Source organism: Taudactylus pleione, unplaced genomic scaffold (assembly GCF_031769625.1).
Source record: "Taudactylus pleione unplaced genomic scaffold, aTauple2 ptg000928l, whole genome shotgun sequence".
Lineage (NCBI taxonomy): Eukaryota > Metazoa > Chordata > Amphibia > Anura > Myobatrachidae > Taudactylus > Taudactylus pleione.
In genome coordinates, this window is record NW_028285329.1 from 603,693 (window position 1) to 675,781 (window position 72,089).

A 72,089-nucleotide genomic window follows, 5' to 3' on the forward strand; every position below is an offset into this window, starting at 1 on the left:
GTTCGCTAGTTTTCAACTTTGTCCCCCAACATTTTTTTTTTCACCCCCAAAATCAAAGTGATTATTTTTGGATGTTAAGTGTTTTTTATTTTTTAATTTGACACAGATTACCTTTGGGGGACTGTCGGAAGGCTGCACGGGGGTTCCCGCAACGTTACACCCCAAAACCCCAATTCTGCACTTTTCTCCGCCTGCTATTCATAGGCGAAACTTTTCTGCCTATTACATTGCATTGACTTAGCGCCTAGGCAGAAAGTCTTTCAAATTGAATACGGAGGAAAGTCAAAACAGGCGAAAATGACGTCATCGGCTAAAAGTTTTCGCCAAAAACACGCAAAAACTGATTTTCGGCTCAAATTGAATACGGGCCTCAGACTCCAACCAACAAGATGGATTGTGGGCCTCCTGTTCCAGGTCCACCCTTCATGTATTTTTAGCCTTTTAAAAATGAACGCAAATCTGCACAAATTTAATAAAATGTGATATGAATGTAGTGTAATTAATCTGTACGCCTTGTACTACATGTCTGACAAGGGGGCTTATTCATTAAGTTTATGGTTCTTAAACCCAGTTCTTCCGATCACCTTTATGCCTGATATCTAAAAGGGCAGTGCTGTTACTTGCCTTGTTTAGCTAGTAAAAAAAAAATTGGGGCATACAGACGATCAGTTATCTAACCCGACGCTTAGTAAATAAACCCCAAAGTTGGGATTGTTGAAGAGCATATAGCATTGTTTTATCATGAATAGGGGGTGACCTTAGCATCTCTGATACAACCTGTCCTGGATTTAGGGTAGAAGACGCCGCTGTTTGAGGTTAAAGTGATTTGCAGAAAGTGCCCTGTTAGGCAGCTGCTCCCGTCAGTTTTTGTACATGTAGGAACGTAAGAGGCATCAAAAGGGACCAGAGGAAGCTCTCGCAGGACTTAAATATTATACTCTCTCTCAAGACGGTCACTGGCAGCAAGTGGAGTTCATTATATCATCATTGCTACAGTACCTATCAGCAGCTGGTTACACAGAAGCTCGGATTGTGCAAGAGCGAAAACCATTAACTATACGAGGTGTTCTGACCTGTAAGATGAAGGAAGTAAACTACCCCGAATGTTCTCATCCTGAATGCCGGCATTAAAAAGACACATTCACAGAAAGCAGCATAAATAAGGGTTTCAGCTTCTATAGCAGAATCCTCCCCGTCTAATCCATGTTTAACCACCAGTGTTATTGGCTACTTTGCAGAAATGTCGCTGATTTTTTCCCCACCAAATTACTTGACAATTTAATGTGAGTTGTATTCATAAATATGGCCAAAATTTTTATTTTTTTTTATTTTTAAGTATTTTGTGTCATTTTTAATTGAATTGAATGCATTGCAAAAAGGAACGGAATTTATAAGTGGTATTTAAAAAGTAATAATGATGCAAAACTGGGCTACAGGAGGGGTCACAGAGTGAGTGGTTACACATTTTAGCAGACAGCTGCCCATGATCATTTATTATTTTCCCCCCAAAATTGTTTAATCAAGTTTTATATTAGATCTCTTTCGGAATATTTACTGTTTTCTCAAAGGCATTCAGGCCGGGATGTACTAACCTGGCTGTGTTCATCCCACCAGTCATCGCACCGATACTAATCGCATATGTACTAATATATGCGATTAGTATCGCAAAGTAAGCTCTTGCGGTAAGAGCTGCCCTTTGCGAGGCTGCTGCCGCTGTGTGAGGGGGTCTCCGCAGGTCTCCTCCCCCTCCTTGTCCCAGGAGCTTCCTGCTGGTGCCCTTTGCATGAAGTCCCGGACTCCTCCTCCTCCCTACACCTGGAAGTAGAAGGAGAGGAGAAGTAGGCGGAGGACCTAGGAGGAGCACAGGCCGGCACACAGGAGGCCGAGGTGAGAGGGGGGGTGGTGCTTGGCGTTTCGAGGCGGAGAGGCAGCGGCGAAGCGTCAGGAGCAGAATGCGGTAAGAAGCCTATAGACTTCTATAGAGTAATGCCAGAAAAACCTGCACATCGAAAATTGGGCGGTAGGGGTTTGGTACATAAAAAAATGCAGTAAAAAACCTGAAACCGCCTTTTCGTTTAGTACATCCATACGGCCTTCGATGATGAATAGGCCCCCCAGTCTCTCTGCCAGACCTGTCTTCTCCCTTTCTAAGTATTACTGAGATAACCCCTTTTCTTACCAAAGATGCAAAACTTTTATCAATGCTCTCATCACCTCCCAACCTGGACTACTGTAACCTCCTCCTATCTAGCATCCCCCTCACTTACTTATCCCTTCTGCTATCTGTCCTTAGTGTCACAACAAGACTGAGCTTCCTCTGTGGCTGTGCCGCATCGGCCAGTCCACTCTTCCCTACATCAGCTCTCTGTGCATCCCTGTCCTACACTCCACCACATCCCTGACAGCCGCCTCCAGCTCCTGCCTGCAAGCCTTCTCCTGTGCTTCTGTCCACTCTTCCACGCAATGACCCATCAGACCCACGCAGCCTTCTCGCCTTTTAAACACTCTCTGAAAAAAATCCACCTCATTATTAAAGCTCGCTCTACGCCAACCTTGTTGACTATCACAGCGACCGCTCTGACCTATAATTGCTTTCTCTTGTCTCAGCTGTGACCTCCTGCTAGAGGAGGAGTGCTCTCACCAACTGCGCCCTCCCTGCCCTTTGTTTCCATGTCTGCATTAATGCGGCCTACACACACTATAGGCCCTCGTCGTATGTATACACTGTGTTTTCCCCAGTGTCCAGCGCCGTGGCGCACCACGGCACCTTACAAATAGGTGGCGATAATAATACCGATAGTATTTTTTGGGGGGTAAGTGGATTCAATGTAGAAAGCCCAACAATCGTGGCCTCTGCTCAGCTCGCCTCTCCCATGCAGATGAAACTTTTTTAATAAGCCACGGACAGTATCAACCTGACGCGTCCGGCTGGCGGTGACTATCTTATGTCTCTCCTTCTACAAGTAAACAGAACATGTAAACTATTAACACAGCACAATGTTCTTCAGTGTACTGCGTGTGATTGTCCCTGGCAGCCATAAATTAATTAAAAGTAGACAGGAGCAAGAGAAGAACAAGCGAGTCCTCTCTCTTTTCTTCCACGCTTCTCCCCGGCGCGGTGGGTAAGTAGCGTGTTCTTTTATTCCTCGCTGCCCTGTTTCATTTCTACTCTCATTGTTCTCATTGTTCTGTGGAACAGGAGGGGTCTGGGCATGGAGCAGCCAAGGTCCCCGCTAATGACGGGAAGTCTTTAAAGTTTGCACTGCATTTCATCTTCTCTGCAGGAGATATAGGATGCATCCAGTGTTTGATCCCCACCGTGCAAGTTTGCCTCTAGTTAATTAACAGATCCCTATTACACACTCTCATCTCCAAGCACATAGGAGGCCCATAAGAAGGTAATTCAAGGCCAGTCGCCAGGAATTAGTATAACCAGTTGTTTTAAGACTAATGTTCAGGGGGAAAAAAATGTCCTTTGTCAGGTCCTGATTTCTTTCCATTTTATTTATTTTATTTTTTTTACCTGAAAACTAGTTTTAGATTATTTTTTTTGTGCAATTTGGTTACATTATTATTATTATTATTATTATTATTATTATTAATATTATTATTATTATTATTATTATTATTATTAATAATAATAATAATAATCATCATATTATTATTTGCATAATTTGCCTTAATTAAACAAATATTACTTTATTGGCAATAAAATATAATTGTGCATCTTAAGCATCATAAACTTAATTTAAATGTCCGCAGGTCTTTTTCAACAAATACTCTTTGAAAGGCTACTGTGTAAAAATATTGTTTAAATTAGAGGCATCAGAATCTGACATCTTGACATATTTATTTGTCGCACAAAATAATATGCTCATTTTTCCACAAAGAATATTTCAGAAGTTGCTTATTGCCATATTTGTATGAAAGTCTGTCCCACAGTCCCACGATGTCTGTCCCATATTGTAGCACTTGATAGAAAATTGACCCAAAAAATTCCGGGAACTAAAGTCACAGAAATTAATAAATAAATAAATAAAGTACATGCTTATATCCATGAATAATATATAATAAAAACACCTAGAAGAACATGTACAGAAATATATCATCTCCAGCAGCTGTTCACAAAAGCGTGGTTACCATTCCGTTCAAAATACCTCTAAACAGACACAAAAAAACCCCCCACTTGGCGCACAAACTGAAAATGCCTGAGAAGCAGCAGAAGGACTTAAAACAGAGAAATGACTTTAAAAATATATTTAACAAACATTTTATTAAAAAAAAAAAAATTGCTTTGAGTAAAGCAATATATACGGTATACAGATACCAGCCACAAATGACAAATGTACAATTGATATATATATATATATATATATATAAATATATATATATAAAAAGAGAGACATAAGGGGAAGAGCTAATATACTCTATAATGAACAACAGCGCTGACAGGAATACCTTCATGTAATGATCGTGTGTATGTGTGTAGCAGCGATTATAGATTGTAAGCTCCACCGAGACAGGTACTGAGGTGAGTGATTAATGTAATGTAGTATGTTCGGTGCTAGATACATAGAAGTTTAGTACTACAGATAATGACATGAAGTGCTGTTCCCCAGACTATCCCGCATTTACATGCTATTAGGTGTCATATGCAGTAAAGCAAATATAGCGCATCTCTGAAGCAGCGGCTTAAGAAAGATCGCAAAGATCCGGGGGGCTTTTCCTGACTGCCCTAGGGCGTGAGGGCAGATAGTGTTCACAAGTCTATTGGAGGCAAATCAAAATAAGCCATATTTTACTAACATAATATCCCATGATGTTTCATCGGAACCTTGCGGTTAAGTTAATATGCCCCTGTGTTTTCGCGGAGTGACGCAATAGAAAGCAAGCATGACTGCATTCCATGATCTGCCCGGTACCTCCCCCCCATATCTATGTGCTATCCTTTATGGGTGGCGCATTCACCGAAGTGTAGGCACAAAATCCTAATGTGATCTCTATGATAAGTGTATTATCTGGGGGCCTGATTCACTACGGATCGCAACTGTGAATGCAATTTGTGATTAAGCACGCAGTTTAACTGCGATAGCATGCTAATTCATTGCGATCGCAATGCTGCCGCAGCACTGCACAAGGACGCCCACTTTACCTTACACACATCCGTAATACTTAGCAAGACTGCGAAACCATCGGTACAAGCGAGCACCATCGCAGCCTCGGGAAGCAATCGGGAAGCCGACTGCCTAAATACCGGCAGCCGGCTTCCAGACTGTCTTATCCCGGCATGGGTGAAATGGCGGGCGTCTAGATGTAGGCGCCCGCATTTCCCCGACGCCGGGAGACCGGCGCCCGGCATCACGATCGTAGTGATGCCGGGCGCCGCGAGCGGACAGCCGCGGGGGGAGAGAGTTAGGTTTAGGGCTCCCGGGGGGGACTTAGGGTTAGGCACCCCCCCGGGAGGGTTAGGTTTAGGCTAGGGGGAGGGAGGGTTAGGGTTAGGCACCCCCGGGGGGGACTTAGGGTTAGGCACCCCCCGGGAGATTTAGGTTTAGGCAGCGGGGAAGGGGGTGGTTAGGGTTAGGCACTTAGAGGGGGGATTAGGGTTAGGCACTTAGAGGGGGGATTAGGGTTAGGCACTTAGAGGGGGGATTAGGGTTAGGCAATTGGGGGGGAAGTTAGGGTTAGGCACCCTAAGGAGGTTTAGGGTTAGGTGGGTTAGGTTAGTGTATACTTAACTATCCACGATCGGGATTTCCAGCGCTGTTGGGCTTCCGCTGCTTCGCACTCTGCTCCTGTCGGGCTGCCGCTGACGGGAATCACCCATTCCGCAGCCTCACGCCCACTTGCACAAGCTCTGACCTTACTTAGGAATTGCTAACTTCATCGCACGTCCTCAGGCTGCATGTGCCGTCTCAGTGGCTAATTTATGCACGCCCCTACAACGGCGTTCAAACGCACTGGCACGCCTGCGTTCGGCCGACCACCCCCCTGTTATCACCCACAAACGGCACTGCCTGTCAATCACTCTGCGATGTGTCGGCGTAGCCACGGCGATAGCAGACCTGATCACAGTGGCTGGTTTGCGGACATGCTCAGTGCGTAACAATCGGCCATCTGCGTGCGTATTAGCAACTGCGTTCCTTGTCTCAATCAGGCCCGAGATTCATTTCTGAGCTGTGTCAGTGACTAGTTTTGTTCTAGATGAAGAATCAGTAATTGCTTAATCAGACAGAAGTAAAGAGCATTAACCGTTCCTGGGTCATGTGACTTAGCGAGAGATGACACAATGATGGGAGTTATACTCCCAGGGTACATAGACATAGCCATTAGCCCCCTGGTATGAGGTGCTATTAGAGATGTTCTATTCCATTTATACAGGCGATTAGATCGATACCACTAATGCTCTCTCGCACCGTACGGACAACTGGATGTCTTCTGCCTTCTATGGAAAGGGCGCAGTGTGGTGGTCACACAGTGATACAGAAATCCATCTCTGCTCTTCTATAGGGATCACTTAGCTGCCTAAAGAGGAGGAAAGATTCGTCTCTAGCGACGGACAATTTATTTGTCTGTAAATGTTCAATAAAAGCCGGCGGCCTACAGTGTATTATTAATGCTCTGCCCCTCTCTGTACATACAGTATGCATGGTATGTTTATTAATAGCTCGCTTGGTCGGGATAACATCATCACCTGGAACTGGGGCACAGCAGCTCCTCTCTACCGGGTGATTATATCCATCCAGGTTTAGTGCCCCCCAGCTACCGAGGACGGAGCCCATTTGTCCTACCCCCAACTCTGGGCCTGATTCAGAGCCGGACGCTATTTGCGCTCGCTCGTTCAGAAAAAGGGGGTGGCTATTTAAATGAACCGTTCCCTCTTTGCGGTCTGTTCACGCCTCTATGTCTGAACGAGCGAACAAAACATGCAAACGTAATTTTGAAAAAAACGCCCCCTGGCCGCTCGCATCATACGTCATGTCCGCTATTTATTAGATTAATCGAGTACATCGAAAGGCGTCTGAACTGCTCGCTATTCTTGTGGTTGCATTTTCATACCGCAATCATGCGAACAGTTCTGACTATAAAACCACCAAGTGACGTGGCCGATGACGCTGCTTTGTTAATTATGCACACCCTTAAAATGCCCGTTTTGACCGTTTGGCACGCCTGCGTTCTGATCTCCACTCCCCGTTTTCAAGCACCTTCCCCTGTTACCACCCACATACGCCTCATTCTGTCACTCAAATTATCAGGCATTCGCTATTTAGCGAGCACACGATTTTCGGCCCCACTGACTGGTTCGCGCATGCGTATTAAAATCCGTACGCATGCGCAGTTGTGCGAACATCGGTATGAACGAACGAACGGCCGCTTACGAGCGGCTCTGAATCAGGCCCTCTATGCGATGGTCGTTGCCACAAATATAGCAGATCTCCCGTATTTTAGTATATTGAGCGGATCACATAAACTCCAGCATGTCTGTCTGTATACCCTCACTTTGCAGATGATCAACAACACAACCCCTTATACATCTAAAATAGAGAGAGAACGACCCCACACATCAGTGCTGCTACCTGCTCACCACCCCAAACCGGCCTTCTGTCAGCGCATCACACCTGTCCTGTAACAGGGCTCAAAGCCGCCCTGAGCCGGGCCCACACCCTAAACCCGTGATATCGTGCCGATGGCTCCGATAACGAACGCACTGGCCGCAGCGTCATAAGACCGCCACGGGCAGCTTCACAGGATGCTCCGGGCGGCTCTGCAGTAGCTTTAGTGACCGCAGGGTGTCGTTCCAGGCATCCCGCAAGCCACATGCATGAACCGTGGAGCAGCGACGCCCACAGGACCTGCGCTCTGTGTGGCGGCACCGCCCCGCACGCCCCTAGTTAAGGCACACACTTAGGGAGTATTCCCCCACAGCTAATTACCACGCCGGAGCTATTCAATTAGCGGGGATCACCCAGTGTGCGAGTCCCCGCGGTCGGACTCATGGAGCTGCGCGGTAAAGTCCGCAGAAAAAACACAAAATTGGTTTCGTTTGTGGGGGAAAAACCCATTAATTCCGCAGTTTCCATGAAATCAGTGAGTTTCCGCACCTGAATCCTGATTTTCCGGCACGGGAAAAAGGCTATTTAATTGAATAGCCTTTCCCCGCGCAGCAGGAATCTCTGCCGGCATCTAGTCGTGGGGTAAATCCTGTGGCTGATTGAATATCCCTATTATATAAACTCCCATCCCAATGACACACAAAAGGCCCATCCGGAGCGTTGGAGCCAGTGACCCCAGTGGTGAGAGTCATCCTCCTAACCCATGTATTGGTAGGGAGAGCACCTCAAGACCTAATAGCTAGACAGCCGCTGCTAACATTCTCTCCCACAATCAAAAGCCAACACAGAACCAAGTAAAAGGGGCGAGCGAGAGGGCGCGGATGTCCAGAGACAGAAGACCTCCCCTGCCCAGAAACAACTCAGTAACAACACTGTGGGGTCTATGTACTAAGCAGTGTTAGGAGACAGAGTGAAAAGTGATAAGGTGCCAGCCAATCAGCTCCTAACTGTCATCTCACAGGCTGTGTTTGAAAAATGACAGTTAGGAGCTGATTGGCTGGTACCTTATCACTTTTCACTCTACACTTTTCACCTCTCCTAACACTGCTTAGTAACTAGAACCCTAAAACTACTGTACACCCAAAAACAACCGCACAAAACACCTCCCAACAAAGTTTTAACCCTCTCCTGAGATCCAGACACAGACTAGGGGGTTGCTCCACGACCTGCATATAAAAAGCGTCCTGTTCTTGTGCCGTTACTGCAGTGCATAGATTCATCATAAACATCGTGATTATTTTTCCTTAGGTTCTGGGTTAGGTTTAAAGATAATTCATCTCAGTGAAAGCTGTGCATGCATCTGACCCCTGTCTGGGCCCCTGAGACAAAAATATTAAATCATTTATTTTTAATAAAAGTACAGGACTCACACACACACTGTACTGTAATGATTCCAAACTTTATCACACATTCTTCTACAGCCCTGATTCCATGAGGAGAACGCTGTACTATACTGTACGGAATCACAGCTTCTGTCAGCCAGTCATCGGGCGGTGATACAGAAAATATATTGGATATCAGACGCATGCGCTGTGTAGTTTAGGAAAAGTGACACCTGGTGGACAAAAATTTGTATTACACGCTATAACTTTTTCCAGCGCCACAGTACGTTCGGTTGAGATTAATACTGAAAGGCACGACTCAAGGCGTACCGTGTGGCACAAGATGCAGGGCACTCTATATGGCGTATGGAGCAGCAAACTAGCTGGGCCCATCTGTATTATTATTATTATTATTATCCTTTATTTATATGGCGCCACAAGGGTTCCGCAGCGCCTTACAATGTACATAAACAAATGAGCACACAAGAAAACAGTTATTAACAGTACAAACAATACAGGTCAGATACATGATTAATACATTGCTGCATAACACTTAGATAAGCAGCATGGTGTCAGCAACCAAGGGTGGGGTAATGTTGTATATTAAAGTATAATCAAGAGAAGGAGAAGCACATGAGGGAAGAGGGCCCTGCTCGTGAGAGCTTACATTCTAAGGGGAGGGGACAGACAGGGGTGACATAGATGGGCTGGATACAAGGGTGAGTATTATAACATTTATGTAAAGGTTAGTGTATGTACTTTGTCTTGGTGGGTTGCCCAATAGAAGCCTCCCAGGACCCCTCACGGTGTGCGCTTCCTTCTGAAGTACCTCCATCACAAAGGACAGCTCGTACCGGGAGAACTGTCCTTAGCGATTTTCTATGTACATACCAGCGATATTATTGCCGGTACGTACGCGATAAAGGGCGGTATGTCAGGCATCGCGGATGTGATACTTGGTACATTCCGTCCTTTATCTCCATCTGCTGTATTACTCTCCAAGGCTTAGTACATAGCCCCCAATATTTGCAGATTTCCGTGCTCTTCGTCCGGTCAGCGCTACTTAAAATAACGGCCATCGATCAGCAAATGCTGCACAGTGCTGCTACTAAGCTTCTCTTAGTGACTCAGGGCCTGATCCAGTAAAGATGTCAGTTGCTAATACACACGCTATCGGCCGATTGTTGCATTTAGCGCATGCGTATACATCGCAGTGCGCGAACTAGCTATTGCGATCGGGACTGCGATCGCAGAGGCTACACAGACCCCTCGCAGAGTGATTGACAGGAAGCACCGTTTGTGGCTGGTGACGGGGAGGGTGGTCGGGGAAACACAGGCGTGCCAGTGCGTTCGCACGCTGTAGCAGGGACGTGCGTAAATGATCCTCTGTGATCCCATACACAGTGTGAGTTCTCATAGCGTGCGATGAGATTAGCAATTTGTGAGTAAGGTCAGGGCTTGTGCAAGTGTGCGTGAGGCTGCGATGGTACTCGATTGTACCGATGTTTTCGCTATTCTGCTAAACATTACGGATGTGTGTAAGGTAAAATGAACGTCATCATGTAGTGCTGAGTTTGTATTGCGATCGCAGTGGATTAGCATACTATCGCAGTTGAACTGCATGCGTACACAATATTGCGACCCGTAGTGAATCTGGCCCTCAGTCTGCTAACTGAAGGGAACTGCGAGGCGTCAATACCTGCCGGGGATGCTCTGAAATGTTATGGTATAATCTCCATTAATCTTTCCAATAGCCGACACAAACGCTGATGGGAAAATAACTGACTTATTTCCGGGATGGCGGGGGCAGCGGCAGGTCGGGATTCACAGGTTAATCTTCCCAGACAATATGGCAGCAGGACGCTGGGCAGTTTGTCTGGCTGGTAACTGGTGGAAACAAAGAGACGCAGAGTCCGCTATTCCCCGGCGACCAAGGATTTCGTTGCCAAATAGGAATCGCTCTCAGCCAACATACAGCAATCACTGGCACCCGCACTTGGGTTGACTTTCAACACCGACAATATGCTGGAGATAGGAAGAGGTGAGGATCTGACTATCCAGAAGAAGAGGAAATATGACGATATGGGAGAATAAAAGTAATTAACTCAATGCCATATGGAAGGAAGATTTCTGATTACAATTGGGCCAAATTCTGTGCCAGCCTAAGCTTTTTGTCCAAAACCATATGTATAATTATCCGCGCTCACATGCATTTTAATTAGCATTTGATGAAGTAAAAGCAGGATTTTTTTTTTTTTAAGTTGCTACTTTCTGTTATAATTTCCATTTTGTAGGTGGCAGATTCTGCCTGCCGTATGCTGCCAAGGACGGGGCGACAGCACGGGCCAGCCGCTTGCGGATTACAATGGGGTAACGCTATGTACCATGGAAATGATTTATATTAGTTATGTCATATACTTTCCGCATGTCAGATCTGACGAGCTGTTGAGTATGTAAATATACACTACTTAAAATGAATGAGATTTAGATTCTGTTAATAATATGGCCGCCGTCTGGAGTTGGACCGACATCTGTGTTTGCAAAATACGAGTTTCCAAATTGAACCACAGGTCAGGTAACTGAGACTGAGGTGGACCTGGACGCAGACGCCGAAACCCCTGTAGGGAGCCGGATGCTTGGCGCAGTGATGTGTGGTGATGATGGCGATGACGACCGGTCAGCATTTGATAGATCTGATAGCATCTACACTATGCACAGAAGGTATCTAATGTATTAGTGCGCCCGCTATATTATATTATACAACGTTACTGCTGACTGTTCACATTACATAACTGATATTTTCATGTGGACAGAGGTAGTAAAGACGATTCCCATTCCATTATCAAATGGGAAAGCAACATATATTTGATTTGATTATGCTTTATAAGGTAAATAATGTTTTGCATTTATGAATAACGTTATGTTTTTCTGCAGGGGAGGTTACTAAGTACAGCATTCTGCAGGGGAGGTTACAAGGTGCAGCATTCTGCAAAGGTTACTAGGTACAGCATTCTGTAGGGGAGGTTACTAGGGACAGCATTCTGCAGGGGAGTTTACTAGGTACAACATTCTGCAGGGGAGGTTACTAAGTACAGCATTCTGCAGGGGAGGTTACTAGGTACAGCATTCTGCAGGGGAGGTTACTAGGTACAGCATTCTGCAGGGGAGGTTACTAGGTACAGCATTCTGCAGGGGAGGTTACAAAGTACAGCATTCTGCAGAGGTTACTAGGTACAGCATTCTGCAGGGGAGGTTACTAGGTACAGCATTCTGCAGGGGAGGTTACAAGGTACAGCATTCTGCAGAGGTTACTAGGTACAGCATTCTGCAGGGGAGGTTACTAGGTACAGCATTCTGCAGGGGAGGTTACAAGGTACAGCATTCTGCAGAGGTTACTAGGTACAGTATTCTGCAGGGGAGGTTACTAGGTACAGCATTCTGCAGAGGAGGTTACAAGGTACAGCATTCTGCAGAGGTTACTAGGTACAGCATTCTGCAGGGGAGGTTACTAGGTACAGCATCCTGCAGGGGAGGTTACTAGGGACAGCATTCTGCAGAGGAGGTTACTAAGTACAGCATTCTGCAGGGGAGGTTACTAGGGACAGTATTCTGCAGGGGAGGTTACTAGGTACAGCATTCTGCAGAGGAGGTTACTAGGTACAGCATTCTGCAGAGGAGGTTACTAGGTACAGCATTCTGCCTGGGAAGTTACAAAGTACAACATTCTGCAGGGGAAGTGACAATGTACAACATTCTGCAGGGGAGGTTACTAGGTACAGTATTCTGCAGGGGAAGATACAAAGTACAACATTTTGCAGGGGAGGTTACAAGGTACAGCATTTTGCAGGGGAAGTTACAAAGTACAACATTCTGCAGGGGAGGTTACTAGGTACAGCATTTTGCAGTGGAGAGTACTACATACAACATTCTGCAGGGGAGGGTACTAGGTACAGCATTCTGCAGAAGATGTTACTAGGTACAGCATTCTGCAGGGGAGGTTATTACATACAGCATTCTGCAGGGGAGGTTACTAAATACAGCACTCTGCAGGGGATGTTACTAAGCACAGCATTCTGCAGGAGAAGTTACTAAGCACAGCATTCTGCAGGGGAGGTTACTAGGTACAGCATTTGCAGGGGAAGTTATTAGGTACAGCATTCTGCAGGGGAGGTTATGTTATGTTATTCTGCAGGGGAGGTTAATAAGTACAGGATTCTGCAGCGGTTACTAGGTACAGCATTCTGCAGGGGAGGTTACTAGGTACAGCATTCTACAGAGGTTACTAGGTACAGCATTCTGCAGGGGAGGTTACTAAGTACAGCATTCTGCAGGGGAGGTTACAAGGTGCAGCATACTGCAGAGGTTACTAGGTACAGCATTCTGCAGGGGAGGTTACTAGGGACAGCATTCTGCAGAGGAGGTTACTAGGGACAGCATTCTGCAGGGGAAGAAACAAAGTACAACATTCTGCAGGCGAGGTTACTAGGTACAGCATTCTGCAGGGCAGGTTACTAGGTACAGCATTCTGCAGGGGAAGTTACAAAGTACAACATTCTGCAGGGGAGGTTACTAGGTACAGCATTTTGCAGTGGAGAGTACTACATACAACATTCTGCAGGGGAGGGTACTAGGTACAGCATTCTGCAGAAGATGTTACTAGGTACAGCATTCTGCAGGGGAGGTTATTACATACAGCATTCTGCAGGGGAGGTTACTAAATACAGCACTCTGCAGGGGATGTTACTAAGCAAAGCATTCTGCAGGAGAAGTTACTAAGCACAGCATTCTGCAGGGGAGGTTACTAGGTACAGCATTTGCAGGGGAAGTTATTAGGTACAGCATTCTGCAGGGGAGGTTATGTTATGTTATTCTGCAGGGGAGGTTACTAAGTACAGGATTCTGCAGCGGTTACTAGGTACAGCATTCTGCAGGGGAGGTTACTAGGTACAGCATTCTACAGAGGTTACTAGGTACAGCATTCTGCAGGGGAGGTTACTAAGTACAGCATTCTGCAGGGGAGGTTACAAGGTGCAGCATACTGCAGAGGTTACTAGGTACAGCATTCTGCAGGGGAGGTAACTAGGGACAGCATTCTGCAGAGGAGGTTACTAGGGACAGCATTCTGCAGGGGAGGTTACTAGGTACAGCATCCTGCAGGGGAGGTTACTAGGGACAGCATTCTGCAGAGGAGGTTACTAAGTACAGCATTCTGCAGGGGAGGTTACTAGGGACAGTATTCTGCAGGGGAGGTTACTAGGTACAGCATTCTGCAGAGGAGGTTACTAGGTACAGCATTCTGCAGAGGAGGTTACTAGGTACAGCATTCTGCCTGGGAAGTTACAAAGTACAACATTCTGCAGGGGAAGTGACAATGTACAACATTCTGCAGGGGAGGTTACTAGGTACAGTATTCTGCAGGGGAAGATACAAAGTACAACATTTTGCAGGGGAGGTTACAAGGTACAGCATTTTGCAGGGGAAGTTACAAAGTACAACATTCTGCAGGGGAGGTTACTAGGTACAGCATTTTGCAGTGGAGAGTACTACATACAACATTCTGCAGGGGAGGGTACTAGGTACAGCATTCTGCAGAAGATGTTACTAGGTACAGCATTCTGCAGGGGAGGTTATTACATACAGCATTCTGCAGGGGAGGTTACTAAATACAGCACTCTGCAGGGGATGTTACTAAGCACAGCATTCTGCAGGAGAAGTTACTAAGCACAGCATTCTGCAGGGGAGGTTACTAGGTACAGCATTTGCAGGGGAAGTTATTAGGTACAGCATTCTGCAGGGGAGGTTATGTTATGTTATTCTGCAGGGGAGGTTAATAAGTACAGGATTCTGCAGCGGTTACTAGGTACAGCATTCTGCAGGGGAGGTTACTAGGTACAGCATTCTACAGAGGTTACTAGGTACAGCATTCTGCAGGGGAGGTTACTAAGTACAGCATTCTGCAGGGGAGGTTACAAGGTGCAGCATACTGCAGAGGTTACTAGGTACAGCATTCTGCAGGGGAGGTTACTAGGGACAGCATTCTGCAGAGGAGGTTACTAGGGACAGCATTCTGCAGGGGAAGAAACAAAGTACAACATTCTGCAGGCGAGGTTACTAGGTACAGCATTCTGCAGGGCAGGTTACTAGGTACAGCATTCTGCAGGGGAAGTTACAAAGTACAACATTCTGCAGGGGAGGTTACTAGGTACAGCATTTTGCAGTGGAGAGTACTACATACAACATTCTGCAGGGGAGGGTACTAGGTACAGCATTCTGCAGAAGATGTTACTAGGTACAGCATTCTGCAGGGGAGGTTATTACATACAGCATTCTGCAGGGGAGGTTACTAAATACAGCACTCTGCAGGGGATGTTACTAAGCAAAGCATTCTGCAGGAGAAGTTACTAAGCACAGCATTCTGCAGGGGAGGTTACTAGGTACAGCATTTGCAGGGGAAGTTATTAGGTACAGCATTCTGCAGGGGAGGTTATGTTATGTTATTCTGCAGGGGAGGTTACTAAGTACAGGATTCTGCAGCGGTTACTAGGTACAGCATTCTGCAGGGGAGGTTACTAGGTACAGCATTCTACAGAGGTTACTAGGTACAGCATTCTGCAGGGGAGGTTACTAAGTACAGCATTCTGCAGGGGAGGTTACAAGGTGCAGCATACTGCAGAGGTTACTAGGTACAGCATTCTGCAGGGGAGGTAACTAGGGACAGCATTCTGCAGAGGAGGTTACTAGGGACAGCATTCTGCAGGGGAAGAAACAAAGTACAACATTCTGCAGGCGAGGTTACTAGGTACAGCATTCTGCAGGGCAGGTTACTAGGTACAGCATTCTGCAGGGGAAGTTACAAAGTACAACATTCTGCAGGGGAGGTTACTAGGTACAGCATTTTGCAGTGGAGAGTACTACATACAACATTCTGCAGGGGAGGGTACTAGGTACAGCATTCTGCAGAAGATGTTACTAGGTACTGCATTCTGCAGGGGAGGTTATTACATACAGCATTCTGCAGGGGAGGTTACTAAATACAGCACTATGCAGGGGATGTTACTAAGTACAGCATTCTGCAGGGGAGGTTACTAGGGACAGTATTCTGCAGGGGAGGTTACTAGGTACAGCATTCTGCAGAGGAGGTTACTAGGTACAGCATTCTGCAGAGGAGGTTACTAGGTACAGCATTCTGCCTGGGAAGTTACAAAGTACAACATTCTGCAGGGGAAGTGACAATGTACAACATTCTGCAGGGGAGGTTACTAGGTACAGTATTCTGCAGGGGAAGATACAAAGTACAACATTTTGCAGGGGAGGTTACAAGGTACAGCATTTTGCAGGGGAAGTTACAAAGTACAACATTCTGCAGGGGAGGTTACTAGGTACAGCATTTTGCAGTGGAGAGTACTACATACAACATTCTGCAGGGGAGGGTACTAGGTACAGCATTCTGCAGAAGATGTTACTAGGTACAGCATTCTGCAGGGGAGGTTATTACATACAGCATTCTGCAGGGGAGGTTACTAAATACAGCACTCTGCAGGGGATGTTACTAAGCACAGCATTCTGCAGGAGAAGTTACTAAGCACAGCATTCTGCAGGGGAGGTTACTAGGTACAGCATTTGCAGGGGAAGTTATTAGGTACAGCATTCTGCAGGGGAGGTTATGTTATGTTATTCTGCAGGGGAGGTTAATAAGTACAGGATTCTGCAGCGGTTACTAGGTACAGCATTCTGCAGGGGAGGTTACTAGGTACAGCATTCTACAGAGGTTACTAGGTACAGCATTCTGCAGGGGAGGTTATTAAGTACAGCATTCTGCAGGGGAGGTTACAAGGTGCAGCATACTGCAGAGGTTACTAGGTACAGCATTCTGCAGGGGAGGTTACTAGGGACAGCATTCTGCAGAGGAGGTTACTAGGGACAGCATTCTGCAGGGGAAGAAACAAAGTACAACATTCTGCAGGCGAGGTTACTAGGTACAGCATTCTGCAGGGCAGGTTACTAGGTACAGCATTCTGCAGGGGAAGTTACAAAGTACAACATTCTGCAGGGGAGGTTACTAGGTACAGCATTTTGCAGTGGAGAGTACTACATACAACATTCTGCAGGGGAGGGTACTAGGTACAGCATTCTGCAGAAGATGTTACTAGGTACAGCATTCTGCAGGGGAGGTTATTACATACAGCATTCTGCAGGGGAGGTTACTAAATACAGCACTCTGCAGGGGATGTTACTAAGCAAAGCATTCTGCAGGAGAAGTTACTAAGCACAGCATTCTGCAGGGGAGGTTACTAGGTACAGCATTTGCAGGGGAAGTTATTAGGTACAGCATTCTGCAGGGGAGGTTATGTTATGTTATTCTGCAGGGGAGGTTACTAAGTACAGGATTCTGCAGCGGTTACTAGGTACAGCATTCTGCAGGGGAGGTTACTAGGTACAGCATTCTACAGAGGTTACTAGGTACAGCATTCTGCAGGGGAGGTTACTAAGTACAGCATTCTGCAGGGGAGGTTACAAGGTGCAGCATACTGCAGAGGTTACTAGGTACAGCATTCTGCAGGGGAGGTAACTAGGGACAGCATTCTGCAGAGGAGATTACTAGGGACAGCATTCTGCAGGGGAAGAAACAAAGTACAACATTCTGCAGGCGAGGTTACTAGGTACAGCATTCTGCAGGGCAGGTTACTAGGTACAGCATTCTGCAGGGGAAGTTACAAAGTACAACATTCTGCAGGGGAGGTTACTAGGTACAGCATTTTGCAGTGGAGAGTACTACATACAACATTCTGCAGGGGAGGGTACTAGGTACAGCATTCTGCAGAAGATGTTACTAGGTACTGCATTCTGCAGGGGAGGTTATTACATACAGCATTCTGCAGGGGAGGTTACTAAATACAGCACTATGCAGGGGATGTTACTAAGCACAGCATTCTGCAGGAGAAGTTACTAAGCACAGCATTCTGCAGGGGAGGTTACTAGGTACAGCATTTGCAGGGGAAGGTATTAGGTACAGCATTCTGCAGGGGAGGTTATGTTATGTTATTCTGCAGGGGAGGTTACTAAGTATAGGATTCTGCATCGGTTACTAGGTACAGCATTCTGCAGGGGAGGTTACTAGGTACAGCATTCTACAGAGGTTACTAGGTACAGCATTCTGCAGGGGAGGTTACTAAGTACAGCATTCTGCAGGGGAGATTACAAGGTGCAGCATTCTGCAGAGGTTACTAGGTACAGCATTCTGCAGGGGAGGTTACTAGGGACAGCATTCTGCAGAGGAGGTTACTAGGGCCAGCATTCTAAAGAGGAGGTTACTAGGGACAGCATTCTGCAGGGGAGGTTACTAGGAACAGTATTCTGCAGGGGAGGTTACTAGGTACAGCATTCTGCAGGGGAAGATACTAGGTACAGCAGTCTGCAAAGGGAGGTTACTAGGTACAGCATTTTGCAGTGGAGAGTACTACATACAACATTCTGCAGGGGAGGGTACTAGGTACAGCATTCTGCAGAAGATGTTACTAGGTACAGCATTCTGCAGGGGAGGTTATTACATACAGCTTTCTGCAGGGGAGGTTACTAAATACAGCACTCTGCAGGGGATGTTACTAAGCACAGCATTCTGCAGGAGAAGTTACTAAGCACAGCATTCTGCAGGGGAGGTTACTAGGTACAGCATTTACAGGGGAAGGTATTAGGTACAGCATTCTGCAGGGGAGGTTATGTTATGTTATTCTGCAGGGGAGGTTACTAAGTATAGGATTCTGCAGCGGTTACTAGGTACAGCATTCTGCAGGGGAGGTTACTAGGTACAGCATTCTACAGAGGTTACTAGGTACAGCATTCTGCAGGGGAGGTTACTAAGTACAGCATTCTGCAGGGGAGGTTACAAGGTACAGCATTCTGCAGAGGTTACTAGGTACAGCATTCTGCAGGGGAGGTTTCTAGGGACAGCATTCTGCAGAGGAGGTTACTAGGGACAGCATTCTACACAGGAGGTTACTAGGGACACCATTCTGCAGGGGAGGTAACTAGGAACAGTATTCTGCAGGGGAGGTTACTAGGTACAGCATTCTGCAGGGGAAGATACTAGGTACAGCAGTCTGCAGGGGAGGTTACTAGGTACAGCATTTTGCAGTGGAGAGTACTACATACAACATTCTGCAGGGGAGCGTACAAGGTACAGCATTCTGCAGAAGATGTTACTAGGTACAGCATTCTGCAGGGGAGGTTATTACATATTGCATTCTGCAGGGGAGGTTACTAAATACAGCACTCTGCAGGGGATTTTACTAAGCACAGCATTCTGCAAGAGACGTTACTAAGCACAGCATACTGCAGGGGAGGTTACTAGGTACAGCATTCTGCAGGGGAAGTTACAAAGTACAGAGGTTACTAGGTACAGCATTCTGCAGGGGAAGTTAGAAAAGTACAACATTCTGCTTGGGAAGTTACTAGGTACAGCAGTCTGCAGGGGAGGTTACTAGGTACAGCATTCTGCAGGGGAGGTTATGTTATGTTATTCTGCAGGGGAGGTTACTAAGTACAGGAATCTGCAGGGGAGGTTACTAGGTACAGCATTCTACAGAGGTTACTAGGTACAGCATTCTGCAGGGGAGGTTACTAAGTACAGCATTCTGCAGGGGAGGTTACTAGGTACAGCATTCTGCAGAGGAGGTTACTAGGTACAGCATTCTGCCGGGGAGGTTACTAGGTACAGCATTTTGCAGGGCAGGTTACTAGGTACAGCATTCTGCCTGGGAAGTTACAAAGTACAACATTCTGCAGGGGTAGTTACTAGGTACAGCAGTCTGCAGGGGAGGTTACTAGGTACAGCATTTTGCAGTGGAGAGTACTACATACAACATTCTGCAAGGGAGGGTACTATGTGCAGCATTCTGCAAAAGATGTTACTAGGTACAGCATTCTGCAGGTGTGGTTATTACATACAGCACTCTGCAAGGGAAGTTACTAAATACAGCACTCTGCAGAGGAGGTTACTAAGCACAGCATTCTGCAGGAGATGTTACTAAGCACAGCATTCTGTGGGGGAGGTTACTAGGTACAGCATTTGCAGGGGAAGTTATTAGGTACAGCATTCTGCAGGGGAGGTTACTAGGTGCAACATTCTGCAGGGAAGGATACTAGGTACAGCATTCTGCAGTGGTTACTAGGTACAACATTCTGCAGGAGAGGTTATTAAGTACAGCATTCTGCAGAGGAGGATACTAGGTACAGCATTCTGCAGAGGAGGTTACTAGGTTCTGTATTCTATAGGGGAGGTTGCTAGGTAAAGCATTCTGCAGGGAAGGTTGCTAGGTACTGTATTATGAAGGAGAGGCTACTAGGTACATCATTCTGCAGGCGATGATACTAGGTTCACTGTTTTGCATAGGAGCTTATTAGGTAAAACATTCTGCAGGGGAGGTTGCTAGGAACAGTATCATGCAGGGGAAGTTATTAGGTACAGCATTCTGTAGGGGAGGTTACTAGGTACAGCATTCTGCAGGGGAGGTTGCTACTTACAGCATTCTGCAGGAGAGGTTACTAGGTACAGCATTCTGCAGGGGCGGTTACTAGCTCCAGTATTCTGTAGGGGAAGTTACTAGGTACAGAATTCTGCAGGGGAGGTTACTAGGTACAGTATTCTGCTGGGGAGGATACTAGGTACAGCATTCTGCAGGGGAGGTTACTAGGTACAGTATTCTGCAGGGGAGGTTACTAGGTACTGCATTCTGCAGGGGAGGTTACTAGGTACAGTATTCTGCAGGGGAGGTTACTAGGTACAGCGTTCTGCAGGGGAGGTCACTAGGTACAGCGTTCTGCAGGGGAGGTCACTAGGTACAGCATTCTGCAGGGAAAGTCACTAGGTACAGTATTATGCAGGGGAGGTCACTAGGTACAGCATTCTGCAGGGTAGGTTACTAGGTAAAGCATTCTGCAGGGGAGGTTACTATGTACAGCATTCTGCAGGGGAGGTTACTAGGTACAGCATTCTGCAGGGGAGATTACTAGGTACAGTATTCTGCTGGGGAGGTCACTGGGTACAGCATTCTGCAGGGGAGGGTACTAGCTACAGCATTCTGCAGGAAAGGTTACTAGGTACAGTATTCTGCAGGGGAGGTTACAAGGTACTGAATTCTGCAGGGGAGGTTAATAGGTACTGAATTCTGCAGGGGAGGTTACTAGGTACAGCATTCTGCAGGGGAGGTTACTAGGTACAGCATTCTGCAGGGGAGGTTACTAGGTACAGTATTGTGCAGGGGAGGTACTAGGTACAGCATTCTGCAGGGGAGGTTACAAGGTACAGTATTCTGCAGGGGAGGTTACTAATTACTGCATTCTGCAGGGGAGTTTACTAGGTACAGTATTCTGCATGGGAGGTTACTAGGTACAGCATTCTGCAGGGGAGGTTACTATTTACAGCTTTCTGCAGGGGAGTTTATGAGGTACAGTATTCTGCAGGGGAGGTTACTAGGTACTGTATTCTGTAGGGGAGGTTACTAGGTACTGTATTCTGCATGGGAGGTTACTAGGTACAGCATTCTGCAGGGGAGGTTACTAGGTACAGTATTCTGCAGGGGAGTTTACTAGGTACAGTATTCTGCAGGGGAGGTTACTAGGTACTGTATTCTGTAGGGGAGGTTACTAGGTACAGTATTCTGCAGGGGAGGTTACTAGGTACTGCATTCTGCAGGGGAGGTTACTAGGTACTGTATTCTGCAGGGGAGGTTTCTAGGTACAGTATTCTCCAGGGGAGGTTACTAGGTACAGCATTCTGCAGGGGAGGTTACTAATTACAGCTTTCTGCAGGGGAGTTTACTAGGTACAGTATTCTGCATGGGATGTTACTAGGTATAGCATTCTGCAGGGGAGGTTACTAGGTACAGTATTCTGCAGGGGAGGTTACTAGGTACTGCATTCTGCAGGGGAGGTTACTAGGTACTGTATTCTGCAGGGGAGGTTACTAGGTACAGTATTCTGCAGGGGAGGTTACTAATTACAGCTTTCTGCAGGGGAGTTTACAAGGTACAGTATTCTGCAGGGGAGGTTACTAGGTACTGTATTCTGTAGGGGAGGTTACTAGGTACAGTATACTGCAGGGGAGGTTACTAGGTACTGCATTCTGCAGGGGAGGTTACTAGGTACTGTATTCTGCAGGGGAGGTTACTAGGTACAGTATTCTGCAGGGGAGGTTACTAGGTGCTGCATTCTGCAGGGGAGGTTACTAATTACAGCTTTCTGCAGGGGAGTTTACTAGGTACAGTATTCTGCAGGGGTGGTTACTAGGTACTGCATTCTGCAGGGGAGGTTACTAGGTACTGTGTTCTGCAGGGGAGGTTACTAGGTACTGCATTCTGCAGGGGAGGTTACTAGGTGCTGCATTCTGCAGGGGAGGTTACTAATTACAGCATTCTACAGGGGAGTTTATTAGGTACTGTATTCTGCAGGGGAGGTTACTAGGTACTGTATTCTGTAGGGGAGGTTACTAGGTACAGTATTCTGCAGGGGAGGTTACTAGGTACTGCATTCTGCAGGGGAGGTTACTAGGTACTGTATTCTGCAGGGGAGGTTTCTAGGTACAGTATTCTGCGGGGGAGGTTACTAGGTACAGCATTCTGCAGGGGAGGTTACTAATTACAGCTTTCTGCAGGGGAGTTTACTAGGTACAGTATTCTGCATGGGATGTTACTAGGTACAGCATTCTGCAGGGGAGGTTACTAGGTACAGTATTCTGCAGGGGAGGTTACTAGGTACTGCATTCTGCAGGGGAGGTTACTAGGTACTGTATTCTGCAGGGGAGGTTACTAGGTACAGTATTCTGCAGGGGAGGTTACTAATTACAGCTTTCTGCAGGGGAGTTTACAAGGTACAGTATTCTGCAGGGGAGGTTACTAGGTACTGTATTCTGTAGGGGAGGTTACTAGGTACAGTATTCTGCAGGGGAGGTTACTAGGTACTGCATTCTGCAGGGGAGGTTACTAGGTACTGTATTCTGCAGGGGAGGTTACTAGGTACAGTATTCTGCAGGGGAGATTACTTGGTGCTGCATTCTGCAGGGGAGGTTACTAATTACAGCTTTCTGCAGGGGAGTTTACTAGGTACAGTATTCTGCAGGGGTGGTTACTAGGTACTGCATTCTGCAGGGGAGGTTACTAGGTACTGTGTTCTGCAGGGGAGGTTACTAGGTACTGCATTCTGCAGGGGAGGTTACTAGGTGCTGCATTCTGCAGGGGAGGTTACTAATTACAGCATTTTACAGGGGAGTTTACTAGGTACAGTATTCTGCAGGGGAGGTTAATAGGTACAGTATTCTGCAGGGGAGGTTACTAGGTACTGCATTCTGCAGGGGAGGTTACTACGTACTGTATTCTGTAGGGGAGGTTACTAGGTACAGCATTCTGCAGGAGAAGCTACTAGGTACAGCATTCTGAAGGGGAGGTTACTAGGTACAGCATTCTGCAGGGGAAGTTACTCGGTACAGCATTCTGCAGGGCAAGTTACTAGGTACAGCATTCTGCATGGGAAGTTATTAGGTACAGTATTCTGCAGGGGAAGTTACTTGGTACTGTATTCTGCAGGGGAGGTTACTAGGTACTGCATTCTGCAGGGGAGGTTACTACGTTCTGTATTCTGTAGGGGAGGTTACTAGGTACAGCATTCTGCAGGAGAGGTTACTTGGTACAGCATTCTGAAGGGGAGGTTACTAGGTACAGCATTCTGCAGGGGAGGTTACTAGGTACAGCATTCTGCAGGGGAGGTTACTAATTACAGCTTTCTGCAGGGGAGTTTACTAGGTACAGTATTCTGCAGGGGAGGTTACTAGGTACTGTATTCTGCAGGGGAGGTTGCTAGGTACAGTATTCTGCATGGGAGGTTACTAGGTACAGCATTCTGCAGGGGAGGTTACTAGGTACAGTATTCTGCAGAGGAGGTTACTAGGTACTGCATTCTGCAGGGGAGGTTACTGGGTACAGTATTCTGCAGGGGAGGTTACTTGGTGCTGCATTCTGCAGGGGAGGTTACTAATTACAGCATTCTACAGGGGAGTTTACTAGGTACAGTATTCTGCAGGGGAGGTTACTAGGTACAGTATTCTGCAGGGGAGGTTACTAGGTACTGCATTCTGCAGGGGAGGTTACTACGTACTGTATTCTGTAGGGGAGGTTACTAGGTACAGCATTCTGCAGGAGAAGCTACTAGGTACAGCATTCTGAAGGGGAGGTTACTAGGTACAGCATTCTGCAGGGGAAGTTACTCGGTACAGCATTCTGCAGGGGAAGTTACTAGGTATAGCATTCTGCAGGGGAAGTTATTAGGTACAGCTTTCTGCAGGGGAAGTTACTAGGTACAACATTCTGCAGGGGAAGTTACTAGGTACAAAATTCTGCAGGGGAGGTTACTAGGTACTGTATTCTGCAGGGGAGGTTACTAGGGACAGCATTCTGCAGGGGAAGTTACTAGGTACAACATTCTGCAGGGGAAGTTACTAGGTACTGTATTCTGCAGGGGAGGTTACTAGGGACAGCATTCTGCAGGGGAAGTTACTAGGTACAGCATTCTGCGGGGGAGGTTACTAGGTACAGCATTCTGCAGGGGAGGTTACTAGGTACAGTATTCTGCAGGGGAGGTTACTAGGTACAGCATTCTGCAGGGGAGGTTACTAGGTACAGCATTCTGCAGGGGAAGTTACTAGGTACAGTATTCTCTATACCATGTCCCCTGTAGTGCTTTTTGGCTTGGTTGTACAGGTTACCCCACTGTCACTACAATGACTGTTAGTGCCAAGCGCTGGCACAGGACTATGCATAGTGGAGTGGGCAGTCCGTGGTGCTTGGACTCTGACGATGTGGGTCCAGTAGCTAATTACAAATGGAAGCTTAGCAGATCCATTCAGCAGCCTTCATATTGGTCCGATGACTCCTCAGCTTGATATATGTGAGTTAGGATAATGCAGGAGGTCGGACACATAGTTGAGATCATGGACAGCTAGCGCTACCTTCGCTCCCTGTGCCACATGTGGCGACAGATGCGGGACATTGGTTGAATTGTTGACTTCTTTTTGTTTCCCATAACACTCATTGGCCTGAGTCCCGGGGGGTGTAATCATTTGTCACACTGTCTGCATTGCAGAATGGGCCATTTGTCCATCACTATTGCTAATTCCTGCTGTCATTTGTGAAAAGATTTGGTTAAGTAGTTAAATATAAGGAGCCTATACATGAAGGTGGATGAGTGCATTACAGATGCAGGAACAGTAGTTTCCACGTTTCAAGTATAGGACCCATTCACCATAGCTGTAACGCAGGAGACATCACTGACATCTTCTGCGCAGTCCCGATGTGCCTCACCGACTCCATATTATAATATGGCGACATACATTCACTAAGCACACTGACCGCCAGTCAGCGGGCTTTTCGTTTATTTTGGGAACATCTGGAACTCTCCACTCTCTCTGCCCCCCCGCTGTGCACATGCGTGACGTAATATCTATATAATAATCTGCTACGGTCTGTCCTGTCTCCAGAAGCCTTGTGCAGTGGGAGCCGGGATGAACGTCACCTGTCCAATGGCTCCCTCTGCTATGGAGAATGGACAGACGTAGCCGGGGAGGAGGAGGTCCCGCTGGGAACGGGGTAAGTATGGGGGTGATATGTTATGCGTGGAAAGGGGTGGGGTCCAGTGCTGGACAGATCATCAGAAGGGAGCGCGGAGCGAGACACAGCAGCAATCAGAGGTGGGGTGGAGCAGTGGATGGAGGGATGAGGGGCCGGACACAGTGGGGGAATGGATGGGGTGGAGGTGGGAGCAGACTGAGGTGACCCAGCATATGCCGGATCTCATTACTAGTAGTATATATATATATATCATTTTAAAAAATAACTTCAAGCATTTCTGTAAAGAGTCCATGTAGGCGTGTAAGAGGTCTGTTTGTGAAAGTAAAGATATAATAGCGGATCCCACGCTGCTGGCTGATATCAGAGATGATGAACTCGGAACTCCTGCAAAAAGTAAACAGACAAACACTGTAATCAGAGAAACAGGATAAAGGAGATTAGGAGCACAAGAGGATACAACTCAGACCGCTTCCCCCCCCCCCCCCCGGCTACTGCATAATATATGAGCTAAGGTGACGTGCTAGGTGTGTTTCATTTGAGTAAAACAAGGGTATCTCTATATAGGGCCGGATTATAGGCGGGGTGAAGGGCCGGTCGCCCCTGGGCCCCCACAAGTCATAGGGGTCTATTTACTAAGAAGTGAAAAGTGAAGAGTGAAAAGTGATAAGGTACCAGCCAATCAGCTCCCAACTGTCATTTTTCAAACACAGCCTGTGAGATGGCAGCTAGGAGCTGATTGGCTGGCACCTTCTCACTTTTCACTTCTCCTAACACTGCTTAGTAAATAGACCCCTTAATCCGGCCCTGTCTTTATATCTGAGTAATATATCTTTCTAAGGTTTTATTTTATCATCTTACTCTATATTGCACAATAGTTTGGACACAGGGGGCGCTTTTGGATTTGAGTCATTAAAGAATATTTGAATTACCCAGTAAGCAATGGTATGCAATCAGGAAGCCGACTGCCTAAATACCGGCAGCCGGCTTCCCGACTGTCATTTCCCGGCAAGGGTGAAATGCCAGGCGTCTGGATGTAGACGCCCGCATTTCCCCGACGCCGAGTGACTGGTGTACGGCATCCCGATCGTAGTGATGCCGGGCGCTGCGAGCGGACAGCCACGGGGGGGGAGGGTTAGGTTTAGGGCTCCCGGGGGGGACTTAGGGTTAGGCACCCCCTCGGGAGGGTTAGGCTAGGGGGAGGGAAGTTAGGGTTAGGCACCCCTAAGGAGGGTTAGGGTTAGGGGGGTTAGGTTAGGTTAGTAGATACTCACCTATCCACGATCGGGATTTCCAGCGCTGTCGGGCTTCCGCTGCTTCGAACTCTGCCCATGTCGGGCTGCCGCTGACAGGAATCGAACCGCCGGCCATGCGGCCGGCGGTATTTCATACCCATTCCGTAAGCAATATGGCAGCATCCTGGTAGTCAGAGGGAATTATGTATGAAGATCAGACTGTTTGCAGACACCAATCAGGAGTCTACTGCGCTGCCAGAGAGGAGTCTGCACATGGGACCCTCTCCTCTCTGACACTGCCCCTGATGGCATCTTATGATGTTAGCTAAGGAGCTCATACAGACCCACTCGCTAGATGCGTTCGCTCGCACCCAGCGTATGCAAATCCAGCACACACCCAGCAAGGCAGGCAATCACACGGCAAGGCATAAGCACACCCACTATGTCTTGGCGTGCGATCGCTTGGTGTATACAGACGCCCACCAGCCTGTCTTAAAACGCCCACTTGCGCACGTCATCTTCAGGAAGTGTATGTAACCATCAGTACATCAAGGACCATCGGATGCGACGATCGCAGCACTTGAGGTTGCCTATACCCTGCCGCAAGCACTGCGATCACTTCAATGTGAAATCCAGCCAGGTGACGTGTACTATGACGCTGTCTCTTAATTATGCACGCCTCTGAAACGGCGTTGAGACACTCAGGCACGCCTGCGTTCGCACCTCCACTCCCCCGTTTCTAGTGGCCAGCCCCTGTTACCACCCACAAATGGCTACTCCTGTCACTCACTCTGCTGGACTGTCTATGTGCAGCGAGCGAACGCTTCCCGATCTTTCGCATTGGTTTGCGCACTGCGATGCATAGGCAAGCGCAGATTGCAAACATTGGCCAGCTACGAGCGAACGCTTCTTAGCTACCGGGTCTGAATCAGCCCTAATCTCCAAAAAGCTAAACTTGGCTGAGCTTGCTAAATAGGCCCAGATACAGTCCCCATTGCTGATAATAGGGACTGCGGTATCCAGCCTCACGTAGCTGAATGCAGAGGACATCTATGACATCACCTGCGTGCAGCCATTTGTAAATTGCAGGGGTACTGCTGTATCTGCTTCAAGAGTTAAATGGCTGATAATCTTGCTGAATAAGCCCCATCATTAGAGAATAAACGCCATCTATAGGTCTGGAATACTTTACTATAAAAAGAACACGGTGGTTACTATATAGACAATGGCTTTGATCCATAAAAGAGTTTATTTCTTATGTAGATGTCCCGTCTTGTGGCTGAATAACTCTATCAGGAGCCTTTGTGGCAGCTCGAGCTTCGCAGTGAATACAATGGAACTGGAGTACATTTTCTCACCGTAAAAATCGGCATCCATTCAGTCTCCAAACTCTTCCTAATGACGCTGGTGAGTCGGTCTCCTGGCAGCCGAAAGCAGCAAGGCCCCGGTGTATATATGTCTCCGACATCAAATAAGTGACCGTTTATATTATGGTTCTGGTCCCTCCATCACTTAGCGGACTAGTCTGAGTGGTCGTCGCTGATTCCCGTACACACTGGGAAAGAGAGAAAGTGTTTGTGAATCCAGAGAATCCGTAACACAGGCTCCAGGCCAAGTAATGAGAACGGTCGGGGAGGTGCCCGGCTGCAGCAAAGGCCTCATACACTAAGGGGCAGATGTACTAAGCTCTGGAAAGTGATAAACTACCAACCAATCAGCTCCTAAATGCCATCAAACACAGCCTGTAACATGACAGTTAGGAGCTGAGTGTTTGGTAGTTTGTCACATTCCAGATCTTAGTACATCTCCCCCTAAATGAGAGAACCGTATTTAGTTCCTCATTATTCCGTCTCACGAGCAGCGTCTCCAGGGCCGCCTGCCTTTCTCAATTTAGGGGCAATGTTCCTGGAAATGAACAGTAATTCATCACGACACACCGTATCGTTCCGCTAAAACAACTGCGCGTGTAATCCGTCCCTTCCCCGTCCCACCTCTCAGCCCCTTTCTTCTCCCCCGGCCGCTGCTATTTCCAAGGCTTTAGCCTCTTGACTCCTCTCAGTCCCTAGGTGTCAGGAAGCATTGTGGCCTGACTGATGTGCAGCAACTAAGTTACTCTCGCTGACAGTTTATTATGAGCTCTGTCAGACAATGGGCTGACTCTATCCCGTCCCCAAGGGGCCAGGCAGAGAGTGTTCTCTATCTGAGAGGCTGCATTTCACACAGTCTGAGAGGAGGACGCCTGACACATGGCTGCGGGCGCGGAAAGGACGGGATTCCTGCAGGAGCTGTTATGCAGATCCAAATAATCTTCCAATGGACCTTTCCATGAACGTGTGGGTTATATACTAGCTGCCTGCAAATTATTATATATAGATATATATATATATATATATATATATATATATATATTACGTATCCTAAATGACACGCTCTGTGGATCACAGGGGTATATTTACTAAAGTGTGGGAAAATGGCCACGGCGGCCATTTTTCATGCGTTAGTACAGTGCTGCTACAGCCGAGGCGGGACTTTGGAGAGGTAAGTATTAAAAAGTATGGGTGCGGAGTGGGCCTCCCCCTGGACCTAGGCGCCCGTGTGCACCCTGCACCCATTATAAATATGCCCCTGGCAACCAATCAGATTCTACTTATCATTTAACTAGCACCTTCTAGAAGATCATAGCTAGAATCTGATTGGTTGCCATGGGCAACATCTCCACTTCTAAAAACCGGCACTTTAGTAAATTTACCCCTTGTGCTTGTCTAGCATTGGGCAACTTTCCTTTACTGGCTGCAGCTGCTGTTACTAAGTGCATTGCTAGTAATATATCTGGAGGGGATGTGCAAACATGTAACGTTATCTGAAGGTGGAAATCCCCCTTTTGAGTGTCTTTATCTACACACAGTATACAGGGGCTTATTCAGAGCTCTATGCAGACCCGCTCGTTTGTGTATAACACCGACTGTGCGAGACCTGTGTACAGTATGCGCAGGAAATGTACTGTACTGCGCAAGTGCAGGCGTACCCCGGAGAGTCACCCCGTTTTCTGGGAGTGCCGAGTCCAGGGTCCCTTGTCTTCCGCCATAGACTTCCTGACCTCGGCTACGGCACTGCGAGGGGCAATCTGAGTAACCTCAGGGTCACTGAGATGGCCGATGGTCTCACAGATGATCTTAGGATCTGTGATGAGGTCAGGAGGCTTCTAATTACACCAGACACCAGCTCCCGCTGCATTAGCGTATGAGGTGTACGGTATTGTACAACCGCCTCCCTATACCTCCCTGCACTTCCCTATGCCTCCTTATGCTTCCCTGTGTCTCCATATGCTTCCCTGTGCCTCCCTATGCTTCCCTGCACTTCCCTACGCCTCCCTATGCCTCCCTGCACTTCCCTACACCTCCTATGCTTCCCTGTGCCTCCCTATGCTTCCCTGTGCCTCCCTATGCTTCCCTTTGCCTACCTATGTTTAACTGCACTTCTCTACGCCTCCCTGCACTTCCATACACCTCCTTATGCTTCCTTGTGCCTCCCTATGCTTCCCTGTGCCTCCCTATGCTTCCCTGTGCCTACCTATGCTTCCCTGCACTTCAATACACCTCCCTATACCTCCCTGCGCCTCCCTGCACTTCCCTACATGCCTCCCTGCACTTCCCTACTCCTCTCTATGATTCTGTAAGCCTCCCTACACTTCCCTGCATATCCCTGAGCCTCTCTGCACTTCCCTGTGTATCCCTGCGCCTCTCTGTGCTTCCCTGTGTATCCCTGCACCTCTCTGAACTTCCCTGTGTATCCCTGCACCTCTCTGCACTTCTCTGTGTATCCCTGCGCCTCTCTGCACTTCCCTGTGTATCCCTGCGCCTCTCTGTGCTTCCCTGTGAATCCCTGCGACTCTCTGCGGTTCCCTGTGTATCCCTGTACCTCTCTGTACTTCCCTGTGTATCCCTGCACCTCTCTGCGGTTCCCTGTGTATCCCTGCACCTCTCTGCGCTTCCCTGTGTATCCCTGCGCCTCTCTGCGCTTCCCTGTGTATCCCTGCGCTTCCCTGTGTATCCCTGTGCCTCTCTGTGCTTCCTTGTGTATCCCTGCACCTCTCTGCGCTTCCCTGTGTATCCCTGCACCTCTCTGCGCTTCCCTGCATATCCCTGCGCCTCTCTGCGCTTCCCTGTGTATCCCTGCACCTCTCTGCGCTTCGCTGTGTATCCCTGCGCTTCCCTGTGTATCCCTGTGCCTCTCTGCGCTTCCCTGTGTATCCCTGCGCTTCCCTGTGTATCCCTGCACCTCTCTGCACTTCCCTGTGTATCCCTGCGCCTCTCTGCACTTCCCTGTGTATCCCTGCGCCTCTCTGTGCTTCCCTGTGTATCCCTGCGCCTCTCTGCGCTTCCCTGTGTATCCCTGCACCTCTCTGTACTTCCCTGTGTATCCCTGCACCTCTCTGCACTTCCCTGTGTATCCCTGCGCCTCTCTGTACTTCCCTGTGTATCCCTGTGCCTCTCTGCACTTCCCTGTGTATACCTGCGCCTCTCTGCACTTCTCTGTGTATCCCTGCACCTCTCTGCAGTTCCCTGCATATCCCTGCACCTCTCTGTACTTCCCTGCATATCCCTGCACCTCTCTGTACTTCCCTGCGTATCCCTGCGCCTTCTGCGCTTCCCTGCGTATCCCTGCGCCTCTCTACACTTCCCTGCGTATCCCTGCTCCTCTCTGCACTTCCCTGCGTATCCCTGCACCTCTCTGCGGTTCCCTGTGTATTACTGCGCCTCTCTGTGCTTCCCTGAGTATCCCTGCGCTTCTCTGTGCTTCCCTGCATATCCCTGCGCCTCTCTGCGCTTCCCTGCGTATCCCTGCGCCGATCTGCGCTTCCCTGCGTATCCCTGCACCTCTCTGTACTTCCCTGTGTATCCCTGCGCCTTTCTGCGCTTCCCTGTGTATCCCTGCGCCTCTCTGCGCTTCCCTGCGCCTCTCTGTGCTTCCCTGAGTATCCCTGTGCCTCTCTGTGCTTCCCTGAGTATCCCTGCGCTTCCCTGCATATCCCTGCGCCTCTCTGCGCTTCCCTGCGTATCCCTGCGCCTCTCTGCGCTTCCCTGCGTATCCCTGTGCCTCTCTGCGCTTCCCTGCGTATCCCTGCGCCTCTCTGCGCTTCCCTGCATATCCCTGCGCTTCCCTGCGTATCCCTGCGCCTCTCTGCACTTCCCTGCGCCTCTCTGCGCTTCCCTGCGTATCCCTGCGCCTCTCTGCGCTTCCCTGCACCTCTCTGCGCCTCTCTGCGCTTCCCTGCATATTCCTGCTCCTCTCTGCGCTTCCCTGTGTATCCCTGCGCCTCTCTGCTCTTCCCTGCGCCTCTCTGCGCTTCCCTGCGTATCCCTGCGCCTCTCTGCGCTTCCCTGCATATCCCTGCGCCTCTCTGCGCTTCCCTGTGAGTGTGCAGTACCTTACAGCTGTGTATCTTATCCAAGAACGTTTTGCGTTCTGCAGCAGGCGTTGGTTGCAGCTTTAACAATGGAAGGAGGCAATTTATGAGGTTGGCTGGAGGGTTGGAGGGAGAGGTACAGACTGACGGATTGATTCCACCAGATTCCATAAATTTGCAACTCACAAATACATCCTGGCTTCCACAAAACGCGGCGACTTAGTGCCTGATATGCTGTAACTCCCCACCCCTCCTGCGCTGTTCTCATATACACTGTGGATGGTGACTACAAAGTGAGTGCAAAAAAATACCTTATTTACAAACATTTAGGTCATAATGGTGCACCAGCCAATCAGCTCCCAGCTCTCAGCTGTTTGAAAAATGACAGTTGGGAGCTGGTTGGCTGGAGCACCATTTATCATACGCAACAAGTTTTAGCACGCATATGATAAATACATTGATAAATGAGGCCAGGGCCGGCTCCAGGGGGAACCTCGCCCTGTGCAGGATGGTAATTTGTCGCCTCTTTCTCGTGAAAATGGGGGTGTGGTCTATTTATCATAGGCCATGCCCCCTAAATAACGTTATGGCACACCTCCCGTTAACGTCAGGCTACGGGTGAGCCCAGCACTACGTCAGTAGCTGGGCTGCCCCCAGCCGTCTAACCTGCACTGAATGGATGCCGCGCGCGTGCTCCGTGGAGGTGTCCAACCTCCCGACCGCCCGCGAAAAACTGGACTGTCCTGCTGAAAAAGGGAATGGTTGGGGTGGCTCCCCTGTTCGACCGCACTGGTCGAACACGCCTTGAGCCGGCCCTGAATGAGCCCTATGTAACCTGAACCAGACAGATACAAGTTGACTACTGATTGGTTGCTATGGTTAAGTACATGCAAATTCTGCACCTTAGTCCCATGTTAGTAACAATTCCTAAATATCTGCAACAAAAGACAAAAGTGACAGCTACAAAGTTAATAAATACTTGATACAGTAACTATCACCTTTATAGTGACTGATTGTTTGGGCAGCCTATAAAAACCGCAGCAGGATGATTTAATACCTGGTATGTTCACTTTAGCGGCGTTTAAGAAATAAATGATTTTTCTTTTTTCCTGTCGTGTACTCAGGTGAAATAAACGTTTAAATGGCCTTTCACATAAACACGGAATATAAACCCTTTTATAGAAATGATCCCACATTGCCGAATGCTCCTGCAGAGTAAGCCGCCCGGCTGCGATATCTCATAGCCGTCTGGATGTCATTTATAAGTGAATAATTACAATTAGCCACAGATGTTTTAAAGCCATGCTTCATTTATTTATACAAAGCTGCCCATTTCATAGCTGTCACATCTTCACGTCTAATAAATGAGGCTTTTGGTCGCAGTCAATTCACCTGTTCTGCTAATGCATTGTGGGGCTTTCAGTGAGCTTGTATATAGGAAGGAATTATCGCATGTACTATGTGCATTATCTGTTCTCTTGTTACATTCGCTGATCCCACAACAGACACAATGTAACAGCTTAATACTGTGGTATTGAAGAGTAATAAGCAGGTGGACATTGTGTAATGGAGCCGGGGATGCGGCAATCGGTAAGAGGACTGAGAATATACATTGCATGTAAATAAATAAGATTAATTGGGCACTTTAGATAATGATATCAAAACCCCATCTAAACACAAAGATTCATTCGTTCAAACCCTGGGCCTGAGGCAGTTTGGTAAGTAAACCACCAGCATATAACTAACAAGTAATGTACACGGATAAAATGTGTCTATTCATTCACTCATATACAGAATTCTGCTCATCTCAGGCTGCAACCACGACCCTGCGTGTATCTGACTACTACCAGCCACTACTACCAGCAACTACTACTACCAGCCACTACTACCAGCCACTACTACTACCAGCCACTAATACCAGTCACTACTACCAGTCACTACTACCAGCCACTACTACCAGTCACTACTACCAGCCACTACTACTACCAGCCACTACTACCAGCCACTACTACTACCAGTCACTACTACCAGCCACTACTACCAGCCACTACTACTACCAGCCACTACTACTACTAGTCACTACTACCAGCCACTACTACCAGCCACTACTACTACCAGCCACTACTACCAGCCACTACTACTACCAGTCACTACTACCAGCCACTACTACTACCAGTCACTACCACTACCACTACCAGTCACTACTACCAGCCACTACTACCAGTCACTACTACCAGCCACTACTACTACCAGTCACTACTACCTGCCACTACTACCAGCCACTACTACTACCAGTCACTACTACCAGCCACTACTACCAGCCACTACTACCAGCCACTACTACCAGTCACAACTACCAGACACTACCACTACCAGTCACTACTACCAGCCACTACTACCAGTCACTACTACCAGCCACTACTACTACCAGTCACTACTACCAGCCACTACTACCAGCCACTACTACTACCAGCCACTACTACCAGACACTACTACCAGTCACTACTACCAGCCACTACTAACAGTCACTACTACCAGCCACTACTACTACCAGTCACTACTACCAGCCACTACTACCAGCCACTACTACTACCAGCCACTACTACCAGACACTACTACCAGTCACTACTACCAGCCACTACTAACAGTCACTACTACCAGCCACTACTACTACCAGTCACTACTACCAGCCACTACTACCAGTCACTACTACCAGCCACTACTACTACCAGTCACTACTACCAGCCACTACTACCAGCCACTACTACTACCAGCCACTACTACTACCAGTCACTACTACCAGTCACTATTACCAGTCACTACTACCAGCCACTACTACCAGTCACTACTACCAGCCACTACTACCAGCCACTACTACTACCAGTCACTACTACCAGCCACTACTACCAGTCACTACTACCAGCCACTACTACTACCAGTCACTACTACCTGCCACTACTACCAGCCACTACTACTACCAGTCACTACTACCAGCCACTACTACCAGCCACTACTACCAGCCACTACTACCAGTCACTACTACCAGACACTACCACTACCAGTCACTACTACCAGCCACTACTACCAGTCACTACTACCAGCCACTACTACTACCAGTCACTACTACCAGCCACTACTACCAGCCACTACTACTACCAGCCACAACTACCAGACACTACTACCAGCCACTACTACTACCAGCCACTACTACCAGACACTACTACCAGTCACTACTACCAGCCACTACTAACAGTCACTACTACCAGCCACTACTACTACAAGTCACTACTACCAGCCACTACTACCAGTCACTACTACCAGCCACTACTACTACCAGTCACTACTACCAGCCACTACTACCAGCCACTACTACTACCAGTCACTACTACCAGTCACTATTACCAGTCACTACTACCAGCCACTACTACCAGTCACTACTACCAGCCACTACTACCAGACAATACCACTACCAGTCACTACTACCAGTCACTACCACTACCAGTCACTACTACCAGCCACTACTACTACCAGTCACTACCACTACCAGTCACTACTACCAGCCACTACTACCAGTCACTACTACCAGCCACTACTACTACCAGTCACTACTACCTGCCACTACTACCAGTCACAACTACCAGCCACTACTACCAGCTACTACTACTACCAGTCACTACTACCAGCCACTACTACTACCAGTCACTACTACCAGCCACTACTACCAGCCACTACTACTACCAGCCACTACTACCAGCCACTACTACTACCAGCCACTACTACTACCAGTCACTACCACTACCACTACCAGTCACTACTACCAGCCACTACTACCAGTCACTACTACCAGCCACTACTACTACCAGTCACTACCACTACCAGTCACTACTACCAGCCACTACTACCAGTCACTACTACCAGCCACTACTACTACCAGTCACTACTACCTGCCACTACTACCAGCCACTACTACTACCAGTCACTACTACCAGCCACTACTACCAGCCACTACTACCAGCCACTACTACCAGTCACTACTACCAGACACTACCACTACCAGTCACTACTACCAGCCACTACTACCAGTCACTACTACCAGCCACTACTACTACCAGTCACTACTACCAGCCACTACTACCAGCCACTACTACTACCAGCCACTACTACCAGACACTACTACCAGCCACTACTACTACCAGCCACTACTACCAGACACTACTACCAGTCACTACTACCAGCCACTACTAACAGTCACTACTACCAGCCACTACTACTACAAGTCACTACTACCAGCCACTACTACCAGTCACTACTACCAGCCACTACTACTACCAGTCACTACTACCAGCCACTACTACCAGCCACTACTACTACCAGCCACTACTACTACCAGTCACTACTACCAGTCACTATTACCAGTCACTACTACCAGCCACTACTACCAGTCACTACTACCAGCCACTACTACCAGACAATACCACTACCAGTCACTACTACCAGTCACTACCACTACCAGTCACTACTACCAGCCACTACTACTACCAGTCACTACCACTACCAGTCACTACTACCAGCCACTACTACCAGTCACTACTACCAGCCACTACTACTACCAGTCACTACTACCTGCCACTACTACCAGTCACAACTACCAGCCACTACTACCAGCTACTACTACTACCAGTCACTACTACCAGCCACTACTACTACCAGTCACTACTACCAGCCACTACTACCAGCCACTACTACTACCAGCCACTACTACCAGCCACTACTACTACCAGCCACTACTACTACCAGTCACTACCACTACCACTACCAGTCACTACTACCAGCCACTACTACCAGTCACTACTACCAGCCACTACTACTACCAGTCACTACCACTACCAGTCACTACTACCAGCCACTACTACTACCAGTCACTACCACTACCAGTCACTACTACCAGCCACTACTACCAGTCACTACTACCAGCCACTACTACTACCAGTCACTACTACCTGCCACTACTACCAGTCACAACTACCAGCCACTACTACCAGCTACTACTACTACCAGTCACTACTACCAGCCACTACTACTACCAGTCACTACTACCAGCCACTACTACCAGCCACTACTACCAGTCACAACTACCAGCCACTACTACCAGCTACTACTACTACTACCAGCCACTACTACCAACCACTACTACTACCAGTCACTACCACTACCAGTCACTACTACCAGCCACTACTACCAGTCACTACTACCAGCCACTACTACTACCAGTCACTACTACCTGCCACTACTACCAGCCACTACTACTACCAGTCACTACTTCCAGCCACTACTACTACCAGCCACTACTACCAGCCACTACTACCATTCACTACTACCAGTCACTACTACCAGTCATTACTACCAGCCACTACTACTACAATTCACTACTACCAGCCACTACTACTACCAGTCACTACTACCAACCACTATTACTACCAGCCACTACTACCAGCCACTACCACTACCAGTCACTACTACCAGCCACTACTACCAGTCACTATTACCAGTCACTACTACCAGCCACTACTACTACCAGCCACTACTACCAGACACTACTACCAGTCACTACTACCAGCCACTACTAACAGTCACTACTACCAGCCACTACTACTACAAGTCACTACTACCAGCCACTACTACCAGTCACTACTACCAGCCACTACTACTACCAGTCACTACTACCAGCCACTACTACCAGCCACTACTACTACCAGCCACTACTACTACCAGTCACTACTACCAGTCACTATTACCAGTCACTACTACCAGCCACTACTACCAGTCACTACTACCAGCCACTACTACCAGCCACTACTACTACCAGTCACTACTACCAGCCACTACTACCATCCACTACTACTACCAGCCACTACTACTACCAGTCACTACTACCAGCCACTACTACTACTACCAGTCACTACCACTACCACTACCAGTCACTACTACCAGCCACTACTACCAGCCACTACTTCTACCAGCCACTACTACCAGCCACTACTACTACCAGTCACTACTACCAGCCACTACTACTACTACTACCAGTCACTACCACTACCAGTCACTACTACCAGCCACTACTACCAGCCATTACTACTACCAGTCACTACTACCAGCCACTATGACTACCAGTCACTACTACCTGCCACTACTACCAGCCACTACTACTACCAGTCACTACTACCAGCCACTACTAATACCAGCCACTACTACTACCCGCCACTACTACCAGCCACTACTACCATTCACTACTACCAGTCACTACTACCAGTCATTACTACCAGCCACTACTACTACCATTCACTACTACCAGCCACTACTACTACCAGTCACTACTACCAGCCACTACTACCAGCCACTACTACTACCAGCCACTACTACCAGACACTACCACTACCAGCCACTACTACCAGTCACTATTACCAGTCACTACTACCAGCCACTACTACTACCAGTCACTACTACCAGCCACTACTACCAGCCACTACTACTACCAGTCACTACTACCAGCCACTACTACCAGCCACTACTACTACCAGCCACTACTACTACCAGTCACTACTACCAGCCACTACTACCAGCCACTACTACTACCAGCCACTACTACCAGCCACTACTACTACCAGTCACTACTACCAGCCACTACTACCAGCCACTACTACTACCAGCCACTACTACCAGACACTACCACTACCAGCCACTACTACCAGTCACTATTACCAGTCACTACTACCAGCCACTACTACTACTACCAGTCACTACTACCAGCCACTACTACCAGCCACTACTACTACCAGTCACTACTACCAGCCACTACTACCAGCCACTACTACTACCAGCCACTACTACTACCAGTCACTACTACCAGCCACTACTACCAGCCACTACTACTACCAGCCACTACTACCAGCCACTACTACCAGCCACTACTACCAGCCACTACTACTACCAGTCACTACTACCAGCCACTACTACCAGCCACTACTACTACCAGCCACTACTACTACCAGTCACTACTACCAGCCACTACTACCAGCCACTACTACTACCAGCCACTACTACCAGCCACTACTACTACCAGCCACTACTACTACAAGTCACTACCACTACCACTACCAGTCACTACTACCAGCCACTACTACCAGTCACTACTACCAGCCACTACTACTACCAGTCACTACCACTACCAGTCACTACTACCAGCCACTACTACTACCAGTCACTACCACTACCAGTCACTACTACCAGCCACTACTACCAGTCACTACTACCAGCCACTACTACTACCAGTCACTACTACCTGCCACTACTACCAGTCACAACTACCAGCCACTACTACCAGCTACTACTACTACCAGTCACTACTACTACCAGTCACTACTACCAGCCACTACTACCAGCCACTACTACTACCAGCCACTACTACCAGCCACTACTACTACCAGCCACTACTACTACCAGTCACTACCACTACCACTACCAGTCACTACTACCAGCCACTACTACCAGTCACTACTACCAGCCACTACTACTACCAGTCACTACCACTACCAGTCACTACTACCAGCCACTACTACTACCAGTCACTACCACTACCAGTCACTACTACCAGCCACTACTACCAGTCACTACTACCAGCCACTACTACTACCAGTCACTACTACCTGCCACTACTACCAGTCACAACTACCAGCCACTACTACCAGCTACTACTACTACCAGTCACTACTACCAGCCACTACTACTACCAGTCACTTCTACCAGCCACTACTACCAGCCACTACTACCAGTCACAACTACCAGCCACTACTACCAGCTACTACTACTACTACCAGCCACTACTACCAGCCACTACTACTACCAGTCACTACCACTACCAGTCACTACTACCAGCCACTACTACCAGTCACTACTACCAGCCACTACTACTACCAGTCACTACTACCTGCCACTACTACCAGCCACTACTACTCCCAGTCACTACTTCCAGCCACTACTACTACCAGCCACTACTACCAGCCACTACTACCATTCACTACTACCAGTCACTTCTACCAGTCATTACTACCAGCCACTACTACTACAATTCACTACTACCAGCCACTACTACTACCAGTCACTACTACCAGCCACTACTACTACCAGCCACTACTACCAGCCACTACCACTACCAGTCACTACTACCAGCCACTACTACCAGTCACTATTACCAGTCACTACTACCAGCCACTACTACTACCAGTCACTACTACCAGCCACTACTACCAGCCACTACTACTACCAGTCACTACTACCAGCCACTACTACCAGCCACTACTACTACCAGCCACTACTACTACCAGTCACTACTACCAGCCACTACTACCAGTCACTATTACCAGTCACTACTACCAGCCACTACTACTACCAGTCACTACTACCAGCCCCTTCTACTACCAGTCACTACTACCAGCCACTACTACCAGCCACTACTACTACCAGCCACTACTACTACCAGTCACTACTACCAGCTACTACTACTACCAGTCACTACCACTACCACTACCAGTCACTACTACCAGCCACTACTACCAGTCACTACTACCAGCCACTACTACTACCAGCCACTACTACTACCAGTCACTACTACCAGGCACTACTACCAGTCACTATTACCAGTCACTACTACCAGCCACTACTACTACCAGTCACTACTACCAGCCCCTTCTACTACCAGTCACTACTACCAGCCACTACTACCAGCCACTACTACTACCAGCCACTACTACTACCAGTCACTACTACCAGCTACTACTACTACCAGTCACTACCACTACCACTACCAGTCACTACTACCAGCCACTACTACCAGTCACTACTACCAGCCACTACTACTACCAGTCACTACTACCTGCCACTACTACCAGCCACTACTACTACCAGTCACTACTACCAGCCACTACTACTACCAGTCACTACTACCAGCCACTACTACCAGCCACTACTACTACCAGCCACTACTACCAGACACTACCACTACCAGTCACTACTACCAGCCACTACTACAAGTCACTACTACCAGTCACTACTACCAGTCACTACTAACTGCCACTACTACCAGTCACTACTACCAGCCACTACTACTACCAGCCACTACTACCAGCCACTACTACTACCAGCCATTACTACCAGTCACTACTACCATTCACTACTACCAGTCTCTACTACCAGCCACTACTACCAGTCACTACTACCAGCCACTACTACCAGCCACTACTACCAGTCACTACTACCAGTCTCTACTAACTGCCACTACTACTACCAGTCACTACTACCAATCACTACTACCAGCCACTACTACTACCAGTCACTACTACCAGCCACTACTACCAGCCACTACTACTACCAGCCACTACTACCAGCCACTACTACTACCAGTCACTGCTACCAGCCACTACTACTACCAGTCACTACTACTACCAGTCACTACCACTACCACTACCAGTCACTACTACCAGCCACTACTACCAGTCACTACTACCAGCCACTACTACTACCAGTCACTACTACCTGTCACTACTACCAGCCACTACTACTACCAGTCACTACTACCAGCCACTACTACTACCAGTCACTACTACCAGCCACTACTACCAGCCACTACTTCCATTCACTACTACCAGTCACTACTACCAGTCATTACTACCATTCACTACTACCAGCCACTATTACCAGTCACTACTACCAGCCACTTCTACCAGCCACTACTACCAGCCACTACTACCAGTCACTACTACCATTCACTACTACCAGCCACTACTACCAGCCACTACTACCATTCACTACTACTTGTCCCTACTACCAGTCATTACTACCAGTCATTACTACCATTTACTATTACCAGTCTCTACTACCAGCCACTTCTACCAGCCACTACTACCAGCCACTACTACCAGTCACTACTACCATTCACTACTACCAGCCACTACTACCAGCCACTACTACCATTCACTACTACCAGCCACTACTACTACCAGTCACTACTACCAGCCACTACTACCAGCCACTACTACCAGCCACTACTACTACCAGTCACTACTACCAGCCACTACTACTATTCACTACTACCAGCCACTACTACTACCAGTCACTACCACTACCACTACCAGTCACTACTACCAGTCACTACTACCAGCCACTACTACTACCAGTCACTACTACCTGCCACTACTACCAGCCACTACTACTAGTCACTACTACCAGCCACTACTACTACCAGTCACTACTACCTGCCACTACTACCAGCCACTACTACTACCAGTCACTACTACCAGCCACTACTACTACCAGTCACTACTACCAGCCACTACTACCAGCCACTACTACCATTCACTACTACCAGTCACTACTACCATTCACTACTACCAGCCACTATTACCAGTCACTACTACCAGCCACTACTACTACCAGTCACTACTACCAGTCACTACTACCAGCCACTACTACTACCAGCCACTACTACCAGTCACTACTACTACTACTACCAGTCACTACTACCAGCCACTACTACCAGTCACTACTATTACCAGTCACTACTACCAGCCACTTCTACCAGCCACTACTACCAGTCACTGCTACCATTCACTACTACCAGCCACTTCTACCAGCCACTACTACCAGCCACTACTACTACCAGTCACTACTACCAGCCACTACTACCAGCCACCACTACTACCAGCCACTACTACTACCAGCCACTACTACCAGTCACTACTACTACTACCAGTGACTACTACCAGCCACTACTGCTACCAGCCACTACTTCCAGTCACTACTACCAGCCACTACTACTACCAGCCACTACTTCCAGCCACTACTACTACCAGCCATTACTACCAGTCACTACTACCATTCACTACTACCAGTCTCTACTACCAGCCACTACTACCAGTCACTACTACCAGCCACTACTACCAGCCACTACTACCAGTCACTACTACCAGTCACTACTAACTGCCACTACTACCAGTCACTACTACCAGCCACTACTACTACCAGCCACTACTACCAGCCACTACTACTACCAGCCATTACTACCAGTCACTACTACCATTCACTACTACCAGTCTCTACTACCAGCCACTACTACCAGTCACTACTACCAGCCACTACTATCAGCCACTACTACCAGTCACTACTACCAGTCACTACTAACTGCCACTACTACCAGTCACTACTACCATTCACTACTACCAATCAGCTATTATCTTCTAGAAGATGCTAGTTAAATGGTAAGTAGAATCTAATTGGTTGCTATGGGCAACATCACTTTTCAAACTCACTTCTAAAAACTCTCACTTTAGTAAATTTACCCCCAGATGTTAGACCGTCAATAGCTCGACTGGGACAAAAGGTCAACACACTAATGGTAGACGTGTAAGAAGGTTGACAGGTACAAATGGTTGACAGGGTCAAAATGTCGTCAGGAAAATGGTCGACACACTAATGGTCGACACATTATGTTTTTTTGTATTTTAGGGTTAGGCACTTACCCCAACGGTTAGGGATCGGCACCTTGAGGATGGGGAAGGCACCAAGGGGAGTGGTGGAGTGAAGATTAAGACTAAAAAAAAAATAGATTAATGTGTCGACCATTATTGTGTCGACCTTTTGTCCCAGTCGACCTGTTGACTGTCTAACATCTGGTGTCTCTCTAAACACTGTCAACCTTTTTACTGTCTATCTGTTAATCTACACCCGGCATACACCAGCCTATACTGGGTGTAAATGATTCTCCTACAAACAGGCGTACGTCCAGCTCTACATCAGATTCATTCAAATGAACCCCCCCTCCCTGAACTTAGCCTACGCGTGAACATCCCATTATAACCCATTTCTGACTCTGCCATAGCCGGTGTAGATGCAATCAAAATCTGCATGACTAAGCATCGCCCTCACCATGAGGGTATGTTCAAATGTGTATCAGCCCCAATGATGTTCCCCAAACCCCACAAATCTCACTTCACGCAGCTCCTCCCATTTATGGGCGTGGTCAGAGTGAAACAACAACTCAGCGAGACAGGAGGAGAGACGTTGTCTGGGGATGAGAAGTACCTGGATATTACACTACATAATATATTATATATATTATGTAGACCAGACTAAGGAGCCACTAATAGGGGGTGGGCTGAGCCAAGGGGTGATTTGTTGAGCAGTGAGGGGTTTTGATTAGCGAAATGAGTTGGAATTAGCACAAGCACAGCCACAGAACTATAACATTTCATTTTAATTATTTATTATTGATACATTGTTTTCATACAAATTACCATTGCTGTGTTATAGGTCTTCTTACCAGTATAAATTCATAATTTAAACGCTATTAATGCTTTATTGTATACTTTTTATTATACTTATTTTATTTTTTTCTAACGGCACAAATCTAATAATAATAATATTATATCTGATACATCCATACCGCGGTTATTTTCATTTTTTATCTCTCTCCAAGGCTTTAATACATAGACCCCAGAGAGTATTAAGTGTCTGCATCATTATCTTACAGCCTCCACCATGAAACGTCATGGACATCGACTGGCCTCTCCCCCGCTTAATGTACCCTGCGGCTTCCCGGCCTCTGCTGGGGTGCAAATTAGGCTAAACCGATGAGTGGACAAGTCTGGTGCGGTCCCTTAAAGCTTGAATAACTAGGGGGCCTATTTATCACTAGCTTCCGATTAGCAGCAGTATCGAGTGTTGAGTTAAAAATAAATTAAGTTATTGTTATTTACTAAGAAAATATAGAAAACTGAATTGCAACGCTTGCTGGTAAGGGACCGTTACCGAAAATGGTCTAAAACTATAGTAATTAAAAAATATATATATATATTTATTGAGGGTAAAAAAAAAAGTCAATGATTGTGTTTCGGTTATCTGTAGCCTGGCGCGGCGATAACAGGACTGCGGCGATTCATGTGGCGCTGTCCTGTCACCTTTACACATATCATTTGATGCATTTCACCCTGGATGTACAGTGTCAGGGGCGGATACAGCAGGAATAGATCACAGAACCATCTGGCAGAAGTTTCCCTAAGAGTTTGCAGAGCGCACGTTTCTGCCCCCGCCCCCAGGTCCCAAATTCACAGCTCGCTAATAAATGGAGTCATTGCCTTCTATTATTCCTTCCTTCCTTGTCTGTGGTGTCCCAGCTGTTGACAGAGCCCCCAGTAGTGTAAATATGACATTTGTAATTTTACAAAGCCTGTGGGTGAGCCCACGGAAGCCAATTGTTTATTACTTCCCGTCTTACAAGTTTGCTGATAGAGATACTGTTATATGAAACTGCAAAGTACTAAGGGTCACCAGAAAATCTGCTCTGTGGATTCAAAGCTTCACATTTCCTGCGCTGCCACAAACTGTACACGTTTATATATGGTGCGTACATACTGTTGTACATACATAGCCATCCTATGGGACAATTCCTATCTACATTTACTAATTGTGGAATCAAATACTGTCTATGGATTGCAATAGAATACTGCTCACGGGGGCCAAATTATCAGGGATATAGAGGTCTATTCCTTATGTTAATTATTTGGGTCCAAGCGGACCCCGATAATTAACATATGAACTTTTCACGAGCACCAGAGCAAATCAACACTGCTACGGCGCGGATATAGCTTATCCATGAGTCAGCTGTGTCTCTGAAGCGCTTCACTGCTCCTTTCGGAGGTCACGCATTTGCACAAGAGCCCCAGCGTCCGTCGGAAGAAGATGGACAGGGGCGGAGGGATCCAAAAACCTGGAAGGAGTGGGTAACGGGAACAAACACCATCTAAAGATGGCGAATGCTCCTGCAGTCAAGTAGTGGAAATATTGTATTTTCAGAGCTTGAAGAATTCTGTCCCCATACTAGTGTATGGGGACAGCGAGAGAGACAGGTAAGTAGGATATATCTGTGATGCTAGTGTATGGGGACAGCGGGCCATTCCGGGAGAGAAAGGTAAGCAGGAGATATCTGTGATACTAGTGTATGGGGACAGCTGGCCATTCCGGGAGAGGAAGGTAAGCAGGTGATATCTGTGATACTAGTGTATGGGGGCAGCGGGCCATTCCGGGAGAGAAAGGTAAGCAGGAAATATCTGTGATACTAGTGTATGGGGACAGCTGGCTATTCCGGGAGAGGAAGGTAAGTAGGAGATATCTGTGATACTAGTGTATGGGGACAGCGGCCATTCCGGGAGAGAAAGGTAAGCAGGTGATATCTGTGATACTAGTGTATGGGGGCAGCAGGCCATTCCGGGAGAGGAAGATAAGTAGGAGATATCTGTGATACTAGTGTATGGGGACAGCGGCCATTCCGGGAGAGGAAGGTAAGCAGGAGATACATATGTGATACTAGTGTATGGGGACAGCGGCCATTCCGGGAGAGGAAGGTAAGTAGGAGATATCTGTGATACTAGTGTATGGGGACAGCAGGCCATTCTGGGAGAGAGAGGTAAGTAGGAGATATCTGTGATACTAGTGTATGGGGAAAGCAGGCCATTCCGGGAGAGGAAGGTAAGTAGGAGATATCTGTGATACTAGTGTATGGGGACAGCGGCCATTCCGGGAGAGGATGGTAAGGAGGAGATATCTGTGATACTAGTGTATGGGGACAGCGGCCATTCCGGGAGAGGAAGGTAAGCAGGAGAGATCTGTGATACTAGTGTATGGGGACAGCGGGCCATTCCGGGAGAGGAAGGTAAGCAGGTGATATCTGTGATACTAGTGTATGGGGGCAGCAGGCCATTCTGGGAGAGGAAGGTAAGTAGGAGATATCTGTGATACTAGTGTATGGGGACAGCGGCCATTCCGGGAGAGGAAGGTAAGCAGGAGATACATATGTGATACTAGTGTATGGGGACAGCGGCCATTCCGGGAGAGGAAGGTAAGTAGGAGATATCTGTGATACTAGTGTATGGGGACAGCAGGCCATTCTGGGAGAGAGAGGTAAGTAGGAGATATCTGTGATACTAGTGTATGGGGACAGCAGGCCATTCCGGGAGAGGAAGGTAAGTAGGAGATATCTGTGATACTAGTGTATGGGGACAGCGGCCATTCCGGGAGAGGATGGCAAGGAGGAGATATCTGTGATACTAGTGTATGGGGACAGCGGCCATTCCGGGAGAGGAAGGTAAGCAGGAGAGATCTGTGATACTAGTGTATGGGGACAGCGGGCCATTCCGGGAGAGGAAGGTAAGTAGGAGATATCTGTGATACTAGTGTATGAGGACAGCGGCCATTCCGGGAGAGGAAGGTAAGCAGGAGAGATCTGTGATACTAGTGTATGGGGACAGCGGGCCATTCCGGGAGAGGAAGGTAAGTAGGAGATATCTGTGATACTAGTGTATGAGGACAGCGGCCATTCCGGGAGAGGAAGGTAAGCAGGAGATATCTGTGATACTAGTGTATGAGGACAGCGGGCCATTCCGGGAGAGGAAGGTAAGCAGGAGATATCTGTGATACTAGTGTATGAGGACAGCGGCCATTCCGGGAGAGGAAGGTAAGCAGGAGATATCTGTGATACTAGTGTATGAGGACAGCGGGCCATTCCGGGAGAGGAAGGTAAGCAGGAGATATCTGTGATACTAGTGTATGAGGACAGCGGGCCATTCCGGGAGAGGAAGGTAAGCAGGAGATATCTGTGATACTAGTGTATGAGGACAGCGGGCCATTCCGGGAGAGGAAGGTAAGCAGGAGATATCTGTGATACTAGTGTATGGGGACAGCGGGACATTCCGGGAGAGGAAGGTAAGTAGGAGATATCTGTGATACTAGTGTATGGGGACAGCGGCCATTCCGGGAGAGGAAGGTAAGCAGGAGATATCTGTGATACTAGTGTATGGGGACAGTGGACCATTCCGGGAGAGAAAGGTAAGCTGGAGATATCTGTGATACTAGTGTATGGGGATAGCAGCCATTCCGGGAGAGGAAGGTAAGCAGGAGATATCTGTGATACTAGTGTATGGGGACAGCGACCATCCCGGGAGAGAAAGGTAAGTAGGAGATATCTGTGATACTAGTGTATGGGGACAGCTGGCCATTTCGGGAGAGAAAGGTAAGTAGGAGATATCTGTGATACTAGTGTATGGGGACAGCGGCCATTCCGGGAGAGAAAGGTAAGCAGGAGATATCTGTGATACTAGTGTATGGGGACAGCGACCATTCCGGGAGAGAAAGGTAAGCAGGTGATATCTGTGATACTAGTGTATGGGGACAGTGGGCCATTCCGGGAGAGGAAGGTAAGTGGGACATATATGTGATACTAGTGTATGGGGACAGCGGGCCATACCGGGAGAGAAAGGTAAGCAGGTGATATCTGTGATACTAGTGTATGGGGACAGTGGGCCATTCCGGGAGAGGAAGGTAAGCAGGATATATCTGTGATACTAGTGTATGGGGACAGCGGGCCATTCCAGGAGAGGAAGGTAAGCAGGCGATATCTGTGATACTAGTGTATGGGGACAGCGGGCCATTCCGGGAGAGAAAGGTAAGTAGGAGATATCTGTGATAATAGTGTATGGGGACAGCGGGCCATTCCAGTATAGGAAGGTAAGCAGGAGATATCTGTGATACTAGTGTATGGGGAAAGCGGGCCATTCCGGGAGAGGAAGGTAAGCAGGAGATATATGTGATTCTAGTGTATGGGGACAGCGGCCATTCCGGGAGAGGAAGGTAAGGAGGAGATGTCTGTGATACTAGTTTATGGGGACAGCAGGCCATTCCGGGAGAGAAAGGTAAGTAGGAGATATCTGTGATACTAGTGTATCGGGACAGTGGGCCATTCCGGGAGAGGAAGGTAAGCAGGAGATATCTGTGATACTAGTGTATGGGGACAGCAGGAAATACCGGGAGAGGAAGGTAAGCAGGAGATATCTGTGATACTAGTGTATGGGGACAGCGGGCCATTCCGGGAGAATAAGGTAAGCAGGAGATATCTGTGATACTAGTGTATGGGGACAGCGGGCCATTCCGGGAGAGGAAGGTAAGCAGGAGATATCTGTGATACTAGTGTATGGGGACAGTGGGCCATTCCGGGAGAGGAAGGTAAGCAGGAGAGGAAGGTAAGCAGGAGATATCTGTGATACTAGTGTATAAGGTAAGCAGAAAGGTAAGCAGGAGAGGAAGGTAAGCAGGAGATATCTGTGATACTAGTGTATGGGGACAGCGGCCATTCCGGGAGAGGAAGGTAAGGAGGAGATATCTGTGATACTAGTGTATGAGGACAGCGGCCATTCCGGGAGAGAAAGGTAAGCAGGAGATATCTGTGATACTAGTGTATGAGGACAGCGGGCCATTCCGGGAGAGGAAGGTAAGCAGGAGATATCTGTGATACTAGTGTATGGGGACAGCGGGCATACCCCTAGAGGAAGGTAAGCAGGATATATCTGTGATACTAGTGTATGAGGACAGCGTGTCATTCCGGGAGAGAAAGGTAAGCAGGAGATATCTGTGATACTAGTGTATGAGGACAGTGGGCCATTCCGGGAGAGCAAGGTAAGCAGGAGATATCTGTGATACTAGTGTATGGGGACAGCGGCCATTCCCCTAGAGGAAGGTAAGCAGGAGATATCTGTGATACTAGTGTATGGGGACAGTGGGCCATTCCGGGAGAGCAAGGTAAGCAGGAGATATCTGTGATACTAGTGTATGGGGACAGCGGCCATTCCCCTAGAGGAAGGTAAGCAGGAGATATCTGTGATACTAGTGTATGGGGACAGCAGCCATTTCGGGAGAGTAAGGTAAGGAGGAGATATCTGTGATACTAGTGTATCGGGATAGTGGGCCATTCCGGGAGAGGAAGGTAAGCAGGAGATATCTGTGATACTAGTGTATGAGGACAGCGGGTCATTCCGGGAGAGGAAGGTAAGCAGGAGATATCTGTGATACTAGTCTATAGAGACAGCGGCCATTCCGGGAGAGGTAGGTAAGCAGGAGATATCTGTGATACTAGTCTATAGAGACAGCGGCCATTCCGGGAGAGGTAGGTAAGCAGGAGATATCTGTGATACTAGTGTATGGGGACAGTGGGCCATTTCTCACTCTATTACATTTGGCCCTAAGTGGTGACGAATAGACCCCATAGGTTGCAAGCATTAACTTAGAGATGTTTTATTCAAGATTACTGAGCTTATTTATTAAAGGGCAAAAGGGCCCATTTCTCAATGAGTTTTATCATACGCAAAGAGTTTAAAAAAATCTTTGCATATAATAAATGATGCTCCAGCCAAACAAACTTTTATTTTCAAACAGATGACAGTTGGGAGCTGTTTGGGGACTTGTTGCGTATGATAAAACTCTTTGATAAATGAGCCCCTTAGTCACTTATATATCGCACAGTCGACCTTCTATCCATAGGCCAGATTCTGAGTTGCATGCTATAACGGCTGAGAAAAGATCTCGTGGGTCCTGCGTGCAAAAACTGGAAGCTATTATGGGTGATCAGGGTTGTAGTGACCACAGTCGCACCTCCTCTCAGGTACAGTAACTGGGCGGTCGCATGTAGGATGCATTTGCCACGCACTGTATTGCTGTTTTGAATGCAAAGGGTGGTCACACCAAGTATTGATTTGATATAGATTTCTCTTCTGTTCATTCAATTTGCATTTTATTAATTGATAAAATTAAACTAATAACACTTCTATTTTTGAAAGCATTCTTACGCTGTAGCATTTTTTCCACACCTGCCTAAAACTAAACTATTGTACATATATATAGCACTGTGTATATGTAATATTATATATATATATATATATATATTATATATGTATATAATGTTTCAGTATTTCCATTGCACTTACGTTATCCAGGAAGGTTCTGCTCAAACACGTTCAACACTAAACTCATTAATTTAACAGTTTTTATTTGCAAAAGGTGAACGTTAAAGCACTAATGAGAACTGAAAATAAAATAAAACATTTTTATGTTACAAGCTACTTACAATGTATATAAAATAAATGTGTAAACACGTGAACCGCGAACTGCAAACCTCAAATGGACGTGACAAAAACATGCCAAGTTCAGTATGGGACCTTCTGTATTGGAAATTGTACCACAAACATGACATTGGCATAGTAAAATTAAGGGGTCTATTTACTAAGCCTGGGAGAGATAAAGTGAAGAGTGATAAACTACCAGCCAATCAGCTCCTAACTGCCATGTTACAGGTGTTTGAAAAATAACAGGAGTTGGTTGGTACTTTATCTCCATCCAAGGCTTAGTAAATAGACCCATAGTCCTGATTTATTTCAATGACAGGGATGCCGTGAGTTGACCAAAAATAGGAGTGTTTTAGGTAGACTTTTGCCAAAAATGAACTTATCCAGAGGTTCCCAAATACAGTCCTCAAGGCACCAGTCCAGGTTTTAAGAATAACCATATTTAAGCATATTGATCATTGTGTGGTGGATATCGATCATTGTGTGGTTGCTCTTTTATATCGGACCAGTCTAAGATAACGACGCATGTACCAAAGCAATCACCTCCCAATAGTTTTGATTTTTGGAAGAACTACTTCTGAACCTCAACATAAGAGAGGGTGATCAGAAACTGGGCATCACCTCCAGAAAACGCAGGTCTATTGGTTGAAACTAGGCGGGGAGTGGGATTATATTAGATTAGATTTTGGGCAAATAGGGGGTGAGGCTTCTGTTGTCATGATTTTGTACTTTTTGAATCTTGGGAGTTATGAATTTTGATTCTGTTCTTTACGCCAAATTAGTGCAAGTTTGGATTAATCTTATTGGCTGTCCAAAACACGTCAGAGCCGGATAGCCAATGTGATGATGTTTTTGAGATCCGAACATAACCCAGTAAAAACAAACAGTTCCTTATCCTGAAGAGCTAGCACTCTGAAGAATTTATTTGTATGGATTTTTGATTGGAGACACAAATATGTATAACTAAAACTGTTTGATAAGGAAATTGCTCCTTTGAACTATATTTTACATGAGATACTGTTTATTCTCTTAAGGAAATCTTTGGGGGGGTGGGGGATTAGACACAAATAAAGAAAGATTACAGGGGGATCCTTCCCCCCAAATCACTGTCCCAGCAATGTCGCTGTAGCATTATTCTAATGGCTGCTATGTGATACAGTGATCGCTTGCAGACTGTGTATGTATCAATGCACTCGGCAAGGAGTTAATGTTCTGTGAGCATCTCCCGGCCTGGGGGCAACAAGATCCGCCGGGAAGTTTATTGAATGACCTTGTGCGGTGTTCTGGCAGCCTCTCGCTGGATGACTTAGTCCTGCAGTCTCAGGGCGGGGGTGGCAGCCACATACCGGGGTAGTCTGTAGCATAAGGAAGACGTTAAAACCAGAGGTAATTGACATGGCAACTTTATTTCATCATAAAGTCTAGTTCTAAAACGGCTCCTCGTATTGATCGCTGTGTATCGTAAGAGCCTCTTTAATATTGTTATCAAGAAAAAAGCAGCAATTACAGCGCGTAGACACTATTATGTGCCTGGACTTCTCCCAAATTCAGAGGGAAAAGACAAGTTATCATCAAGCTCCCCTCTGACGACGGAGATAATGGCAGGAGCTTCTGGCCACCGGCCATTCTCTCAGAACCTGGGGGGCTCGGCGCAGTGCTAAGGCTACGGACAAGAACATACTTCATGGTGAAAAATAATATTGCAGACAAAGTTTCCAGTGAAAGGAGATTTAGCTGCTGTCATTATACCGTTATATTCTGGGTAGTACACAAAGTTGCAATGTCCATCTAAGCTCTAACATCTGACTGCGTGACACCGTTCATCGAGTTTAGGTTCTACAAACGTCCATTTTGAATGACTGACAGATCCGTCGCAAAGGTCAGGAAGAGGAACGTTTTTTAATTCAGAAATTGTCCTTTGAGGCAAAAAAGTATCAAGTTTAGGGTCCGATTCAGAGATAGACGTTAATGCGACCACAGCTGCGAAAATATGCTAATATATCCAAGCTTACCCGGGAATGGGGACGCCCGGTGCTGCCTTGTCATCTGCGTCCGACGTCGCGTACCAGCATAAATATCGGTAACATCGACACACATCGACCAGCCATTCAGTTGCGGCAGGTCTGACCTGTCTCAAATACAGCGGCTCTCCTGACACGCGGAGGGCTCTCATGCTGAATAGGAGAGCGCAATAGCTAATTTATGCACGCCCATGTCTGAAGTGCATCCGGAAGGTACAAAATGAGGCAGCGCAGATGTACAAGCCTGGTCCTAATATTTGACCCCTTGGAGGACAAACAAGGAGACAGTGAGCTGCGGCTGTCTGCAGGCCGGGGAAGCCTCCGCCACAGGAATCTTATTTCTATCACGTAAAGTCTAGTTCTCCATGCAGGTGCGTAACGTTATATATTTGTGCTCCCGCCGCAGGGAAAGTCTGAAGTGACAAACCCGTCACAGCAGAATGCAACTTTTTTTTCCACACGCATATTACCTTATTATATTATTCATGCATTGTACAAAATAAGAGCAAATTTCCACTAAGTGAGGTACATTTTTGTACTTAGATTTGCCTGTAATTTGGAGCAATATGACTAAAATACAGATGTGTCCTCTCCTCTTGTATCTTTGGCGCTGCTGCAGCCTGGCAACCGCGGCACACGTGTCCTCGACAAGTCGCAAAACGGCAAAGACGAGGACACATCTGTTTATCACTTTACATTTTTGAAAATTGCTCATCATTGCTCTCCTTATTGAAATGATGTAGCAGAGCTCCTCACAGTGACAGGACACTCGGAGATCACACCTGTTTTAAAACTAGAGATGAATGAAATGATTTAGCTGATTCTAAAATCTGACATGTATTCAAGCAGGAATATATCTTCCATACATGTAACTGAATATAGGGGGTCATTCAGACCCGCTCGTGAGCGGCAGTACGCTCGCAAGCGGGTCGATGTTCCCCCACTGTGCATGCGCACGACGGAGGGAGCTCCGTCGTGCGCATGCGCGAGACCCGGCGAGCGACGGGCTCTCCATCGCTCCGGGTCTCGCACCAAAGGGGGCGTGCTGTCGATGTTGATTGACAGCACGCCCCCTTTGGTGGGCGTGCCGGGGGTGTGCCTGTCAGATGGAGGCGTTCCCATGGGAACGCCCACCGCCTCAAGCCGGCCCCACTGACATCACTAGTGATGTCAGTGGGAGTGATTTTGGCTCTGATAGAGCCAAAATCACTCCAGGGCTTGCGGCAGCGAGACCCTACCGCAGGGTCTCCGTCGCAAGCCCGATGGTCGCGATGGTCTTGACCATCGCGACCATCATCATGGATGCTCGCATAAGCTGTAGGTGGTAACCCACAGCTATGCGAGCGTCCATGAGGATGCTCCTAAAACAGGTAGGAGGGCACTGATTCAGAGCGAGCGCTCTGGTCAGAGCCCTTAGATCCTCATTCAGAGTGGATCACAGGTCTGCACACACCCGCTCGCTGCGAATTTATGCACTATACCAAGACACCCACCAGCTTATAAAGCCGCCCACTCCCCATTACATACATCCGCAAGTCAGCGTAAACATCGGTAACATCGAGTAACATCGGACCCATACGCACAGTTGTGGTTGAGCTGACCTGACTTACAATCTGCGAAGCCTCCTGTCGCCTTCTATACCTCTGGCTATGTATGCCGTCGCAGGGGCTTAATTATGCACGTCCCTGTGATGGCGTTCAAAGTAAACGCACAGGCACGGCTGCGTTCTTTCGACCACCCCCCCTATCCACCCCCAAATGCCACTTACTGTCAATCATTTCTAAGTGGTTCTGCGTGTCCGCTGCTTTCCTGATCGCCGCAGCAGGTTTGAGCACATGCGCAGAAAGCAAACATCGACTGAGTGCGTGCAAACGCAGACTTGCAATCTAACCTGAATGAGGCCCATAGAGCTAAGGTCGACAAGATCAGCAGGATCACACATGCTGACAAGTGACTTAAAAGAGGATCCGCAAAATCTGTATTGATTTAAAAGGTTCAATTTAGGAAGATGATTATGTCAGACTGATAGGCAGCTGTGTAGTGCCGCTAATATTACCGTTCTCCTACATTTCTGTAAAAGCCACAGAAGTCAACCAGAAATATCTTTGCATATCACCAATCACTTGTCACTATTCCCTCTGCCCTCGTCTGACCTCTCTTTATTGCGCTACTGACAGATTTTTGGCCTGATAAAACTGATGTGGTCGTAGTAACACATTTTACCAATTAGAGCAGAGCTACTGTATATGCCCTGCAAACTGTGGGCCTGATTCAGAGCCGCTCATAAGCGGCAGCTCGTTCACTCCGAGCGATGTTTGCCCAACTGCGCATGCGTACGGATCGTTATACGCATGCGCGAACCAGTCAGTGCGGTCAAAATTCATGTGCTCGCAAAATAGCGAATGCCTGATAATTTGAGTGACAGAATGAGGCGTATGTGGGTGGTAACGTGGGAAGGTGCTTGAAAACGGGGAGTGGAGATCCGATCGCAGGCGTGCTTAAAGGTCAAAACGGGCGTTTTATGGGTGTGCATAATTAAAACAGCAGCGTCATTGACCACGTCACTGGGTTATTTTATAGCCAGAACTGCTCGCAAAATTGTGGTAGCAAAAACCAACCCCAAGAATAGCGAGCAGCTCATACCCTGGTCGATGTACTCGATTAATCTAATAAATAGCGGACATGACGTAGGCTGCGAGCGGCCAGGGGGCGTATTTTTTCAAAAAACGACTGCAAGTTTTGTTCGCTCGTTCAGACCTAGAGGCGTGAACAGACCGCATAGAGCGAACGGTTGATTTGAATAGCCACCCCTATTTTCTGGACGAGCGAGCGCTAACTGCGTCCGGCTCTGATTCAGGCCCTGTGTACACTCTGTAAATGGTAAAAGGCTAGGAGTGGAGAGTTAAACTCACACCCGCCAGAAGGGCCTATGGGCCTGATTCAGAGCAGGACGCTATTTGCGCTCGCTCGCTCAGAATAAGGGGTAGGCTATTTAAATTGAGCGCTCGCTCTTTGCGGTCTGTTGATGCCTCTATGTCTGAGCGAGCGAACTAAATATGCGCTCGCTATTTTGTAAAGACGCCCCCTGGCCGCTCGCATCCTACGTCATCTCCGCTATTTATTAGATTAATCGAGTACATCGAAAGGCGTCTGAACTGCTCGCAGTGCTTGTGGTTGGATTTTCCTACCGCAATCATGCGAACAGTTCAGGCTAAGAAACAACCAAGTGACGTGGTCAATGACGCTGCTTTGTTAATTATGCACACCCATAAAACGCCCGTTTTGACCTTTTGGCACCCCTGCGTTCGGATCACCACTCCCCGTTTTCAAGCACCTTCCCCTGTTACCACCCACAAACACCTCATCCTGTCACTCAAATTAGCAGGCACTCGCTATTTTGCGAGCGCTCGATTTCCGACCGCAATGACTGGTTGGCGCATGCGCATTACGACCCATACGCATGCGCAGATGTGCAAACATCACTCGGAGCGAACGAGCCGCCGCTTACGAGCGGCTCTGAATCAGGCCCTATATGTCTAAGAGAGGAGAAACCGTAGGCTCCCAAATGTTAGCTAGTAAGCCTCAGGCTTTGCCAATTGTTAATGGAGCCCCTTTTGATATTATTAGGTTTAGCAAAACTTCTTGTGTCTCCCAGCGTATACCCGGGCCGGTATGTTTTGTACAGAACGTCATCGTTGCTTCAGGTCAGTGTCCAGGCCTGAGAATGGTGCCATGGGGACTGGGGAAGGAGTTATTGGAATTCAGCCCATCAGTAGAGTCCCTGGTAGTTTTTACTGGTAAAACTTTTCATTGAGGGCACAGGTGACATCTAACCCATAAACACAGGGTTGTGAGGAGACAACGCTCTTTCCACCATCACAGAGCAAAGTGATGTTATCTCATATGTCTTCAGGAAGGTCCCATGCTGGACCAAAACGTTGACTGGCTTACGGTCATTTTGGAGACAAATTTTGAAAGTCTTCACACACAAAACTTACCGGTACCCTCCTTACAGGCTATTTATCTGACAGAAAGCCCAGACATACTAGGAGGGTCTCCAGCCATGCTGGACAGACATACCAGGAGGGTCTTCAGGAGGCCGAGACACCCGGGGAATGGGGGTTGTGCTGAAGACCCCCCTTGAGTGCCCATCCGCACAATGATACAAAATGAAATGCAAGTTGCAATTTTATAATTTGTTTTGTTAAATCACAGTGCAAGTCTTCCCAAGTCTGTTAATGGGTTCATTTGCATGGGTCTCCTCGCTATAGGTCTGTTTACACGAAGCACAGAGCGCCATGCATTAAACATCTCCCAGGCATTGGAAATAATGCCTTTCGTGTGTGCTCTGATTAAACTAGTTTATCAGCTTAATGTATTATCCATCACAGAGCGCACACACTCTCCCAAACTTCTCCTCTCTTCTCCATGTATCACCATGCTCGCTGCCGGCTATCCTCCTAAATAAAAGAAGCTTAATTACCCAACTATTAGGACAAACATTAGTTTTCATTATTTCTGCTGAGCTCGGTGAGACAGTCACTTCCTACAGTGCTGAGCTCGGTGACAGTCACTTCCTATAGTGCTGAGCTCGGTGACAGTCACTTCCTATAGTGCTGAGCTCGGTGACAGTCACTTCCTATAGTGCTGAGCTCGGGGACAGTCACTTCCTATAGTGCTGAGCTCAGTGACAGTCACTTCCTATAGTGCTGAGCTCGGTGTGACAGTCACTTCCTATAGTGCTGAGATCGGTGACAGTCACTTCCTATAGTGCTGAGCTCGGTGACAGTCAACTCCTACAGCGCTGAGCTCAGTGACAGTCACTTCCTATAGTGCTGAGATCGGTGACAGTCACTTCCTATAGTGCTGAGCTCGGTGACAGTCAACTCCTATAGTGCTGAGCTCGGTGACAGTCACCTCCTATAGTGCTGAGCTCGGTGACAGTCACCTCCTATAGTGCTGAGCTTGGTGACAGTCACTTCCTATAGTGCTGAGATCGGTGACAGTCACTTCCTATAGTGCTGAGATCGGTGACAGTCACTTCTTATAGTGCTGAGCTCAGTGACAGTCACTTCCTATAGTGCTGAGCTCAGTGACAGTCACTTCCTATAGTGCTGAGCTCGGTGACAGTCACTTCCAATAGTGCTGAGCTCGGTGACAGTCACTTCCTATAGTGCTGAGCTCGGTGACAGTCACCTCCTATAGTGCTGAGCTCGGTGACAGTCACCTCATATAGTGCTGAGCTCGGTGACAGTCACCTCCTATAGTGCTGAGCTCGGTGACAGTCACTTCCTATAGTGCTGAGCTCAGTGACAGTCACTTCCTATAGTGCTGAGCTCGGTGACAGTCACCTCCTATAGTGCTGAGCTCGGTGACAGTCACTTCCTATAGCGCTGAGCTCGGTGACAGTCACTTCCTATAGCGCTGAGCTCGGTGACAGTCACTTCCTATAGCGCTGAGCTCGGTGAGACAGTCACTTCCTATAGTGCTGAGCTCGGTGACAGTCACTTCCTATAGTGCTGAGCTCGGTGACAGTCACTTCCTATAGTGCTGAGCTCGGTGACAGTCACTTCCTATAGTGCTGAGCTCGGTGACAGTCACTTCCTATAGTGATGAGCTCTGTGACAGTCACTTCCTATAGTGTTGAGCTCGGTGACAGTCACTTCCTATAGTGCTGAGCTCGGTGACAGTCACTTCCTATAGTGCTGATCTCGGTGACAGTCACTTCCTATAGTGATGAGCTCGGTGACAGTCACTTCCTATAGTGCTGAGCTCTGTGACAGTCACTTCCTATAGTGCTGAGCTCGGTGACAGTCACTTCCTATAGCGCTGAGCTCGGTGACAGTCACTTCCTATAGTGCTGAGCTCGGGGACAGTCACTTCCTATACTGCTGAGCTCGGGGACAGTCACTTCCTATAGCGCTGAGCTCGGGGACAGTCACTTCCTATAGCGCTGTGCTCGGTGAGACAGTCACTTCCTATAGTGCTGAGCTCGGTGAGACAGTCACTTCCTATAGTGCTGAGCTCGGTGATAGTCACTTCCTATAGTGCTGAGCTCGGTGACAGTCACTTCCTATAGTGCTGAGCTCGGTGACAGTCACTTCCTATAGGGCTGAGCTCGGTGACAGTCACTTCCTATAGTGATGAGCTCTGTGACAGTCACTTCCTATAGTGCTGAGCTCGGCGAGACAGTCACTTCCTATAGTGATGAGCTCGGTGACAGTCACTTCCTATAGTGCTGAGCTCGGCGAGACAGTCACTTCCTATAGTGCTGAGCTCGGTGACAGTCACTTCCTATAGTGCTGAGCTCGGTGACAGTCACTTCCTATAGTGCTGAGCTCGGTGACAGTCACTTCCTATAGTGCTGAGCTCGGTGACAGTCACTTCCTATAGTGCTGATCTCGGTGACAGTCACTTCCTATAGTGATGAGCTCGGTGACAGTCACTTCCTATAGTGCTGAGCTCAGTGACAGTCACTTCCTATAGTGCTGAGCTCTGTGACAGTCACTTCCTATAGTGCTGAGCTCAGTGACAGTCACTTCCTATAGTGCTGAGCTCGGTGACAGTCACCTCCTATAGGGCTGAGCTCGGTGACAGTCACTTCCTATAGTGCTGAGCTCGGTGACAGTCACTTCCTATAGTGCTGAGCTCGGTGACTGTCACTTCCTATAGTGCTGAGCTCGGTGACAGTCACTTCCTATAGGGCTGAGCTCGGTGACAGTCACTTCCTATAGCGCTGAGCTCGGTGACAGTCACTTCCTATAGCGCTGAGCTCGGTGACAGTCACTTCCTATAGTGCTGAGCTCAGTGACAGTCACTTCCTATAGTGCTGAGCTCGGGGACAGTCACGTCCTATAGTGCTGAGCTCGGGACAGTCACTTCCTATAGTGCTGAGCTCGGTGACAGTCACTTCCTATAGTGCTGAGCTCGGTGACAGTCACTTCCTATAGTGCTGAGCTCGGTGTGACAGTCACTTCCTTTAGTGCTGAGCTCGGTGACAGTCACTTCCTATAGTGCTGAGCTCGGTGACAGTCACCTCCTATAGTGCTGAGCTCGGTGACAGTCACCTCCTATAGTGCTGAGCTCGTTGACAGTCACTTCCTATAGTGCTGAGCTCGGTGACAGTCACCTCCTATAGTGCTGAGCTTGTTGACAGTCACTTCCTATAGTGCTGAGCTCGGTGACAGTCACTTCCTATAGTGCTGAGCTCGGTGACAGTCACATCATATAGTGCTGAGCTCGGTGACAGTCACTTCCTATAGCGCTGAGCTCGGTGACAGTCACTTCCTATAGTGCTGAGGTCGGTGAGACAGTCACTTCCTATAGAGCTGAGCCCGGTGACAGTCACTTCCTATAGTGCTGAGCTCGGTGACAGTCACTTCCTATAGTGCTGAGCTCGGTGACAGTCCCTTCCTATAGTGCTGAGCTCGGTGACAGTCCCTTCCTATAGTGCTGAGCTCGGTGACAGTCACTTCCTATAGTGCTGAGCTCGGTGACAGTTACTTCCTGTATTGCTGAGCTCGGTGAGACAGTCACTTCCTTTAGTGCTGAGCTCGGTGACAGTCACTTCCTATAGTACTGAGCTCGGTGACAGTCACTTCCTATAGTGCTGATCTCTGTGACAGTCACTTCCTATAGTGCTGATCTCGGTGACAGTCACTTCCTATAGTGCTGATCTCGGTGACAGTCACTTCCTTTAGTGCTGAGCTCGGTGACAGTCACTTCCTATTGTGCTGAGCTCGGTGACAGTCACTTCCTATAGTGCTGATCTCGGTGACAGTCACTTCCTTTAGTGCTGAGCTTGGTGACAGTCACTTCCTATAGTGCTGATCTCGGTGACAGTCACTTCCTTTAGTGCTGAGCTTGGTGACAGTCACCTCCTATAGTGCTGATGTTAGGGAGAAGTTTCTCTGATCCTCATTTATATTTACGTGACTTATTGTCACCACTGATTTCCGCTGCTGTATCTTACATTATCCATTTATTTCTCCTGTGTAAATTCCACCATATGACTCTGGTATACACTAAGGAAAGACTCACTTTGTTTGTTACAGTTGTTTACATGTAAAATAACAATGTGTTTCCTTCTGTGACCAGCTGGGAAGCTGTATACAGAGCTCTGCTCCTGCACAGATTTCTATTCTGCATATGACCTTCTGTGAAAGGTGAAAGTATGGGGGAGTCAGGGGGAGAATGGAGATGGTGTTGCCCGGGAAATTCCAGCTTCTGGACAGTGGAATCCTTTCCCGCACGCAAGTCTGTGGCTATTCCAACTTCTGGACAGTGGAATCCTTTCCTGCACGCAAGTCTGTGGCTATTCCAACTTCTGGCCAGAGGAATCCTTTTCTGCACACAGGTCTGCTGCTATTCCAGCTCCTGCCAGTGGAGGCCTTTCCTGCACACAGGTCTGTGGATAGGCTGTTATTTTAAGCATAAACAGTTTTTCCTGGATTTTCATCTCCACTTTTTTCTCTACAGGTGACGTCATACTACACATATACTGCATTCATACTACACGTCTGCCGCATTCATACTACACGTGTACCGCATTCATACTACACGTCTGCCGCATTCATACTACACGTCTACTGCATTCATACTACATGTCTACTGCATTCATACTACACCTATACTGCATTCATACTACACGTCTACTGCATTCATACTACACCTATACTGCATTCATACTACACATCTACTGCATTCATACTACACGTCTGCAGCATTCATACTACACGTCTGCCGCATTCATACTACACGTCTGCCGCATTCATACTACACATCTGCCGCATTCATATTACACGTCTGTTGCATTCATACTACACGTCTACTGCATTCATACTACACCTATACTGCATTCATACTAAACGTCTGCCGCATTCATACTACACGTCTGCCGCATTCATACTACACGTCTGCCGCATTCATACTACACATATACTGCATTCATACTACACGTCTGCCGCATTCATACTACACGTGTACCGCATGCATACTACACGTCTGCCGCATTCATACTACACGTCTACTGCATTCATACTACACGTCTACTGCATTCATACTACACCTATACTGCATTCATACTACACGTCTACTGCATTCATACTACACCTATACTGCATTCATACTACATGTCTAGTGCATTCATACTACACGTCTGCCGCATTTATACTACACATCTGCCGCATTCATACTACACGTCTGCCGCATTCATATTACACATCTGTTGCATTCATACTACACGTCTACTGCATTCATACTACACCTATACTGCATTCATACTACACGTCTGCCGCATTCATACTACACGTCTGCCGCATTCATACTACACGTCTGCCGCATTCATACTACACATATACTGCATTCATACTACACGTCTGCCGCATTCATACTACACGTCTGCCGCATTCATACTACACGTCTGCCGCATTCATATTACACGTCTGCTGCATTCATACTACACGTCTACTGCATTCATATTACACATCTGCTGCATTCATACTACATATATACTGCATTCATACTACACGTCTACTGCATTCATATTACACGTCTGCCGCATTCATACTACACGTCTGCCACATTCATACTACACCTATACTGCATTCATACTACACATCTGCCGAATTCATACTACACGTCTGCCGCATTCATACTACACGTCTGCCGCATTCATACTACACGTCTGCCGAATTCATACTACACGTCTGCCGCATTCATACTACACGTCTACTGCATTCATATTACACGTCTGCTGCATTCATACTACACATCTACTGCATTCATATTACACGTCTGCTGCATTCATACTACACATATACTGCATTCATACTACACGTCTGCCGCATTCATACTACACGTCTGCCGCATTCATACTACACGTCTACTGCATTCATACTACACCTATACTGCATTCATACTACACGTCTGCCGCATTCATATTACACGTCTGCCGCATTCATACTACACGTCTGCCGCATTCATACTACACATATACTGCATTCATACTACACGTCTGCCGCATTCATACTACACGTCTGCCGCATTCATACTACACGTCTGCTGCATTCATACTACACGTCTACTGCATTCATATTACACGTCTGCTGCATTCATACTACACATATACTGCATTCATACTACACGTCTACTGCATTCATATTACACGTCTGCCGCATTCATACTACACATCTACTGCATTCATACTACACATATACTGCATTCATACTACACGTCTACTGCATTCATATTACACGTCTGCCGCATTCATACTACACGTCTGCCGCATTCATACTACACGTCTGCCGCATTCATACTACACATCTACCGCATTCATACTACACGTCTACCGCATTCATACTACACATATACTGCATTCATACTACACGTCTACCGCATTCATACTACACGTCTGCCGCATTCAAACTACACATCTACTGCATTCATACTACACGTCTGCTGCATTCATACTACACATATACTGCATTCATACTACACATATACTGCATTCATACTACACGTCTGCCGCATTCATACTACACATATACTGCATTCATACTACACGTCTGCTGCATTCATACTACACGTCTGCCGCATTCATACTACACATATACTGCATTCATACTACACGTCTACCGCATTCATATTACATGTCTGCCCCATTCATACTACACGTCTGCCGCATTCATACTACACGTCTACTTCATTCATACTACACGTCTACTGCATTCATACTACACATCCACTGCATTCATACTACACGTCTACTGCATTCATATTACACGTCTGCCGCATTCATACTACACGTCTGCCGCATTCATACTACACATCTACTGCATTCATACTACATGTCTGCCGCATTCATACTACACATCTACTGCATTCATACTACACGTCTGCCGCATTCATACTACACATCTACCGCATTCATACTACACGTCTGCCGCATTCATACTACACATATACTGCATTCATACTACACGTCTGCCGCATTCATACTACACATATACTGCATTCATACTACACGTCTACCGCATTCATATTACACGTCTGCCGCATTCATACTACACGTCTGCCGCCTTCATACTACACGTCTACTGCATTCATACTACACGTCTGCTGCATTCATACTACACGTCTGCCGCATTCATATTACACGTCTGCTGCATTCATACTACACATATACTGCATTCATACTACACGTCTACTGCATTCATATTACACGTCTGATGCATTCATATTACACGTCTGCCGCATTCATACTACACGTCTACTGCATTCATACTACACATATACCGCATTCATACTACACGTCTACCGCATTCATACTACACGTCTGCCGCATTCATACTACACGTCTGCCGCATTCATGCTACACGTCTGCCGCATTCATACTACACATCTACTGCATTCATACTACACGTCTGCCGCTTTCATACTACACGTCTGCCGCATTCATACTACACATATACTGCATTCATACTACACGTCTACCGCATTCATACTACACGTCTGCCGCATTCATACTACACATCTACTGCATTCATACTACACGTCTGCCGCATTCATACTACACGTCTGCTGCATTCATACTACACATATACTGCATTCATACTACACGTCTGCCGCATTCATACTACACGTCTGCCGCATTCATACTACACATCTACTGCATTCATACTACACGTCTGCCGAATTCATACTACACGTCTGCCGCATTCATACTACACATCTACCGCATTCATACTACACGTCTGCCGCATTCATACTACACATATACTGCATTCATACTACACGTCTGCCGCATTCATACTACACATATACTGCATTCATACTACACATATACTGCATTCATACTACACGTCTGCCGCATTCATACTACACATATACTGCATTCATACTACACGTCTGCTGCATTCATTCTACACGTCTGCCGCATTCATACTACACATATACTGCATTCATACTACACGTCTACCGCATTCATATTACATGTCTGCCCCATTCATACTACACGTCTGCCGCATTCATACTACACGTCTACTTCATTCATACTACACGTCTACTGCATTCATACTACACATCCACTGCATTCATACTACACGTCTACTGCATTTATATTACACGTCTGACGCATTCATATTACACGTCTGCCGCATTCATACTACACGTCTACTGCATTCATACTACACATATACTGCATTCATACTACACGTCTACCGCATTCATATTACACGTCTGCCGCATTCATACTACACGTCTGCCGCATTCATACTACACATCTACTGCATTCATACTACACGTCTGCCGCATTCATACTACACGTCTGCCGCATTCATACTACACATCTACCGCATTCATACTACACGTCTGCCGCATTCATACTACACATTTACTGCATTCATACTACACGTCTGCCTCATTCATACTACACGTCTGCCGCATTCATACTACACATCTACTGCATTCATACTACACATATACTGCATTCATACTACACGTCTACCGCATTCATACTACACGTCTGCCGCATTCATACTACACATATACTGCATTCATACTACACGTCTGCCGCATTCATACTACACGTCTGCCGCATTCATACTACACATCTACTGCATTCATACTACATGTCTGCCGCATTCATACTACACATCTACTGCATTCATACTACACGTCTGCCGCATTCATACTACACATCTACCGCATTCATACTACACGTCTGCCGCATTCATACTACACATATACTGCATTCATACTACACGTCTGCCGCATTCATACTACACATATACTGCATTCATACTACACGTCTACCGCATTCATATTACACGTCTGCCGCATTCATATTACACATATACTGCATTCATACTACACGTCTACTGCATTCATATTACACGTCTGCCGCATTCATACTACACGTCTACTGCATTCATATTACACGTCTGCTGCATTCATACTACACATATACTGCATTCATACTACACGTCTACTGCATTCATATTACACGTCTGACGCATTCATATTACACGTCTGCCGCATTCATACTACACGTCTACTGCATTCATACTACACGTCTGCTGCATTCATACTACACATATACTGCATTCATACTACACGTCTACCGCATTCATATTACACGTCTGCCGCATTCATACTACACGTCTGCCGCATTTATACTACACGTCTGCTGCATTCCTATTACACGTCTGCTGCATTCATATTACACGTCTGCTGCATTCATACTACATGTCTGCTGCATTCATATTACACGTCTGCCGCATTCATACTACACGTCTGCTGCATTCCTACTACACGTCTGCTGCATTCATACTACACATCTACTGCATACAGCGGTGGTGGCACAGTGGAGTATGCAGCCACTTACATACAGCGGTGGTGGCACAGTGGAGTATGCACCCACTTACATACAGCGGTGGTGGCACAGTGGAGTATGCTCCCACTTACATACCGCGGTGGTGGCACAGTGGGGTATGCACCCACTTACATACAGCGGTGGTGGCACAGTGGAGTATGCACCCACTTACATACAGCGGTGGTGGCACAGTGGAATATGCACCCACTTACATACAGAGGTGGTGGCACAGTGGAGTATACACCCACTCACATACAGCGGTGGTGGCACAGTGGAGTATGCACCCACTTACATACAGCGGTGGTGGCACAGTGGAGTATGCACCCACTTACATACAGCGGTGGTGGCACAGTGGAGTATGCACCCACTTACATACCGCGGTGGTAGCACAGTGGGGTATGCACCCACTTACATACAGCTGTGTTGGCACAGTGGAGTATGCACCCACTTACATACAGCGGTGGTGGCACAGTGGAATATGCACCCACTTACATACAGCGGTGGTGGCACAGTGGAGTATGCACCCACTTACATACAGTGGTGGTGGCACAGTGGAATATGCACCCACTTACATACAGCGGTGGTGGCACAGTGGGGTATGCACCCACTTACATACAGCGCTGGTGGCACAGTGGGGTATGCACCCACTTACATACAGCGGTGGTGGCATAGTGGGGTAGGCATAGTCTCTGGTGTAATAAAAATTAGAGATGAGCGGGGCCGGTTCCCTGAGAATTGGACCCACCCGAATGTTGGGGATCCGGGGCGATCCGAGTGCAGCTCAGATCTCCCTTCCTGCCCCGAATTCCTGACTCGAGCCAAAACCTTGCGACCCCTCTGTCGAGTCACAAGGTTTTGTTTTCAGCGGGCTTAACGCTGATTGGCTGAGAGAGCCGTCTGTCACGGCTCTCAGCCAGTCAGCGTTAAGCACATTAAAAACACTACAAAATAGGGAAAAGAAGATGGCGCCCGCCATCCCCCACCGCCTGACACTGTCGGCACCCCCTGCTGCTGACACCACCTGCTGCAGACACCGCTAGCAGCCCCACTGGCAGCATCCCCCGTTGCCGACACCTCCGCTGCTGACACTCCAGCACTGCTGCCCAACGTACTGAGGACACCATCAGCAACCCCCGCACTCCCGAAACTGCCGACACTCCCACAGCGAGGACACCACCAGCACCCCTGCACTGCCGACACAGTAAGCTAACCTGCACTGAGGACATCACTGGCACCCCCGCTCTGCCGACACCGCCGGCAAACCTGCACTAAAGACACCGCTGGCACCCCTGCATTGCTGACACAGCCAGCAAACCTGCACTAAAGACACTGCTGGCACCCCCGCATTGCCGACACAGCCAGCAAACCTGCACTAAAGACACCGCTGGCACCCCCGCACTGCCGACACAGCCAGCAAACCTGCACTAAAGACACCGCTGGCACCCCTGCATTGCTGACACAGCCAGCAAACCTGCACTAAAGACACTGCTGGCACCCCCGCATTGCCGACACAGCCAGCAAACCTGCACTAAAGACACCGCTGGCACCTCCGCACTGCCAACACAGCAAGCAAACCTGCACTAAAGACACCACTGGCACCCCCGCACTGCCGACACAGCCAGGAAACCTGCACTAAAGATACCGCTGGCACCCCCGCATTGCCGACACAGCCAGCAAACCTGCACTAAAGACACCACTGGCACCTCCGCACTGCCAACACAGCAAGCAAACCTGCACTATAGACACCACTGGCACCCCCGCACTGCCGTCACAGCCAGGAAACCTGCACTAAAGACACCGCTGGCACCCCTGCATTGCCGACATAGCCAGGAAACCTGCACTAAAGACACCGCTGGCACCCCCACACTGCCGACACAGCCAGCAAACCTGCACTAAAGAAACAGCTGGCACCCCCGCATTGCCGACACAGCCAGCAAACCTGCACTAAAGACACCGCTGGCACCCCCGCACTGCCGACACAGCCAGCAAACCTGCACTAAAGACACCGCTGGCACCCCTGCATTGCTGACACAGCCAGCAAACCTGCACTAAAGACACTGCTGGCACCCCCACATTGCCGACACAGCCAGCAAACCTGCACTAAAGACACCGCTGGCACCTCCGCACTGCCAACACAGCAAGCAAACCTGCACTAAAGACACCACTGGCACCCCCGCACTGCCGTCACAGCCAGGAAACCTGCACTAAAGACACCGCTGGCACCCCTGCATTGCCGACACAGCCGGCAAACCTGCACTAAAGACACCGCTGGCACCCCTGCATTGCCGACACAGCCAGCAAACCTGCACTAAAGACACCGCTGGCACCTCCGCACTGCTGACATCACCCGTACCCTTCACTGAGGACACTGCCAGTACCGCAGCACTGCCAATCCATGTACTGAGGACACCGTCAGCAACCCCGCTCTGCTGATACTGCTGTCACAGTAAGTGCACTATTGGTGTAGCCAATCCACACTGTATAACACATGTTAGCGCTGCCCACTGTGTCACTTAGCTTAGCCAGCCAGCTAGCTGGATGCAACCTTTTGGCCTTAACTAGATGAAGCAAATAATATTGTGAGGTGGTCAAAATTGATTGGAAATTACTGGAAATAAATGTTATTGAGGTTAATTATACTGTAGGAACAAAAACAGGCCCAAATTATGTGATTTTAGCTGTTTTTATGATTTTTTAAGAAAAAATCCAGATCAAAAACCAAAATACTAAAACAAAACACGGAGGTGAGGTTATGGCAAACCTAATCCAGATCCAAAACCAGGGGGGATCCAGATCCAAAACCAAAACTAAAACACGAGGGTCGGCTCACATTCTGCACAGAAGCCTGCGGCTGAGCCAGTCCTCTTCCTGTTGGTCCCAAGGGTCACTCCTCGCTCTATCTAGTAGACATATAAGAGTGTTCACCAGTGGAATTAGTCGCGACCTGTTCACAGGAATGGAGAATGCCTTAACACGCCAGGGTTAGGAAAGCGTACAGAGGTGTTTAGGTAATATACACACCCGTACGTGAGTCTAGCCACGCCTCCTACGCCTCCTTCAGTGGAATGGGTGGGTCCCGCAAAAGAAATCGCTCAGGGCCCCGCATTTGTAAAGTCCTGATTGTTACATAATTAAATTGCGGACACATAGGCCTGATTCAGAGCCGGATGCTCTCGCTCTGAATCAGTGCCCTCCTACTTAAAAATGGAGCGGCCTCTTGGACGCTCGCATAGCTGTGGGTGACCACCCACAGCGTATGCGAGCGTCCATGATGATGGTCGCGATGGTCTAGACCATCGCGACCATCGGGCTTGCGACGAGACTCTGCGGTAGGGTCTCGGTGACCGCAAGCCCGGGAGTGATTTTGGCTCTATCAGAGCCAAAATCACTCCCACTGACATCACTAGCGATGTCAGTGGGGCCGGACCCAGACGGTAGGCGTTCCCATGGGAACGCCTCCGTCAGGCAGCCACGCCCCCGGCACGCCCACTAAAGGGGGCGTGCTGTCACTCACCATCGACAGCACGCCCCCTTTGGTGTGAGACCCGGAGCAACAGCTTGGCTGTCGCTATCCGGCTCTCGCGCATGCGCACGACGGAGCTACCTCCGTCCTGCGCATGCGCATTTGGGTACCATCGACCCGCTTGCGAGCGTCCTGCGCTCACGAGCGGGTCTGAATGAGACCCATAGCTCCTTTAAGAACTATAAATATTAATAAAGAAAAATAAAGAATACATCAAAATGAATCTATATGTGTGGCTACTTCTGATTTATATATAACTGTAGTAACCCCTGGGCTGGCTTGTCAATGTGCTGTGGATTACTTGGTATTTCTTTTATCCTTTATTTATAAGGCGTCACAGAGGTTCTGTAGCGCCGTAAAAGGGGATAAATTTGACAACAGGCTGAATAAGTACAGACTAATACAGAGAGGATATAAAATCACTTGTGCATCATTACAGTGAGCATTTGGTATATAACAATCACTAGCTACCTTAGAGCGCAGGGTACCGAGGGCCTGATTCAGAGCTGCTCGTAAGCGGCCGCTCGTTCGCACCGAGCGATGTTCGCACAACTGCGCATGCGTATGGGTCGTAATGCGTATGCGCCAACCAGTCAGTGCGTTCGGAAATCGTGCTCTCGCCAAATATCGAGTGCCTGCTAATTTGAGTGACAGGATGAGGCGTTTGTGGGTGGTAACAGGGGAAGGTGCTTGAAAACGGGGGAGTGGAGATCCGAACGCAGGCGTGCCAAACGGTCAAAATGGGCGTTTTAAGGGTGTGCATAATTAACAAAGCAGCGTCAAACGACCACGTCACTTGGTTGTTTCTTAGCCTGAACTGCTCGCATGATTGCGGTAGGAAAATCCAACCACAAGCACTGCGAGCAGTTCAGACGCCTTTCGATGTACTCGATTAATCTAATAAATAGCGGAGATGACGTAGGATGCGAGCGGCCAGGGGGCGTCTTTACAAAATAGCGAGTGCATGTTTCGTTCGCTCGCTCAGACATAGAGGCGACAACAGACCGCAAAGAGCGAGCGCTCAATTTAAATAGCCGGCCCATTTTTCTGACCGAGCGAGCACAAATAGCGTTCGGCTCTGAATCAGGCCCCGAGTTCCGGGTTTTCCGCCTTTTTTCTAAACTCGCAAAAAAAAAACCTGGTAGTTTAATTGTTTGTGCGTTTGTGTGTCGGGTAATTTAGAGTATAAGCTCCAATGCAGCAGGGACTGATGTGAATGACAAATATTCTCTGTAAAGTGCTGTGTAACTGGTAACGTAATATAGATAGATAATAACGATAGTAAGTTCTATGGTCTACCATGCATAGAATTATCCTCAATGCACCGTAATTTCCAAAAAATAGACAGAGGAGGAACGGGACACAGAGAATTGGGACAAAATATGCGGTTGCCCCTTTAAAAGTTGCTAGTATAATATTGTTACATGCAGATGAAGTCATAAAATTGCTGATAGTAATTATAATATATATTTACTAAAATAAGATAAGGCTTTCAAAGCGGAAATCAGCGGCTCAGCTGAAATTATTCATTCCGACCTTGTTCAGAGCAATTAATGTGGAGTTGGGTTTTATATTTTATTTTCAGGAAATAAACTGTATAGACAGGAATATCAACAGCGCAACGGATACACGGGCGCAGCGACAGCTTCCCACAAATCATCCTGTTTTATGGGATTATTCCTGAGATAAGTCAGGGCGATTGTGATTTATTCCAATGATCTATCTTCAAGCCCGTTAAGTGAATTGCTTAGTGTTATTAAATATGTGTCTAACCACAAGTGATCGGTTGACAGATAGAGGAAATATGGGACCATCCCAAACTCCAAATGTCATTTTTCTCTGACACGTTCAGATTTTCATTTCGGCAGTTTTTGTGGTTCAGATTTTTTATTTTATTTCATTTTTTTTCCATCATAAGCTTGTACTGCCCGGCTTCAGCGCCTAATATATATATATATGGCCCCAGTATTTACAATAGTGTACGCGTTTAT